The sequence below is a fragment of the Eublepharis macularius genome, chromosome 4 (genome assembly GCF_028583425.1).
Source record: "Eublepharis macularius isolate TG4126 chromosome 4, MPM_Emac_v1.0, whole genome shotgun sequence".
NCBI lineage: Eukaryota > Metazoa > Chordata > Lepidosauria > Squamata > Eublepharidae > Eublepharis > Eublepharis macularius.
This window is the reverse complement of record NC_072793.1, coordinates 174,777,467-174,848,668: the sequence shown is the minus strand read 5'-3', so window position 1 is coordinate 174,848,668 and position 71,202 is coordinate 174,777,467. Positions and strand designations below refer to the sequence as shown.

Here is a 71,202-nt window from a genome sequence, read left to right as displayed (position 1 = left end):
TTCCCTAAGAGCAGAGGAGGGAACGGTGTGGTGTCTAGCAGGGTCAGGGACTCAGCGCCCAGGAAAGGATTTGGTGAGGGTTGGAGTTAACCTGGCTAGAAGGGGAGGGGGATGGATTGATAACGAATATGGAACCTTCTCCCATAAAGAATGACTGGCAGGAGGAGAGATATTGGGGCTTTAGGGGGATTCATTTGCAGATTTGTTGCTTTAAGGAGATGCTATAATGTACTCTGTTCCTTTAAGAAAGATCCTGTTGGGTAGTTCTGGGTTGTTAATATGTCAGTCCTAGATGGTTTATGCACTAATTAAGCATTTCTTCTACTCTGTATTGGATTTTTGATGATGTTATATCTGCAAATTTGCATTTGTATACGCTGTTGTAATTATTATAATTATTATTTATTCGACTTTTAGTCTACCCACTCCACAAATGGGTTTGGAGCAGATTACAACAATATAAAATTTAAAACATGGTAGCATAACAGTAAAATCACAGTAGATATCATTCACACAGCAGCACTTATCCCTCCAACATTTGACGGATGTCCTTGGCACTGACTGTAGTAATCCCAGACGGTTTAATCCACCATGAGAAAAGCGGGCTATAAATAACATAAATAAATAAAAACAAAATAAAAGACTCTGGAGTCTTCTTTGATCAAACCCAGGACCTTGAATTGTGCCCTGAGGCCAATCCAGAGAGAGCTTCACTCTAAGGACTCGCATAGAAATTCGTGTGCAGAAAAAAGTGTTTCCCTCCATCTTTCTTTCTCTCCCTCCCAGGCAGCAATGGAAAGACACCCTGGATAGTTTCTCTGCAGTCTCCTTTGTGTGGTGAAGGGAAAGACCTGCTATGCAGCCAGCTCAGGTAAGGGAGGGGTTCACTGGGGAGATACACACAAAAGGGAGGAAAACTTCCTCCTCTCTTGCAAGGGTCAGAGCATCCACTCCTTCTCCGTGGTTCTAGCAAAGCAAGATGTTGCAGCTGCCTGCTTGGAAGCTGACAAGGGGTCACATCCTGTGTAGATTTCATGGTCATACAAGAAAACAAGACTGTGCCACAGATTTCCCCTGGAAAGGGATTTGCTCCTCTGCGTGGATATCTCTGGGCTCTTTCCCACCAGGCTGCTGGCCCCTGTGAATGAAGAGAGCCCCTGTGGCCCTCCGATGTCCCCCAGGAAGATCGGGGAGGGGGAGAGAAATGTTCCCATGGGGCTCTTCTCCCCTCCTCTTTATTGCAGCTGTTCCGCTTTGGTTTTACCATCCCTGGTTTTTCGCATTATTTATTTCCTATTTTAAACATTACATCCTGCTTTTTTCGCTGAATGGGGACCCAAAGCTGCTTTTCACACCATTCTTCTCCACTTAACCCTCCCAACAACAGTCTAATAAGGTAGGTTAGGGTGGGAGAGTGTTACAGACCCAACATCCCCAGGAAAGTTTCCATGACAGAGAAGGGATTCGAACTCAGTTGTCCCAGATCCTAGTCCTTCACAGCAACCTTTTGGATTTTCTCATGGACTGCCTTTCCAGTGATGTAAAGAAACTCTCTTCTTGTTCTTCTTCCAGGGTCCGGTGTCCTTTGAAGAGGTGGCTGTGTATTTCTCCCAGAGGGAGTGGACGCTGCTGAGCCCCTCCCAGAGAGCTCTCTACAAGGAGGTCATGCTGGAGAATTTTGGGAACATGGCCTCTCTGGGTGAGGATCCTTTTCTCCTTCGCTGTCTCCTTCTGGTTGTGAGGAGTGAATGTAAGGCGGGAGGACATGGTCAGGTTTTCTGCCCTGGGCCCAGTGGCTGATCTCTGCCCCTGTCCATGACCCTTCCTCTGATGTGGGAGGGGTTGTGGGTCTTTCTTTTGGAGAAAGAGCCTTTCTGACATTTCTGTCTCTGGACCAGAAGGGAGGGCATCAGAAGGGGTGCCATTAATTTTGATCTGGAGAAGATGGGAGGACTAACCGGGGGGGGGGTGTCCCTCCAGTCTGGTTCATGTCTTACCTCGAGATGTGGCTACGGATGGAACTCGGCTGGCTTTTCTTAATTCTGACTTAGTTCTCAGCTAGCCTTTCCATCTCAGCTTGGGAGGGAGGAGGCACAGAACTACCTCTGCCAAACAGGGCAACATAACTCCACACCCGTATTACTTGTCTGTTGTGTATTCCTGGAGAACAGTAATCCTGGCTTAGAATTGCTCAATTTATGTGCACACAGAAGCGTTATGTTTTTGTTGGTTTTTTTTCTCCTGATAAAAAGGACCTGGGATTGCCAAACCTGACCTCATATCCTTTCTGGAAGAAGAGGAAGAACAGTTTCTTCTGATCTCTGATGATGAGGAGGGATTGGCAGGTATCCATCTTAATCTGTTGTGGGACTTTGTGTTGCTCGTACTTCCTTCCAAGGGCTGGTGGATTTGTATGGCCTTGTTTCTCTTTGGCGTTTGACCTTCTTCTTCAAAGAGCTTGGTTGGCTTGTGAATTCATATTGCGTATTTATAGTCCGCCTTTCTCATCAAGATCCAAGGCGGATTACATACTGCAAGTGAACACAATGTAATCAGTAGCAAGGACATTCACAGAGCAAAAATACAATCAGATCAACACGTTGGACATTCAGTGAAAAACAGAATACGGTACAGTAGCTGTGAATTTGAAAAATAACATAAAGCCAAACACATAGATGAAACCTTTCTGAATTAAGATTTAATTAATTAACATGACATCTTTAGTGACACCAAATTACCCGGTAGGAATGTACATACATCAGCAGATAGTACCCAATAGCCTAGTCTACAGCCCCTGTCCCTTTCCAAGGTATCTCTTTGGCTACTTCTTATGACAATGCCCTGTAAACTGAGTAGAAATCCCTCCTGAATTATTTGATCTTGCATGATTTGTGAAAGCCAAGAGGTAGGGAGCTTTCCTGATGTCCTCCGGCAGGCCGTTCCATAAGGAGGAGGCTGCCCCAGAGAAAGGACAAGTGTGGGCAGCTGTTGATTTTACCCTTCTTCAGGGTGCTATCTGCAGAAGGCCCTGTTCAGATGAGCAAAGCTGAAAGGCTGCTTGTAGATCGTGGCTATATGGAAACAGGCAACTTCCTCCTCCCAGGTCAGATCACTTCTGCCAAGTGCTGTCCACTCAGAGAGGCTGTGGCTCTCTGGCCATCCCTTTAACTGGAGGAAATAGGCCTTGATCCTGGGATGCTGGGCCTGCAAAGCAACGCGTGGGCTTTTCCTCAGAGGCCTGACCCAAAGCAACTCTAGACAGATGGATTTGATTTAAATCAAACTGATTTAAATCACGATTTAAATCACTAGTCATTAAGGCTTGATTTAAATCATAGTTTTCTACATAAAGACTAATTCTTGCTGGTATAACTTTAATATGTAAGTAGATGCCTGCCTTACCGATAGGTAAATGAACTTCATTAAAGTATTCCCAAACTGGGTCTCTTTTACGGCCTGCTGCCATTATAGGTTTTTTCCTCCAAGGAAAGAATGTGATAAACCTCAGGTCATACACACAAAAGATCCAAAGACTTGTGCAGTATTGTGCTCAAAAAGTTTCACTTTCATTTTGTACTGCTTGCCCCTCCCTCCTCACACTTAGTTTCTTCTTGTGCAGATCTATTCCACTCCAAACAATCAGAAAAATACTGTTTCTATTCACTGAACTTCTTGAAACTTAGCACTGGGGGGGGTTGATTCTGTCTTCATAGGTTTGTAGAACAATAGGATTAAGGTCTTTTTCTCAACTCTGTTCATGTTATAACATTTTTGCTGTGAAGAAGAGGCATGTGATCTCTGCTGAGCTGACACAAATTCAGTGTTGAGAACTGCAAAACCAAGCATCTGTGATAATATCTTGTAGGCAGAGAAACTGCCCAATAATCTTACAAAAACCTCTGGAAGAGCATGACATTGTGAATGGATTAATGGAATTTATTTATCAAAAAAATTAAACATATACAGCCTTATTCTACATAATTAAAAACTAATCTTTATTTCATGATGGAATAACCTTTGGATGGTAATATATTTTCCTCAAAAAGCATTTTATTTAAAAAAATCCAATTTAAATCAAAAAAATCCGATTTAAATAAAATCCGATTTTTTTGATTTTTTTAAAAAAAATCATTGATTTTTATCCACCCGGCACATGAATGCACCCTACCTCCTCCTCCAAGCACAGAGCCCAGAGAGACGAGCCAGCAGGATGGCACAGCAGTGCAACATTCAGCACCTTGCAGCGGAAATCCTGGCTTTCCCAGCCAGTTTAAACCCTACTAAGGAGTAATCTCTTCCCATTACAGACAATGGCCTGTTGGTCTACAGCAACCCCTCAGGAGGCTGATTTAGTTCCCCATGCAATCTGCCAAAATGGTTTTAACACGGGAAGGGCTGCCCCACAGAGACTGTGGCAGAGAGAAAGGGGCTGGGACAGAGCAGTGGCTGATTACTATGGAAGGGCAGCCATGCTGGTCCAGAGCTGACTCGGGGGTAGCACAGTCTCTGAGTGAACGGGGCTCTTGTGGGAGGCAGGTGTGCTGCTCCTTTTAGAGGTGATGCAAGAGTGACAGCTGCCACTCTTCCTCTTGCTGGGGGCCCTTGAGGTGAATGGTGAAAATGAAGTGTCTGGCTTCTCTTTTGGAATATAAACTGGACTCTTTAATTTTTCTCTCCATTCCTGCTTTCTTCCAGTGTCAAATTGAGGCTTCTAGTGGGTACAAAAAAAAACCCCATGAGAGTAAGGCTTATAATGATAGGACGTTTTGGAGATGGTTGTTGTGGGTTTTCCGGGCTGTATTGCCGTGGTCTTGGCACTGTAGTTCCTGACGTTTCGCCAGCAGCTGTGGCTGGCATCTTCAGAGGTGTAGCACCAAAAGACAGAGATCTCTCAGTGTCACAGTGTGGAAAAGATGTTGGCAGGTCATTTGTATCTACTCAGGAGGGGTGGGGTTGAGCTGAGTCATCCTGTGAGAGTTTCCCAGGGTGTGGAATGCTAATGGCGGGAGGCTTCACTGTATCCTGAGGAGGTTCTTTTGCATATGGATTGGGGCTTGACGTGCCAATCTTCTCTGCAGGGCTATTGGCGAGTATAGAGTGTTTTGTTAGCCTGGTGTTTGTCAGGACTGGAAACCATGCTCTGTTCATTCTTAAGGTTCCTTCTTTCCTGTTGAAGTTTTGCTTATGCTTGTGAATTTCAATGGCTTCCCTGTGCAGTCTGACAAAGTAGTTGAAGTGTTGTCCAGTATTTTAGTGTCCTGGATTAAGATACTGTGCCCTGTTTGAGTTAGGCTATGTTCAGCCACTGCTGATTTTTCAGGTTGTCCAAGTCTGCAGTGTCTTTCATGTTCTTTTACTCTTGTCTGGATGCTACGCTTTGTGGTCCTGATGTAAACTTGTCCACAGCTGCAGGGTATACGGTATACTCCTGCAGAGGTGAGGGGTCTCTACTGTCTTTTGCTGATCGTAGCATCTGTTGTATTTTTCGGGTGGGTCTGAATACTGCTTGAAGGTTATGCTTGAAGGACTGGAATGGCAGGTTGCAGGTTGGGGTGATGGTTCCTAGCAATAAAATCTGTGCTCTGGGGCTGGAAAGACAGCCCCCTGAGTGGAATGAGATGCTCTAGGAACAGACTCTGGCTCCTGTCATTCCAGTCTCAGAATTGTCCATCTGCAGTCCGTATTTCCAGTGGGAACTCCGGTCATTCCTTTCAGAGCATCCCAGTCCCAGAGTGACAGCTCCACAGAGGTGGGCGAGGGGCGGACTCTGAACCTATTTACGGGAATGCGTATTGGAAACCACGGGATGGGCTGGAAGGGCCATTGGACGGGATGAGGGCACTGAATGCTCATTAACCAGCGGCGGCACCTTTGAAATATATTGCTGCATCAAACAGCTGTTGGCAAGGGGGAGGAGAATGCGTGGTGGACCTCAGCCCCAGAGCTGGGATAACAGCACCTAGAGCGGCATGACGGCCTGCGGGACCAGAGAAACTGCTCCGGGGGCCGTTGTCCACACACACACACACACACACACACACCAGATTCCCCAAGCCCATCCCTGCCTCCACAAACAGTGAAAAGGAGGGTGGTCCATTCTCCCAGAGAAGGATCCCCAGGGATCCCAAGATGTCACTCCCCATCCCCCACTTCCCAGCAGCAATCCCCCCTTCCTCCTCATGCAGTGCTCATCTGCCTGGCTTATCAGGCGGCAGCTGCTCTGTCTGTCAGAGAATGTGAGTCCTCTGTAGTGCCTCCCCCCCCTCCAGACATACACAGGCCACTCTGTAATTCCCACCCCAATGCCTGAAGTTACATGGGGGGGGAAGGGGCAGGGAAGCTAGACGGGGCCCCAAAGCACCACGGGACACCTGCCCCTTCTGGCCGCAGTGGTCACCCCATCCATCCCAGCCCTGTGCCAGGACTCAATCGCCAGGATGTGTGAAAAGACATCCCTATGGGGAGTTGGTGGGGGGAGGCTACTGTCATCTACAGGAAAGCAAACAGACAGGAAGTTTGTTGTTTTTCAACACATATTAAACTGGAAAAGGTGAAGAGGTTGTCCGGACCTGTGTCTTGCCAATGTCCCCTGACTGGAAAGGGAGCACAGGCAGTTTGCGCAGCAGTCAGAGCCGCAAAATCCATTCCTCGTCCTGCCCTCACAGGGACGAGGTTGAGATGTGGGCTGCCTTGGGGAACTGCTCCCTGGGCTGGACCTGAATGGCACTCAGGGAGGATCGCCAGTGGCTGGAACAGCCATGCTGCTTGGTCTCCTGGATGAGTTGCAACCTGCCTGCAAGGGAAACAGACACGTGTGAAGCAAGGGACCCAGCCAAGGCCGATCTGCAATGCGCTGGGAAGGTGTCCGTGGGTAGGAGTGGTGGCGGTGGGGGCAGCTCCAGTGTCACAGGTGCAGCCTGCAACCAGGTGATACATGACCCTCTGGTGAGAAAGTGCTCTGCATCTGGATGGTCTTATGCTACGAGGGAGTCAGTCGAGGGTCTGAGCACCTCTCATCAACAGGGAGTTACGAACTCCCAGTCAGCCTGACCTGTGGCCACACTTCCTCCTCTGCCGGGAGGGGCCCTGCCTGAGGGAGTCTGAATAGCCCCCAAATAGGTAGCTGGTATCCCCCCACGGCAGTGTCAAAAGTAGTTTTCTGGGCAACTGCCTCCATGGCAGGCAGGCAGGCACCGCCACCGCGCCCCCACCGGCAAACCTCACCTTCAGAGGCTAGAGTTCAGGAGGGTTCAGGTGAGAGGGGCACCTGGCACAAACCAGCGTGCCAGAGTTGCCACCGCCCCAGCTCCATCTTAACCTGTTAGTGCTCTCTCACCCCTTCCCAAGCTGGGACTCCGGAGTCAGATAACCTGCGAGGGGACTTGGTGGCGGTTGTTAGTCAGACATTCTGGACTTTGCTCTTCTTCCCTTGAGCAAGTGCAAAGTACACCCTATTTTCCACTAAGTCCCCCCAGTGCATGGCCTGCTTCCATAAGCAGCCATTCTCCCACCTTGTGCTTTGCATTAGAAAGCAAAGTAGAAACTAATAACAATATGTGGTAAAAGTGTCCTATGATCTCACCGGGTTTCTCTTTCTTTCAGCTGGTGGCATGTGGGAGTCAGCAAATGGAACATCTGACCTGAAAAAAGGGGGAAGATATTCAGATGGGAAAGAGAAGGCTGAATACTGTGATTCAATGAGAAAGATGGAGCAAAAATGCTTATCTAAAGGGAGGAATAATTCTCGTCTTTCACAGGGTGATGACGCTCATGAAATTCCACTATTGCAAAAATTGTACAAAAGAAATAATAGAAATAATTGCCCAGCAAATGGGGGAAATTCTAAAAAAAACAGACATTAAAATGCATTTGAAAGTCTGTGATAGAAAATATATACATGTCTGAAGTGCAAAAAAAGCTTCACTTGTAGGGGAAGCTTTACTTCCCATCAAAGAATCCATACAGGGGAAACGCCACATAAATGCTTGGAGTGTGGAAAAAGTTTCTGTCAGAGTGGACACCTTACTTCCCACCAAAGAATTCACACAGGGGAGAAGCCTTATAAATGCCTGGAGTGTAGGAAAAGCTTCAGGAGGAGTGGAGTTCTTAATTCCAATCGAATAATTCACACAGGGGAGAAGCCATATAAATGCCTGGACTGTAGAAAAAGCTTTTGTCAGAGTGGACAACTTAATTCCCATAGAAGAATTCACACGGGAGAAACTATAAATGCCTGGAGTGTGGGAAAAGCTTCAGTCACAGTGGAAGCCTTAATTCCCATAGAAAAATTCATACAGGAGAGAAACCATATAAATTCCTTGAGTGTGGAAAAAGTTTCAGAAATTTTGCAATCCTTTCTCCCCACCAAACAGTTCACACAGGTAAGAAGCCTTATAAATGCCTGCAGTGTGGAAAAAGCTTCAGTCGGAGTGGAGTTCTTAATTCCCATCGAATAATTCACACGGGGGAGAAACCATATAAATGCTTGCAGTGTGGAAAAAGTTTCAGACATATTTCATCCCTTTCTTTCCACCAAACAATTCACACAGGTAAGAAACCTTTTAAATGCCTGGAGTGCAGAAAAAGTTTCAGTCACAGTTCAGCCCTTTCACCAAAGAATTCATACAGGTAAGAAGCCTTATAAATGTCTGGAGTGTAGAAAAAGCTTCAATAAGAGTGGAAACCTTACTTGCCATCAAAGCATTCACACAGGGGAAAAGCCATATAAATGTCTGGAGTGTAGAAAAAGTTTCAGTCACAGTACAGCCCTTACCTCCTACCAAAGAATTCATACAGGTAAGAAGCCTTATAAATGTCTGGAGTGTGGAAAAAGCTTTAGTCAAAGTGGAAACCTCAATTCCCATCGAAGAATTCACACAGGAGAAAAGCCATATAAATGTCTGGAGTGTGGAAAAAGCTTCAGTGGAAGTGGACCGCTTTCTTCCCACCAAAGAATCCACACAGGTGAGACACCTTATAAATGCCTAGAGTGTGGAAAAAGCTTCAGTCAGAGTGGAAACCTTAATTCCCATCAAAGAGGTCACACACAGCAGAAGCTGTATACCTGCCTGGACTGCGGAAAAAGCTTCAGTCAGAGTGGAACCCTTAATTCCCATAGACGAATTCATACGGGAGAAACCGTATACATGCCTAGAGTGTGGGAAAAGCTTCAGTAACTATGGAAGCTTTATTCACCATCAAAGAAGTCATACAGAGGAGAAGCCATATAAATGCCTAGAGTGTGGGAAAAGTTTCAGTGAAAGTGGAAGCCTTACTTGCCATCAAAGAATTCACACGGGAGAAACCATATAAATGCCTGGAGTGTGGAAAAAGCTTCAGAGTAAAACCCTTAATTCCCTTCAAAGAATTCACATTGGGGAGGAACCATAGAAATATTTTGAGTGCGGAAGAGCATTGCATAAAATAATGTTAAACCATTCCTTCTTACTCATTCCTCACCCCTCCCTCATGACTGATTGAGAGAGGCTAATTGTGCCGTTACCCTGACCTAGATAACCCAGGCAAGCCTATTCTGGTCAGATCTCGGAAGCTAAGGAGGGTTCTCCTTGGTTAGTCATTGGATGGGAGACTTCCAAGGAAGCCCACGGTCGCTGTGCAGAGGCAGGCAATGGCAAACTACCTCTGTTAGTCTCTTTCCTTTAAAGCCCCACTAGGGGCCGCCATAAGTTAGCCATGACTTGACAGCACTTTCCACCACCACTCCGTTTATGATATGCCTCCATAAACCATTCTGTTTTACACGTTCTGTGGGATGATACAATTGTGTTATCCTTCCTGAGCACATCGGGCAGGCAGGTCTCCCAAGCAGGAGCCATAACAGAGACTGCTTCTATATAGGCAGCTGTACACATCGCCCCTTGGCTTTAGTCAGATGAGCAAAGCCATTGTAGCAGAGCATATCGAGAGAGCTGATCCTATAGAGAGATGTGGATTATGGACCCTGAAATGCTTTGTAGATTAGAACCTGAAAACAAGTAAATAGACTATGGAACAATTGCAGAATGTGTTAATGAGTATTCTGGACCTGAAGCCTAATAGTAGTTCTGGACCTGAAGCCTAATAGTAGTTGACTTGTGGCATTCTGTAACTGCTGGATTTTCTGACTTCAGTGGCAGATCCATGTGGACTGTATTAATGTAGTCAAGCCGCATGGCTATTCTGGCATAGTTCTCTGTTTTATCCTCACAACAACCCTGTGAGGTAGGTTAGGCTGAGAATGTGCCTGGCCCAAGATCACCCAGTGTGCTTCCATGGCAGAGTTGGGATTTAAACCTGTTTTTCCCAGATTCTAGTCTGACAGCCTAACTGCTACATCCCATTGGCTCTTAATCAAAGTGTTAATGTTCATCTCAAGTTGTATGTTTTTTTCTTTAAAAAAACCTTTGTTCTTGTTCATTTTTTAAAATAAACCCTCTTGTGTCTGTCCGTTTTATCCCTGTGATTGTTGCAGGCTTGGGGGAGTTTATACTCAGGCCCACATCCTTCAAACCCACTTTATATGCAGCTCTTCTGTTGCCGGAAGATGGTCTGAATTGTGGGGAGAAAGACATTCCTCTGTTTCTACGATTTTGGCCCTGATTGGTTGAATTATCCAATTGCACTGAAGCTCTGCTTGCCATGTGGCTGGTCTCAGGTTCCAGCCCCGGCGTCTCCAGTGAAGAGGGTCAGGCAGGTGGAGGTGATGGGAAAGACCTTTGCCTGAGACTTGGGAGAGCAGCTGCCAGTCAGAGGACATACTGAGCCTGGTACACCAAGGGCCTGACTCTGCACAAGGCAGCTTCATATACCTGTGAGGATTGCATGCAAACTCGACCGTCTCTTCAGGGAGATTCTTTCCCATGAGGGTTGCTAACTCTCATGTAGGCCTTGAAGTTCTCTAGGAATCCTAGCTGATCTCCAGACTATGACATCAGTTCCCCTGGAGGAAATGGCAGCTTTGGTGTGCAGACAGCATCTCCTTTCCCACTGAGCTCCATCCTTTCCCTGATTCCGCCTTCCACAGGCACCACGTCTCCAGGAATTTCTCATGCCAGCGTTCCTCTCTAGTTTCCACAGCTAGCACAGTGACCCTGAGGGCTTCCCCCCTTTTCCTTCTTGAGTCTTCTCTCTCCTGCATTATTCAGCTGTGGCTCTGATTAAGCAGCATCAGTGTAATATATTTCCTCCCCTCATAAGGCTGATACAAGAGAGCCACTGCTGGAATTAAGGGTGCCATCTCCAGAATAGGAAATTCCTGGAGATTTGGGGGGGCAGAGTCTGGGAAGGGTGGAGTTTGGGGAGGGGATGGAGCTCAGCCTCTTCTGCTCTTTATCGGGTGGCTTTATCAGATGAGGGAGTCATATAAGAGATGAGTTGCACATGGGAATTCTCTGGTAGCAGAGACGTAAAGGGAGGAGAGTTTGATTCAGGGATTGTTCTGTAGAGAACAGGAGGCTGAGAGGGGAAAAAACCCTCTGTCCAGATTGTTAGGACCCTCTGGAGTAAAACTCTAGAATCAGAGTGAGGACACTCAATACCCTTGCCTGCTCCAGGTCTGATGAGGGCAGGGGGAAAGGAGGGTGTGTTTGGAGAAAGAGAGATCCTTGACTACCGGAAATGGCGCGGCACGGTTGGGTCTGCTGATTGGCTCGGCACCATTCCATCACACAGTGTCTGGATTTTTTGAAAAAATATTTTATTTCGAGGGGCGTGGCTCTGCTTCGGATGAAGACAGATGCAGAAACCTGAGCTCTGCTCCCCCCTTGTGCCAATTAGTATAAGAAAGCAACTCATTTAAGCAAGAACGCTCAAATAATGGGCAAGAACAAGGCAAAAAAGAAAAATGCAAATGGCAAGTCAGCTAAAAAGCTCCAGGATTACTTTCCTGTGCCATTGCAACCTGAAACTCAAAACAACGCTGGAGAAAAAGCACTCAAAATGGCGCCTGAGACAAATGCAACAGGTAAAATTTAGTCTGAAACTAATCTGCCCTTGTTGCTGCAAAAAATGGAGCAAAGAATCTTGTATAAAATTACAAATTTAACTGACCAGATCTCAGATATAAAATTGGACATTACTAGAACCATTCATAAGGCCGATTGTGCAATGGATCTGAGTACTTCATTGCAAAACGAAATCCAAGCCTTGCAAAAGGACAATGACTTAATGAAAAGCAAAATTCAATCCCTAGAACTTTCAAATCCCAAGCTTCATCTTAAATTTAGAGGGATTGAAGAAAATGAAGCAATAAATGAAGATCCTGCAGCTTTCTTGAACAAATGGCTAACAAAAATTCTAAACCTCAGAGATCATACTGCCCCTCTAATTACCACAGCCCATCGTCTTGGTTTGCCGAATAATCCACGAAGGAAAAGCCCCAGAGACATTTTAGCAACTTTTTCAGACGGGAGTTCAAGAAGAAAGAAATGGCCAGACAACAGAACTAACTAACTTATAATGGGTCTTATATTGCTGTTGATCTACCAAAAGAAATCCTCAACAAAAGAAGAGAACTTAAATTGATCACAGGAACTCTTAAGCAGGAATTGAATACAGATGGTCAAGCTTTACAAAGCTCCGAGTCACACACAGAGGGAACACTTACCTGGCAGTAGACCAAGAATCAGTTTTGACCCTGCTGAAGAATATGGATCTGGAGATACCCATAGACCCAGAGACTATATCTCTTAAAAGGAAAAGATAGCCTCTTACCCCCCAAAAGGGTAGTAAAATTCCAATTAGACATACTTAATAGTCATTTTCCTCACTGTAGCCTGCTTATAATTCTAACTTTTCTGCATAGAAGCAGCTGTATATATTCTAACAAATACAATGTTCTAGTTTACTAATTAAGGTTCGGGGTGGGAAAAGTTAAAACATTATATTATTTCAGGTTCAGCTCCAGGAAGTATTACGGCTCTTCTACCTTGGTAAGTGATACCAAGTATCTAAGTGGGGTATATACCCACAAAGTATAGTGAGCTGTTTAAATCACATGATCAAGTGATTTCAGTTTAACTGTAATTCCTTTTTTGTTTAGTGCATAACACTTGATTAGTGAATCTAGCAAATTGTATCTATCTTTGTAGGGGTAGGGGGAGGTTAGGGAGGGAAGGTTTGTTAAGGATGGAGGGGGAGGGGGGCAATTTCAGCAGGAAGGAGGGTAGACAACTGTTTACGTAAACGTTAAGGCATGTTGGTAAAATTTTCCAAATTATTATTTTTCATAGCTCTAACTATAATCACTTTTAGATGTAGAATCCTTGTGGTAATGTAACACTAAAAATCTTTGTACAATATCTTATTTTGCTATTGGGTATCTTCCCTTTTGTTGTTATTGAAAAAGTTAAAAATAAAATTTGAAATTAAAAAATCAAAAAAAATATTTTATTGCTATTAGTTGATGTGTTCCATTTTCATCAATTCGCTGGTCTGTAGGATTGTTTTGTGCTCTAAAGCTCAGCAATAGAAAGACAGGAAATATTTTCCTCTTCCAATGACCACCAATGTCCTTAATTACAAAGCCATTCAGTCCTGCCAAGCCAACAATGTGTTCTGTGTGTAAACTATGATAGTCTCTTGGCAGGCAAGCTGAAGTGGATGGATCCAGCCAGCACTGGAAACTTTTCCCTGTAGGAAACTATTATCTTACTATATAATTGAGTAAGCATATTCAAAACAAACCACTTCCTTCCCTGGTGCACCACCAGAGGGCACTGCCATGGAGGGAAGCCCAGACAAGGCACCATCTCCCTCCAGAAAACGTGCCATGGCAGGAAGCCCAGGATGGGAGCAGGAGGCAATGCCTGCCACCCGCCCCCACCTTCACCCAGCTGGTATTAGGAGCAGAGCAGGGGAGAATGCCCTCCCCTCCTTCAGCCAGCTGGGGTCAGGAGCGGAGCAGATGGCAATACCACCCCCTGCTTTAACCCAGCTGGTAGGATGGAGCAGGTGGCAATGCCCACCCACCCCCCACGTTAACCCAGCTTTTATTAGGAGTGGAACAGCTGGCAATTCCTGCCCTCCCTTCAGCCAGCTGGGATCAGGAGCTTCTAATACCAGCTGGCTTAAGGCGGGCGTGGGCATTGCCGCCTGCTCCGCTCCTAATACCAGCTGGGTTAAGGCGGAAGTGGGCATTGCCGCCTGCTCTGCTCCTAATACCAGCTGGGGTTAAGGCATCGGTTGGGGGGGGCATAGCCATCTGCTCCCATCCTACAGCCCCTTCCCTAAAAACTAGACATTATCCTGTTTTTACTTGGCCCTGCGCAGGGAGTCCCTGTTTTGACAGAACTGCCCCCCACCATCTCAAGCTCCATCCCACCCAAATTCAGAGCAAGGGCTCCTGAGTTCTGCCTGGAAGGGGGAAAGTCCTGATCCGGGGGTGGGAAAAAGAACTACAGGGAGACGAGCTGCATCTATTTGAGGGATGGGTGGGGAAGAACGGGATATTTTCGTTTCCTGCCCCTTCCAAACTCAACCTCTGCCTGCCCACTTTTTGCCTCCATACAGACTTTAAAGGAAGAGGTGTATTCTGGAAGGACCAGGAGGTGGAGGCCCTCCTGGAAATTCTTCTGCTGACGGGGAAGGCAAGTACACTGATGGCCAGCACCCACCTCCCTACGAGAGCCATATTTGCTGTCTGTGCCAGGAGACTTGCAGAAAGAGGCTACCACAGGACCGCGGACCAGTGCCGGTCAAAATTCAAGAGGGTCAAGGCCTCCTTCTTCAATGCCCTGGAGTCGTGGCAGGGAATCCCCCCGCAGAGGGGCAGGCCTCCCTTCTTCTCAGCGATGATGCGCCACTGGGAGCAGGCGGGGAGGCCCAGCTGGCAAGATCGCAGACACGCCTGTAAGTACTTGCGAAGGATATCCCAAACCACCTGTCCCCGACTGTCGATACTGTTTGGAAAGATGCCCGTTACTTGGGCTTTTTCCATCTCTTACTTTGATGCAGAAATCATAAGCTTTGATAAACAGTAAAGAGTCCAGTAGCACCTTTAAGACTAACCAACTCGACTGTGGCACAAGCTTTCTGTAACCACAGCTCTCTTCCTCTGATGCATCTGAGGAAGAGTGCTGTGGTTACCGAGCTGTGGTTTTTCGAAAAGGTTCTGCAACAGTGCAGTTGGTTAGTCTTAAAGGTGCTACTGGACACCTAACTATCAGAGCTTAAAATTTCTGGGTAACATCTTTAATGTGATGGAAATTTTTTAAAAAAGAAAGCGGAGGTCACTTATAATTCGCGGTTCTATAAAAGAATATGTGGTGGGGGTGTTCCCTAGCAAAAGAAAAAGGGTTCTTTAGTCCCGGAGTGACCCCCTGAGTGTCAGGCTAAACAGCCTTATAAATAATAATACCCAGGTTGGGAGGGAGCAAATATATTTGTTGCAATCATTGATGCTCCCACTGTACCTTGGCTAAAGATGACCGTGCCCTGTTGAAGGTTTGCTGATGGAACCACGGAAATTGATGCACGTGGAGCGGGTGTGAATGAAATTGTGAAAAACGGCTTGCAGCCGTCCCTGTCCCTATAGGCTGTGCCCTGTGTCCATGTGCAAGAGTGATTTCCCACTTTCAGTGAGGAAAAAACAACCTTCCCACCCCACATCGACTCCAGTCAAACCTGTCAGTGCACGACTCCTTAGCCAAGGGGAAACTGTCTCATTTGAGGCTGCCCATCATCACCTGAATGCTGTGTTAGTGGTACAACGGAGGCGTGTTCAAGCCAATACATTGACTCAGCACTGACCTCGCTTTTTGCAGCTGTGCTGAGGGGGAGAGAGAGGGGAACCCCAGAGAGCGCTGCTCCCGGTGATGCCCCACCTGTGGCTGAGGAGGGACAAGCGGAGGATGCCCCGGCCATCAAGGAGTCTTCTGCTGGTCCCCAGGGTAAGACACATGCTACACACGGTGCACACGGTGCAGTGTCTGGTGAGATTCCCTGTTAAGAGGGTGGAATGCTGGCAAGCAGAGTGAAATGGAAACCTTTGCTCCCGTCTGCTAAGCATTCAATGACCCCGTTTAATCCTGCCTGTGCCATGCCTTGTTCGAAGCAAGGAAAACGCTTGGTTGCAATAAAATGACAATCAAATCCTTTATTAAATCAAACAGAGCTCAGGAACTCCAAAATTTCCATTATACAACCATAACCATAATGACCCAAACTTCCCACCAACTTCATCCCCAACCATGAAAAATTAAGAGTTTTCAACCACGTATCAAATACTGTGCTTGTTCAGAAAGCAGCATTTCTATTCAGCTCACAATGTGGGTGAGTTGTTGTGTGAGAAAACATTAGTGGTGGCTGTGGCTGCCCCCACTCGAGAGAGCAATCTCTGTCAGAACTCCAAACTCAACCCCACTTCTCCCCACAGATGCGGGTGACGAGGCAGCCTTGAGCGCCTCAGAGACAGAACCCACCGCATCCACCAGTGGCCTCTCAAGCCGCCCGCCCTCTGATACGTCCCGTAACTTTGATTCCCTTCTGGCAGCTTTCCAGGGAACGGAGGGACGGATTATGGCAACCGGTAAGTGTGTCTTGACATTGTTGTCTGTGTGTGAGAAAGCCATGTGAACCCTCTCATATACTGTTTTTTAACTCAACAGTGAACTCCTTCCAGAGTAGACTGACAACTCTGGAAGGAAAGGTTACAAGGCACGAAAGACGCCTGGTGTCCCTGGAAAGAAGAGTGTGCCGAGCAGAGCAACAGAGCGCGGCTGTGGAATCTCGTGGGCAGGACCCATAATACAAAATGTACGTTGCTGTAAATAGTTTGGAGTTGTTTATCAAACGGTTAAATTATTTTTGTGTGTTCTTTATTCATTAATAAAGGTTTTGTTGTTAAATTTTGTAATAAACCATATTCTTGTTCATTCAGTGATCTGGTTTTTTAAAATGGTTTTATCAATTACTGTCAAACCTTGCATGATTCTCAGAACTTCAGCGATGCCACCTAATTAAGTATGTGGGGGTGTTCTACAACGTAAAGCGCTCCCTTGCCGTCCCCACACACGAGCGTTTAACTCATCCCTGCACTGTTTAAACATAGCAACAGATTTGACAAATTGGTTCTGGGTTTCTTGTTCAGATTAAAATCACTCGAGTTCTCTTCTTCATCTGGTGGGCATCTCTCATCGGGTCACGTGCCGGTGTGTCTCTGTTCTCTTGGATGGTTGCTTCTCACTGTCTTCTCAAAGCGTGTGTACCCCCCGGGAATTCCAAAATGTACTTCTGGAAATTGGATTCCCCACCCCCACCCCACAACATGTGAAGAAGAAATCGTTCTGGGAAACTCCATGGGGAGATGACAGAAGGGGAGAAGATTTGGGTCAGAGAATGGTGTGGCATGAGAGGAACGGGGTGGGAAGCAAGCCTCATCCACTCCACACCAAGCAGACAGGGACGCAACTGGATCGTTCCAGACTTTACTGAGCAGCAGGAAGGCAACAGTAACACGGTCTGAGGGGTGGAGTTGCCAAATCCCTCTTCCCAGCACAGCCCCTCTGCTATCCTGAGCTGCTCTGTGAAGCCTAGAGTGGTTGGGCGAGCTGTTCCTGTTGCAGCGTGTCAGTGAGTGGGGCGTTCATGCTGGAAGGAACCGGGCAGGAGCTGGGGAGATGGGGGCCCCAGCGCAGAGAGGCAGGATGCAGACTGGCCACAGCAGCCAGCCCCTACTCTGGCAGGACTGTTGTCCTCGTTGAGTCACCACCTGCATGGAGGCCAGTGACTAAGGCAGCGATGCCAACCAGAGACTGCTGCAGCCAGGGTAGTGGGGCTACGGCAGTGCCCGTGGTTTTCCCTACCACCACTGAGGGAGGCTCCATTTGCCAGGCTGTCCCTCTTGAAGACCATGCCTTACCCATTCTAATGACCCTTTTGCGTCCCTTTAGTGGAGTTGCACTTTGACTGGGCCTGCTCCGTCTTCCAGTGCTGCTACATAGCGACCCAATTCTGCAAGGCAAGGTTGCCGCGGTTGTTTGGCCAGTAGATCCACAGGGCACAGTATGGCCCAGTCTAGATTAGAAGAGCAGCCTGACTCATATCAATAGATCATAAAGGATGTCTTTGACCCACATTTCTAAGCCGGAATATTAGGGTCACTGCTTATCTCTGGGATCTGCCGGCAGCCACACATCCGAGCTACTGAGCTCTGCAGACAAAATCCCAGGAGCCGCCTGCGTAGCTGGCATAATGCTTCTCTGACTCCCAGCAGGAATAAACTTGGTCTCATGGCTAGAAAGAGAGTTCAGAGGCCCAAAACAGAATGATGCTGGAGCAGGCAGGGAACAAAGTAGTAACACAGTGGCATGGCCTTGTGTGGCTTAGAAGAGCTGTCTGACCCCTATCAGTAGATACTTTTCGTTGGCACAGAGGTGTGTCTGAGAATGGCAGCCATGTCTGCAGAAGATAGATCTGGGGATTTATTAGGCTTTCATTAATACATCAAGCAGACGTGGGACCGAGGCGGTCAGAAAAGGCCAGGTAAGTCTGTGGGGATAATTTACAAATATTAATAAACATCTTTCTGGCTGTGCTAGGCCTTTAAGAATTAAGTTTCCTCTCCTCTTCCTTAATAGGAAACTAAAAATTAGAGCCACATTACTTTTCTGAACAAAGACAGCCAATAAAAGTGACAGTTTTTCAAAGAAAAATCAAAACACAATTGCTTACAGTTTATTTGGACTTCAATTCCAAAACATAAGTTGGACGCTGATTTAAAAACCATTGGCTGATTAGGCCCATGAACTGGTGAAAGAGGTAACTACAAAGATTGTTTATAATTCCATTTCAGCATCCTAATAGATCATAAAGAAGCAATTTTAAACTCCTCTAGGAATATTGCCAGCATTCAGACATTATTTGCTTTTTTCCCCTCCTGTATTTTGACTATCTGCTTTAAATTGCTTTGTTATCTGCTTTGACTTGCCGTTTTTGGATTACAAAACGTATTATTACATCCTCTTTTTTTTACTGTTTGCCCTATAATATATCAAGATTACACATTTGTTGGATTGTCCCTATTTAGGCTAGAAAGGTTACACTAGAAACCTGGTTTTGTTTGCCTTCCGCAGCCAGGCGATGTTTTGATTGCGGTGCAGTGACCCCCCAACAACTGAAGCGCCCCCCCCCCGGAGGGCGCGCAGCAGCCCCCTGTTCCCCGCCTCCGAGGAGCGCACAGCCGGGCAATGCGGCGGGGGGCGGGGGGGGTGAGAGGCAACCACAAGGTTAAAGTGAGAGAGTCGCAACTCCTAGACGTGCGGCGAGGGGCGGGACTGGTGATGAGGTCACTTCCTGCCGTGCCCCTCGCTCGTGGGAATGTGCCATTCGTCTTTCCCACGGTAGCGTCTGCTCCAGCCGCTGCGCATTTGGTGAGTTACACTCGTGTTGGCGGGGGAGGAGAAGCGGGGGGGGGGGGAGTCAGGCCGGACAGCAGATCCTTAAGGGATCCTTGAAGATGGATTCTGCCTCCTTGTCTGCAGTCGAAGCGCAAGATCCGGGTCGAGAATCCCCTTGGAGGCACCTCCTTTCTGCAAAGCTGGGAGAATGCCGGTGGGGCAGGGGCAGAGGCCAATGGCTTATGAAAGACCTGCCCCCCCCCCCAGCTCCTTTGCAGACCTGGAGTTCTGGGCAGAAACTTTTTCCTGAAGGGCTAGTTTTCTCTGTGTGGGGAGATTTCAGTGATGCATCTCCACTCCGCTTTGCATCAGGCCGTCCATCCCATCCCCTCAGGGCACCTCATTCCCAGCCCCTCCTCCTAGTTGTGTGGGGCAGGCCGGAGGGTCTTGTCTTCCCTCAGAAGGGAGGAGGGAGCGGTGTGGCATCCAGCAGGTTCAGGGATTTGACCAGGAAGGGATTTGGTGAGGAGGAATCGTGCCCAGGAGAGGGGGACAGGTTGATAAGGAAGGTGGGACATTCCCCCATAAAGAATGGCTGGGTGTACTGTCTGTTCCTTTATGTAACTCTAGGTTGTTAATATTGCAGTCTTGGATTGCTTATGCTCTATTTCAGCAGTTTTTCTACTCTGTATTGAATTTTTGCTGATTTTATGTCAGCAAATTTTCATTTGTAAATCCTATTGTATTTTTTGCTGAAATGACCATGATATTGACAGTACTGATACCACATTATATAATCTGCCTTGAGTCTCAATGAGAAAGGGGAAGAATAAATGACATAAATAAAATAAATAACAATAAAATAATAGACTCTGGAGCCTTCCTTGTTCAAATCCAAGATAGTGGATTGTGCCCCAAAGAAAATCCAGAGAGTGCCTTGCTGAAGGGACTGGCATAGAAATTTGTGTGCAGAAAAAAGCGTTTCCCTCCATCTTTCTTTCTCACTCTCCCAGGCGGCAGCGGAAAGGCACCCTGGATAGTTTCTCCGCTTTCTCCTCCGTGGGGTGAAGGGAAAAGTCCAGCCATGCAGCCGGCTCAGGTAAGGGAGGGGTTCCCTGGGGAGACGTGCAGGGTAGGGAGGGATGCTTCCTCCTCTCTGGCAAGGCTCATGTCAAGGCTGCCTGCTTGGAAGGTGGGAACGTGGTCACATCCTGTGTAGGTTTCCATGTTCGGACAAAAAAACAAGACTGTGCCACAGATTTCCCATGGAAAGGGGTTTGCTCCTCTGCGTGGATATCTCTGGCATCTTCCCCACCAGGCTGATGGTTCCTGTGAATGAAGACAGCCCCTGTGGGCCTCAGATGTCCCCAAGGAAGACCTGGAGTGGGGAGGCAAAGGTCCCCATGAGGGTCTTCTCCCCTCTTCTTTGTTGCTGCTGTTCTGTGTGGTTTTACCATCCCTGGTTTTCCTTATTAATTATTTACTAGCAACAAAGCCCGTGGCAGCAAAAAATACAACGGGCTGTAGAAAGGGCAAGAGGGCCAGGCCGGCCATTGCCCCCTGCCCAGCGCCCCATCTGGATTGGGGGGAGGTCGGCAAGGCAGCAGGGCTAGGCATTGCCCCCTGCCCAGTGCCCTGATCTGGGGCAGGGGGAGGAGGGCAGGATGGCAGGGTTGGTTGGACAGTGCACCCTTCCCAACACCCCAGTATGAGGCAGGGAGGGCAGGGAGCATGCCTGTTTCCATGCCCCCATTGCAGCTTGGGGGGGCAATGAGTGAGGCTTGCCCACCACTGCACCCTCCCTTTGCTCCCGTGCGCCTCCCCCCGCCCCCCCCCCCGGTAGCTGCCTCAAGCCTTCGCCGGTAGGGTTGGGACATTCCTGGAGATCTGGGGAGTGGAGTTTGAAGAGTGGAGGGACCTCAGGTGGGGATAATGCTATTGAGCCTACCATTCAAGGCAGCCATTTTATCCAGGAGAACACCTCTGTCACCTGGAGAAGAGTTGTAATTCCAGGAGATCTCCAGCCACTACTTGAAAACTGGCAACTCTAGGCTTTGGGCAGGCAAGGCAGGCAAGCAAGGATTGCCCACCCACCCCAATCGTGGCTTTGGAGGGAAGGGCAGGTGAGTGAGGCTTGCCCGCTGCCTCTAGGGTTCCCAGCCTCCAAGTGGCGGCTGGTGATCTCCTGGAATGAGAACGGATCTCCAGATGACAGAGATCAGTTCCCCAGGAGAGAATGGCTCTTTCAAAGGGCGCACTCTGTGGAATCACACCCTACTGAGTTTCCTCCTCTCCCAAACCCTGCCCTCCCCAGTGTCAGTTCTCAAAATCTCCAGGAATCTCACAACCTGCGGCTGGCAGCCGCACACAGGGAGTAGTGGTTAGGCTGTTGAAAGGCTCTGCAGCCCTCCACCACCAGACTCCAGCCACCCGCGGGATATCCCAACCTCTGGCACCTGATGGATGGTTCTCTGGAGCTCCTGGATTTTCCCCTGCCCCCTGCTCCTCCCTGGCATTTTAAGGTAATTCTGCAGAGTGTGGCTGGCCTGGTCCCACCCCCTGCCTGGCAAGGCCAGGGCGCCAGTGCTACTCTGGCAGCTCTGTCCCCACAGACCCTGCCGCGTCTCTTGGCCTCCGTACAACAGGTGGGCCAGCGACAGGCCTTGGCGGTGCAGTAGGGGCTGGGGAGGGAAGCCCACATGACCTAGGCATTCCCAGCCCGGCTGCAGCTGGATTGGGGCAGGGAAGGGAGGCGCAGGCAGCCCGTTGTGCCCCCTCCCACATGGGAGCTGGGGACAGATTACAGGCAGGTGCCCTTAAAAATCCCGGCAGCGAATAGCAGGGAAGTGCGGCCACCCTTCCTGCAGCCCAGCGGGGGCTTGACGGGCAGGAGGGTGCATCGCCGCTGCCGATCTCAGTGGCGAATGTCCGGGAAGCTGCCCACCCTTAGAGGATTCCTATTTTATAAATTACCTCCTGCTTTTTTTGTTGATTGGGGACCCAAAGCTGCTTTTCACACCATTCTCCTCGCCTCCACTTAACCTTCCCAACAACAGCCTTGTGAGGTAGGTGAGGCTGAGAGGCTGTGAAGGGACCAATGTCCCCAGAGAAGCATTCATGACAGAGACAGGATTCGAACTCAGTCCTCCCAGGGCCTAGTACTTCACTCTAACCATTATGGCACACCGGCCTTTTGGATTTTCTTTCTCATGGACCATCTTTCCAGCAATATAAAGAAACTCTCTTCTTTGTCGTCTTCATCCTCTTTGTCTTCTTCCAGGGTCCGGTGTCCTTTGAAGAAGTGGCTGTGCATTTCTCCCAGGGGGAGTGGACCCTGCTGAGCCCAGCCCAGAGAGCTCTCTACAAGGAAGTCATGCTGGAGAATTTTGGGAATGTGGCCTCTCTGGGTGAGGACCCTTTTCTCCTGGGATGTCTCCTTCTGGCTGTGAGGAGTGACTGTAAGGAACTCCTTCATGAGGGAGGAGGTGGCCAGGCTGTCTGCCCCGGGCCCAATGGCTGCCACCCAGTATGAGCCTTTCTCTGGGGTGGGAGGGGCCGTGGGCTTTCCTTGTGCAGAATGAGCCCCTTCCCTGCAGTCCTGTGTCAGGACCACAAGAGAGGGCATCGGAAGAGGTGCCAAGTGAGCCTTGATGTGCAGCCAGCTGGGTGACCTTGTATCCGTCACAGCTCTCTTAGAGCTCTCTCCACCACACCCACCTCACTGGGGATAAAAATGACATACTTTGTACACCGCTCTGAGCGGGCGTTAAGTGGGCCTGAAGGGCAGTAGATATATCAAATGCTATTGTTTTTATAAATTGGGAGGGTCTACAGAAGGACTTCCCTCCAATCTGGGTCTTACTTGGGCTGAGATTCTGCTGTGGATTAAAACTTTCTGGCTTCTCTGCCACTGATTTAGTTCTCAGCTGGCATTTTCATCTCACCTTGGCAGGGAGGAGCCAAGAGCCGCCAGTGCCAGATACGGCCCCATGCCGCCCTGCCCCTATTAATTCTGGAGGAGCAGGCATCCTGGCTTACAATTGCTCGATTTATGAGCGCACAGAAAAGTCACGATTTTGTGTTTCTTTATTTTTTAATGATAAAAGGACCTCAGATTGCCAAACCTGACCTCATTTCCAGGCTCGAAGAAGAAGAGGAGCTCTTTCTCCTGATCTCTGACGAAGAAGGAGGATTGGCAGGTAGCTGTTTCGATCTGTTGTGGGACTGTGTGTTGCCAGCGCTTCCTTCCTGGAGCTGGTGGATTTCTGGAGCTTTGTTTCTTCTCACGGTCTGAGCCTCTTGGTTGGGTTGTGAATGCCGAAATGGCGCTTGTAGGTCTCGAACATATGAAAACAGGCAACTGCCCTCAGCAATCCCTTTCACTGGAGGGGGCAGGCCTTGATCCGGGGACGTTGGGCCTGCAGGGCAAAGCATCTTCTTTTCCTCAGAGACAGGACTGAAAGCAACCCCAGACAGGTCTCCTAGGAAGGCATTCTGGCTCCTCTCCCAAGTGCAGGGGGTAGGAAGAAAGGCCATTTGCCTTCTGGCAGAGGGGAGCTGGGGGGATAGGATCCTGCAGGGCCTTGTTTTGCTCTGGGAATGAGCACTTGTACTGCAGGAAGTGGTCTCAAGTTGCTAGACCTCAGGGAGGAGCTTTTCCCCAAGTCAATTCCCCTTTTTCTTTCTTAGATCTTCCTCCATAGACCTCTGTGAGGTTTACAGTTGGGTTTTGTGAAACAGACCCTCTTTTATAGCACAAGCATTCCCCGTTCACATCAGCTAACATGGAGGTAGGAGGGAATTCTTAAAACTGCCATTGTTAGAGAGATTGTTAGAGACCCTTTTCATGTATCAATAGATGGATTAAAACCTATTATTATAGGAGCGGAGCAGGTGGCAATACCCACCCCCCTTCAGCCATCTGGGATGAGGAGTGGAGCAGGTGATAATGCCCTCTCTCTGGCTTAATCTAGCTGTTATTAAGAGCGTAATAGGTGGTAATGCCCACCCCCGCCTTAACCCAGCTGGTATTAGGAGCAGAGCAGGTGGCAATGCCCACCCCCTCCTTCAGCCAGCTGGCATTAGGAGTGGAGCAAGTGGCAATGCCCCCCCACTTTAACCCAGCTGGTATTAGGAGCAGAGCAGGTGCCAATGCCCACCCCCCTTCACCCAGCTGGGATCAGGCTTGGAGGAGGCAGCAATGCCTGCCCCCCTTCACCCAGCCGTAATCAGGCACAGAGCAGATGGCAATGCCCTCCCCCTTCACCCAGCTGGGATCAGGAGTGGAGCAGGTGCCATTGCCCACCCAGCACCTTCACCTGGGTGGGATCAGGCACAGAGCAGGAGGCAATTCCCATCTTCCCTTCACCCAGCCGGGATATGAAGTGGAGCAGGTGGCAATGCCTGCCCCCTTCAGCCTACTGGAATAAGGCACTGAGCAGGCAGCAATGCCCACCCCACCTTCACCCTGTTGGAATCAGGCGCCAAGGAGGCAGCAATCTCTGCCCCCATTCAACCTGCCAGAATCAGGAGCAGAGAAGATGGCAATGCCCACTCCCCTTCACCCAGTTAGGATCAAGCTTGGAGCAGGCAGCAATGCCTGCCCCCCTTCACCCAGCCATAGTCAGGCACAGAGCAGAAGGCAATGCCCATTTTCCCTTCACCTGGCTGGGATCAGGAGCGGAGCAGGTGGCAAAGCCTGCCCCCCTTTACCTGACCTGTATCAGGCGTGCAGCAGGTAGCAAAGCCCACCACCCCTTCACATTGCTGAGATCAAGTGTGGAGCAGGTGGCAATGTCCACCCCCTTCCTTCACTGGCCGGGATCTGTGAAGGAGCAGGAGGGAATGCCTGCCTGCCCACTCCCCCTTTCTAGAGCCCGTTGTATTCCCCCCCCCCCCCAAATCGGGCTTTGTTTCTAGTTTTATATAAAAGCTCACCTTGCTGATTCGGATCTGCAAAGGAGACAACACCCATCTGACAGTATGCAAGATTAAGTGCTAACAGCTGCTTGCCTCAGAACCCTTTAAGCTCCCCCACCCACCCAATTTTCCAGCCATAAGGAGCAAAGGGGCTTTGGGGGGGGAGCCCTCTAGCAGCAGACCATTTTTTTGCTTGTGTGAGAAGATGCTACATGTTTTCAGGGCATCCCTAGTTGGATTTGTTTTTTTCAAATCACCTTGTTTTCAGCAGGAAAAGAGAGGATAGACAGCATTGGCATTCACAGTTTGCCAATTGTTTGGGAGTCTGTGTTCATCAGTTTTCATCATTACACTTTTTATTCCTGCATTGCTGAAGAAAGTTGTTCTTGAGGCTTTATTTTTTTTTAGTAGCTGATTGAAAGAGCTACCTGGTTTTCGGATATAACCCTGTCAGAACCAGAGATCCTCTGCTCCCGTTCCTAAGATGCTGACCACAGCCAATTAGGGCCCCTCGAAGCCTTCTGTCTGTTTATCTGAGTTTGTTCAGCCCCTGGGTTCGCCCTGGGTGAATGTGTGTGCAGACAGCAAGCACTCTTTACACAGGCCGGTAAACGTATAGTAAATCTGACTTACAGCTTCCGGGTTTGTTCTTCAGATTACAATCAGTCCAGTTACCTTCTTCATCTGGCTGGCATTTTTCTTCTGGTCATGTGCCCATGTATCTCTGTTCTTTTTGATGGTTGCTTGTTATTGCCAGTGTCTACCCCTGGAAGAGCCCTCTAAAGAATCGCTGCCAATAGGCCTTGGTTGAGGAAGTCCCTTTGTGAGAATAAGCTGGGGCAGAAACACCACTGGTTTCTCCGTTGCTTGTATGACTACGTCAGAGTTCGCTCTCTCTCCCTTGTCTTTGACACTCTCCCAGTGAAATGCTTGTCTTCCTACAGATTGGAGAGCAGGTTCTAGATCAAATCAATCGGGAATTCTCCCTAGAGGCTAAAATGGCTGCGCTGAGGCTGTTTTTTGGTCAAACATGAGAAGACAAGAGTTGCTGGAAAACACAATAATGGTAGGGAAAGTGGAAGGCAGTAGGAAAAGAGATGGATTAATGCAGTAAGAAAGCCACGGGCTTCAGTGTGCAAGACCTGATGAAGGCTGATAATCATAGGAGGTTTTGGAAGACTTAACACATGTGGTCTCCTTAAGATAGGAACAATGTGATGACACATTAAACTCACAGAAATTGGTCAATACCATCTCATCTATCACAGGACCGGACTCCCAAACAAGATTTTGGAAAGTGTGTCCAGACATGAAACCTTGATATTGCTGGCTTCCATACAGGGATGGGATTTTGTGGTTTCCCCATTGCTGATGTGGAACAATGACAATGGGGCTTCCACACGTGGCCATCTTTCTCCCCTCGGCCACCAGAGCTTTTTCAGTATAGGAAAATCGGCATGAGAATATTGTTAAATCAATGCACGGTTATAATGGTATATGTAGCATGTTTTCTGAATTCCCAGCTTTCATTTTTTTTAAAAAGTAAGTCTCAGGTCACAGCCCTTGTGAAGATACACTTTTTCTTTTATACCTCGGCAAGGAAAAGAGCTAGAGACATGCTTATTAAAAAATGAAAGCTGCGAATTCAGAGAACATGCTATACCTGTAGTTAACTGTAGTTATGCTATACCTGTAGTTGCAATGGTAGGTACATATCACGATATTCTAGTAATATTTTTTTAAAAGTCCCCCCTCTGACGGGGTGGGGAGGAAATGGTTGTGGTACAGTCAGGGAAAACAGCTGCTATGTGGACAGGGAAACAAATTTTTTCCACAAACAGTGCAACCAATGAGGTTTTACTACCATCATTCCCAAACATTTGGAGCACAGCAGATTTGAGAAAGAGTGGAGAATAGCAAGGGAAGCTCTGGGAGGTGCAATACTGTGGGGAAGAAGGAATAAAACCCAGTTCCCAAAAGTATTGGCAGAGAACCGTGATAGAAATGCCCATTTTTGCCTTCTCAACAGCACATCATTTGGTTCATCCCCAAGTTTCATGCTCCATTTTTTTCTGTGCTAGTGCCAAGTATGATAAAACTGACCCCACAGGTCTTTGCTGGGGTTTGTGCTCTGCTGCCACCTTCTTGCTAGACTTAGAACTGCAGACAGTCAATGGACAGCCAAACTCTCAGTAGAAGAATCAGCCAACGCAGGGGAGGTCTGGCCCTCAGCCACAAGGCCACCCCAATCAGCCACTATGTGGACATAGGTGCCAGTGGAAGGACACCAGTCAGCTCTGTATCCCCAACAGCCCAACCACTACCACTACTATCCTCTGTGACCGTCCACCTAGGGCAGCAAGGACACTCTAGAGAGCTGTGAGGGATTGTACTCTCTAACTCCCCCCCCCATTATTGTGAGGCAGAAGCAGGGGACAGACCCTCTTTGCCTTCCCTCATTTCTTGCCTCCCCACAACCCAGGTGGGGTCCCAGAGGACAGGAGTAGCCAAAACTGCTTAAACCAGCCTGAGTCCACGAAGAGGCATTTTCAGCAAAGCAGCTTGTCGATTGCGAGGACAAAGCAGGAGGCCCTTCTGTGGTGGCAGGAAGCAGAGGAATCCGACTTCGGGAACATCATTTTTTCTCTTAAACAATATGCTGTGCAATTGCTTCACAAAAAAGAACATAGAGTTGAACAACACAACATGACCACATCTGAGCACACAGAAAATGAAAACATTAAGAATGCATCCATTTCTTCCTATATGGAAAACTTAATCTGTGTCCTGTTATCGAGAGAGACAGAAAGACCTGAACAGTGTTTATTTTTTTCATGTCAGATTGCCTTCTGCATCTGGCTGGCCACCTCTCTTCAGACCCTCTATTGTGTGTGTTAAACTGTAACTTACTGGATGTCTCTTGAAGGGTGGCTTGTTCTCCCCAAAAACAAGGGTGGGGGAAGGGCAGTCTCTATTTTATATTCCCTGTTTTTTGTCCTCTTGGGCTACAGTCATTTTCCATAGAAATGGCTTCTCTGCCAGCTTAGTCAGCTTGGAATTTAAAAGGAATGGAGAAAGCAGGGGGAGGGGGGTACTGAGCACAGATGAAGTGACTTTAACCCCTGAACATCCCGGGTGCAAAGACAGCCATCCCAAAGCAAAGGAGAAAACTCTGACACTATTAGGTTGTAGAAGTGTCCAATCATCACACCAGCTTTCTTTTTATTTCTGCAGGAGGCATGTGGTTGTCAGTGAACGAAACATCTGCGCATCCAGTGATGAATAAAGGGGATACATATTCAGATGTGAAAGGGAAGGTTGAATATTGTGATAAGCTGAGGACAGAGGAGAAAAGACATCCCTCTAAAGGAAGGAGTAATTCTGGTCTTTTAGAAAGTGAAAACACTCATGAAATTCCACTCCTTAAAGAAAAGCACATAGTATGCAATAGAAAGAAGGGCACAGCAAGTGGGGAAATTATTTCTGAAAATACAGGTGTTAATATAGATTTGAAAACCCAGAACAGAAAGAAAAAATTTAAATGCCTGGAATGTGGGAAAAGCTTCATGAATACTGGAAACCTTAATTCCCATCAAAGAATTCACACAGGCGAGAAACCTTATAAATGCCTAAAGTGTGGGGATAGCTTTGCTCAGAGAGGAAACCTTATTTCCCACCAAAGAATTCACACAGGTGAGAAGCCATATAAATGTTTGGAGTGTGGGAAAAGCTTCAAGACTAGTGGAAACCTTAGTCAACATCAAAGAATTCACACAGGTGAGAAATATAAATGTCTAGAATGTGGGAAACTTTTTAGTCAGAGAGTAAAACTTACTTCCCACCAAAGAATTCACACAGGGGAGAACCCCTATAAATGCCTGGAGTGTGGAAAAGCCTTTCGTGATAGTGGAAAGCTTAATCAGCATCAAAGAATTCACACAGGAGAGAAACCATATAAATGCCTGGAATGTGGAAAACGCTTCATTGATAGAAAAAGCCTTAATCTCCATCGAAGAATTCACACAGGTGAGAAACCATATAAATGCCTGGACTGCGGAAGAAATTATAGATGTAGTGGAGAACTTAATTCCCATCGAAGAATTCACACAGGTGAGAAACCATATGAATGTCTGGAGTGTGGGAAACGCTTCACAACCAGTAGAAACCTTACTTCCCACCTAAGAATTCACACAGGTGAGAAACCATATGAATGTTTGGAGTGTGGAAAAAGCTTCACAACCAATGGAAACCTTAATTCCCATCGAAGAATTCACACAGAGGAGAAATCTCATAAATGTTTACAGTGTGGGAAAAGCTTCATTGACAGAGGAAGCCTTACTTCTCACCAAAGAATTCACACAGGTGAGAAACCATATGAATGTCTGCAGTGTGGGAAAAGCTTCACAACGATTGGAAACCTTACTTCTCATCAAAGAATTCACACAGGGGAGAAACCTTATAAATGTCTAGAGTGTGGGGAAAGCTTCAGTCACAGAGGAAGCCTTACTTACCATCAAAAAATTCATGCAGGCGAGAATCCATATGAATGTCTGGAGTGTGGGAAATGCTTCACAGCCAATGGAGACCTTAATTCCCATCGAAGAATTCACACAGGGGAGAAACCTTATAAATGTCTAGAGTGTGGGGAAAGCTTCAGTCACAGAGGAAGCCTTACTTACCACCAAAGAATTCACACAGGTGAGAAGCCATACAAATGTCTGGAGTGTGGGAAAAGCTTTAGGATTAGTGGACACCTTGTGTGCCATCAAAGAATTCACACAGGGGAGAAACCTTATAAATGCCAAGAATGTGGGAAAAGCTTCAGTCAGATAGGAAGCCTTACTTCCCACCAAAGAATTCATACAGGTGAGAAACCATATAAATGTCTGTAGTGTGGGAAAACTTCAGGGTCATTGGGCTCCTTAACTGCCATCAAAGAATTCACACGGGGAGAGACCTTATAAATGCCTAGCGTGTGGGAAAAGTTTCAATCAGAGGGGAAACCTTAATCACCATCCAAGAATTTGTTACCCCAATGGGTCTCTTTGCATTCCCCCAGTGGGGGGATTAGCAGCAAGTGGAGATAGATGGTGGGAGGGAACAGGCCCGATCTCCATCTTTATCTACCAGGTCCAACCCTCAGAAGAAATAACTAGAACGGTGGTTTTTCAAAACAGTAATGAACTTTATTGATAGAGAAATAAAGCATACAAGAAAGCACAAAAGCATCCCTCTATCTACACACACTCACACAGATGTCTAGGAAGGCAGTGGGATAATTGGAGAGAGGAGGGATAGGGGAATAGTTGCCATATAGACGAATGGTGTTGTCTGGTGCGGAAAGCAGCTTTGAACAGCCAGCGTTCTTGTAGAGATGCTCAGATTTGCTCTGAAGGTGACAGCCTTGTGTGTCCCAGAAAGCTGCACACGTTGACTGCGATCAGGTTGGTCCATTGATACTGTAAAATGGACCATAAGGCAGGAAGGCACAACTTGCCCCCAATAACAAAAGTTTTAAAGTTGGCTCTGGGAGAAAACAAAGCAAGGGATGTTTCTCTCCAGGAGGTGATAAAGAAACGGCATTTGTCTCTTAGAGGTGGCAGAGGAATAGCGACATAGCATTACGTCTCTGATGTGGATCAAGGGAACGGATGAATGTTGATTCCTATTGTAAAAATAAACAAATTGGGTCTGATTGATGACCCAGGAAAATTGGATAGGAAGGGTGATTTAACCTTTGATTAGAGAAGAGATGAAGTTGGATGAGAAAGGTGTTATCCGGGAAGTTGTAAAGCACCTTTATTGTCAGGATTCCTGCTTATGTCCGGAGCATGTGGGGGCTGAAGTTGGCCAGCTAAGAGCCTTATATTCCATTAACCCTTTAGTAGCATGCCATCTCTTGCCTGGGAGGATGCAACAGTTTTCTTTCTCCTCTGAGCATCTTCATTGGTGGTTGCAGCAGATGAGGGTAAGGGGGGGGTCTTATGCGTGCATCCCTCATATCAAGGTATATGCGGACCACTTACATATTCACACAGGCAAGAAACCATATAAATATCTAGAGTGTGGCAAAAGGTTCAGTCAGAGCGGACAATTTAATTTCCACCGAAGAATTCACACGGGCTAAACATAAATGCCTGGAGTGTGGAAAAGCCTTCAGTGAGAGTGAAAGTCTTACTAAGCATCAAAAGATTCACACAGTGGATGGGGGGCTGGGTCTTGTGATCATGGCAGATGCCTCAGTTCTTCACTCTGAGCCCCGTTTTCTACCTACAACCTAATTAAAGCATTTTAAAGGGGAGCGCCTCGGGGGGAAAAAAGATGAGCAACATCAGGGGAGGCAAGGGGAAGTCCTCCTAACCCCACTGTGAAAGCATTCCTGGTGTCTACAGAAACAAATAGAAACTCAGCAAGAAAAAAGATGCCACAAAAAATGGCCCCCGCTAAAAGCTCTGAGGAACTGGAACTAACGCAAGCCTTAGAAAGTGAGGAGGTATGTGAAATAAATAAAGAAGCACGGGTTGAAAATAAACTAATTGACTTTGATAATAAACTATGTTTTAATAACATCAAGCTAAGAGGCTTTGACGAAAACGATGAAGGCACCACAGAACTTATTGCAGGCTGACTACCCCAAGAAACAAAAGTGTAAGAGGGAATTGCCCCATCATAACAAATGCATATAAATTGGGCTAGGCGAGGCATTCGAAAATAAAAAAGCAAAGAGATACAGTTGTGAAACTCATGGATAGCAGAATTAAAGGGAAAATTATGAAAGTAGCAAGAGCCACAGCTTTCTTTTCAAAATAAAAACATCTACGTTTATCAGGACTTATCCCCCGAGACCCTCACCAAGAGAAAAGAACTAAAAGCAATAGCAACCAAATTGTTGGAAGCCAACATCAGATACCACTGGGTAGCTTCTACAAGACTTGTCATGTTTCACCAGGACAAGACCTTTCAGTAGCAACTTGGCCTGAACAGGACTTTGAGATCCCTGACTTGTTGGCAGATAGTCAGAGGCCTGATGGCATTGCTCAATTGCCAATTGGAGAAAATTTGTCTGTTCAGCAACGTGACCAGCTTCTTATGTTGCTAAAGAACTATAGCCAAATAAGCTATAGTTTAAAAATAAGCCTGGCAGAACCCATTTGACTGAGCATGATTTGGACACTGGAAATGTAGAGCTTGTGAGAAGTCCTACTTATCCTATTTGTGGACCCTTAAGGCAAGTTGTCCAAAATGGAATTTAGCAAATGCTTGAAATGGGAATCGTTGAGTCCTGTTCATCTCAATGGTCCTCTAACCTTATGATTGTACCAAAGAAAAGGCTGAATGAAACCGATCCCTTGCAGTATCATTTGTGTGTGGATTACAGGAAGTTGAATAAATTGCACAGGGTGGATCAGTATCCATCTCCTAACATTGAAGAGACTTTGGAAAGACTGGCTCATGCAAAGTACATTTCTACTCTGGATCTTACAAGTGGCTACTGGCAAATGCCTGGACAGAAAGTACTTTATATATATAAAGTTTTTTTTTAAAATAGAGAATAAGGAATAAAAAGTAAAAGAGGGGGGATAGAAAGAGAAGAAAAAAAAAGAAATTGCATATCTATTACATCGCACCATTCACTCTAATACATGTCTTAATATTCTGCTAATCAGCTCTCTATTTGCAATTTTTTCCATTTATCTTCTATAATGTCCATAAAGGACCACATCTTAGTTGAAAATTAAATTTCTCCAAACTTATCTTGTATCCATTTGTAAAAAGGCTCCCAAATGTCATTATAGGTTGTAATGTCCAATTCTTTCAATAAACTCGACAATTTGTCCATTTCAGCCGTCTCAAGTATTTTTTTGACCAGGTTTTCTTGTGTTGGGATAGTTGTCATTTTCCATAGTCTCGCATATGCAATCCTAGCTGTTGTAATTATATTCAACATCAGATGCTTTTGCTCTTTATTGACCGGGACCGATATGTGGTTTAATAAAAAAAAGTTCTGGTTTCAAACGTAGTGGAGTCATAAGTATCTGTTGTAGCATTGTATGTACCATCTTCCAGAACTCCACTGCTTTTTTGCATGTCCACCACATATGATAATAAGATCTCGGTATCTTCTCACACTTCCAGCAATTATTTGACATATTTACGCGGGATTTAGTTAACCTAATTGGGGTTAGGTGCCACCTATAAAACATTTTATAAACATTTTCCTTCAATGAGGCCGATTTTGTCATCTTTAAATTACTTTTCCATATTTGTGACCATTGCTCTAAGTCTATTGTATGTCCCACATTCTCGGCCCATTTTATCATAGTACCTTTGACGTCCTCCCCTTGTAATTTTGCCTCTATAAGTATAGCATATATTTTCTTTATCATTTTAACATTGGTACCACATAGTATCACATCAATATTTTCATCCTTTTTGTAAAAACCCACTGTTTTGTCTTTTTTATATCTAGATTCCAGTTGTGCCTGGCCCCACCATCCCAACTCAATGTCTAGCTCTGCCATTTCTTTTGGATTTTTTAATAGCCTAGCTGGTTTCAGTAAGGTCTTACAGATAGGAGTTTATTCCTCTTTTTCAACGGGCAGTGCAATCCTAAGGAGGGCGGGGAAAGTGAATGGGAACCAAACTAAGCCTTGCGATAGTGGATCTGGCCTCTACGTCGGCGTAAATGGTCTTCCGTCAGCGGTGCTACGAGGCGCCCAGCCGCCACCGGGCCTCCGCCGGCGCAAGGAAGAGGCGGCCGGGCGCAGGCAGAGAAGCAGCGTAGAGCCCCGCGTTGGTGCAGGAGTGGGCGGGGAGGAGGGCGGGGCCGGAGTTAGTTCGCTCCCTAAGCCCCTCCAGAAGCGGGAACGCCCACAGCGGCACAAAATAGCTGTGCCACAGAAGAAGGCATAGCCCATAGGCACCCATGGAACGGTGAAAACTCGGACCCCTCTCCAAGCGCCCAGCCCCGCTCCCGTGGTCCAAAGGAGCATAGGATGAGAACTATCCCGGGGGCCAATCAGCGTGTGCGCCCGGCATGGACGAGCCCTCCTCCCCGCACCCAATCACCCATGAAGGCGCCCTATAAAACATCCGGCCAGCGCCGCCCACACCCCTCAGGTAAGTGAGCACATAGCAGGAATCTCTGCCCATTTGCTGTGTGCTGTGGCCACTTTGAGGCGGGGGAGAGGGTCGCACAGTGGCAGGCAGTGGGCACACTTTGGGGACTTTGCAAGAAAAGAGGGAGAACTGCACTCACTGAAGGGAAGAAGGGCAAAGTCTGGAATATCTGGCTAACTAACAGCAGCCACTCCTGTTTCCTTGCAGGTGTCCTGACTCCGAAGTTCCAGTTCGTTAAGCAACAAGGGAATGCTGAAGGTATGGAGGAGATGGGGTGACGGTGGACCTGTCCCGCTGATTAGTGCTAACTGCCCCTTCACCTGAACCCACCTGACCACTAGCCTCTTCAGATGCGGCCCAGCAGGGGAGGGGGCGATGGTGCCTGTCCCTGCCCGCCCCAGAGGCAGTTGCCCAGAAAGCTACTCTCGACCAGGTGTTTGTAACTACCAGCTTGTTTCCTCCCTTAAAGGTAAAAGCACCTCAAGGCAGAGTGCATCCTCACCAGACGGTCTGGCATCAGCTGGTCACTGCCGCTGCCGCTCTCTACTATGTGCATCTTCTCAGATTTTGGAGTGTGGGGTTTGCTTCGGCCGTGGACCGAGGCAAAGCCCACATGTGTGTCTTTCTCTTGCAGGCACGTCCCGAGCCTGTCTGCTCCTCCCCGCCCCCCCAATCCTCTGCGAGTGACATTCGGATCCAGCCCAGGAAGCAATATCTCACCGCAGCCCGCATCTCAACCTCGCCCCTGGGAGCAAGACGGAGGGCTGTGTGAAATGCCTTGGCTCCCTTTCCAGCCTAGAAACAAGGGCGCTTTTTCCAGTTTACTAAAAACGAGACGAAAAACAACTAACTTCTGTGTTTGCGTGTCTGACTTTGTCCTTAGCCCCTCCCCCAACACCTCCGTCACATATTTCCACTCGCACATCCCTACAAATGTATCAAGCAGAGACCGTTCAGCCTCCCCACCCCCCTCCGCCCCCCAATGTAACGTCAGGCAGAGGGGTGGTACTTGAACTGTGGCCCAGGACTGTCTGCGAGGAGGGGGGAGGCACCGAGGACTTTCATTCTCTGGTAGGCTGAGCGGCTGGCATCTGATAAGCCAGGAAGACGGGGTGCAGGTGGAAAGCTGCTGCCAGGGGGTGGGGGTTGTGTTTGCGGAGGCAGGGATGGGCTTGGCATGGGGAGGGTCTCTCAGAGCAGAACCACAAGTGACAAAAGGCACAGATTGGACACTTGTCAGCTTCCCTCAAGTTTTGATGGGAAATGTAGGCATCCTAGCCTTGCAGCTTGGCTCTCTGACTGCTGTCCAATGGACTTTTCAACTGTCACTTGTCCAACATTCCGCCTTGCTGCCTACATTTCCCATCAAAACTTGAGGGAAGCTGACAAGTGTCCAATCTGTGCCTTTTGTCACTTGTGGTTCTGCTCTATGTTCACTCGGGGGGGGGGAATCTCCCCGGTACTGGGACATGGCTGTCAAGGCCCAGCCCCCACTCTCGCTTTGTAGAGATGCAGTAATGTGTTCCCATTGCGTGGCAGCAAGTCTGAGCGTGATTTTCCTTCCCCTCGTTTCCAAACAGCCTCTCACGTGGTTCCCAATGGGTGTTCCTGTCACTCATTGGCGGCCCCGCCTCCCCCTCACCTGCTTCTCCGGAACCTGGGGACTGATTAGGGTTGCCAGCTTCCAGGTGGTAGCTGGAGATCTCCCGGAAGTACAACTGCTCTCCAGGCAACAGAGATCAGCTCCCTACTGTCTGGCCCTACTTTTCAGCGGGGAGGAAACCTTTTTCTTTTGGTGGTGGCAGTGGAAGTGGGCATGTGCAGGCGCTCTGAGCTGCGGCTACTGGCCCGGCCCTCATCAGAAATGGGGGCTGGACGTTCGGGGGGTGGTGTTCGATCTGGACGCTCACTGTCACCCCTGCCCCCTCCCTGGCAGGGATGCCTGCCCCCTAATGGGGGCCTATTGGCGGCAGCGACGGCAATCACAGCCTTCCCATTGGCTGCGCCACTGCTGTTCTCTCACTGGGATGTGAGGGGAGGGGTGTGGCCATTGGCTGGTGTGAGTGGGGTTGTCAGGGGAACAGTGGGCGGGACCTCCCAGGGGCCGCTGCATTTTGCCTCGCCATGCTCGGGCGCTGGCGGGACTATCCTGCGAAAGTCATTAGGGTGCCGTCCAGCGCCGCCCCATTTACACAGGCGCACGAGCGACGGTGCAGCCTGGGGGGTTAGGATTGCACTGTTAGGATGTGTAAAAGCTTCAATTGAGGAAACCCACAAAGGGATTTTCTCATAAAAAGTAGATCTTTTTCTTTCCCAGACCAGTACTAGTGCTTGAGAGAACAGCATTCTCTTGCTTTAAGTTTTGCCCTTTGGCATTTGTTCAGCCAGCAAGGTGTTCCAAAGGTTAATGGACAAAATTTTGCAAGGCTTTTACCGTCATTTCATTCCAAATTACAGTGAGCTGGTAGCCCCTTTAACTCATCTGTGCAGGAAGAACGCCCCAGTTAGAGTGCAGTGGACACCTGCTTGCCAACAAGCTTTTGAAGACATCAGACAACCCTTAGCACATGCTTCAGTGTTAAGACCCCCTGATTACACTAAACCTTTCATTGTAAGAACAGAAGCTTTCAAGAATGGGTTGGGGGTGGTCCTTTTGCAAAGGGGTACAGATGACTGCCTCCATCCCATCGTGCACCTCAGCCATAAGCTGTTGCCAAGGGAGAAGAAGTACAACGTGGGGGAAATTGAGGGCTTGGCCCTAGTTTGGGGGCTCAACAAACTTAGAACGTACCTGAGTGGGACACATTTCCACCTTGGAAACAGGTCACAATCCCCTCACATTCATTCACGGGATGAAGGAGACAAACTCATTCTGAGATGGGCCTTAAGCCTGCAGGACTTCTCCTTTGACATCACACACATGAGGGGGAAGGAGAATGTCCTAGCTGATGCCCTGTCCAGATGTCCTGATGATACTGAGTGAAGCTATAATGGGATTATGTGTATTCATCCTTAACAATCCAGTTACCTGTATTCTGTAATTGTTGTATTCCTACTACATTTTAACTGTGTATTTTAGTTTTCTGCTAACACTGCTACCTCTGTATTGATACTTCATGCTGTCAGTTATGTAGAAGTTATTTATCTGCGTGCTAGCTGCCATATGCTCAGATGCTATTTTGCCCTACTTTGACTTCTCCACCATGATTTATCAATCCTGTTGGAGAATTGGGGGGGGGGATGTCTAGCGGAGCCACAGTGAGCCCAATTGCCTACATGGGTTCAGGCTTCCAAGTGGCCCAGATTTGGCCTGACACGCTGGGAGTGGAATGTGCTGCTCGGTTAATTAATTGCACCTATGAGCTGTTGCCTAGAGAAGGTGTCCTTGAGACACAAGGGGGTCTTGGCTCCGCACGTACTCCTCCTCAGTCCTCAGGCTAGCAACGCTGATTGCAAGTGTGCCCTGATTGGCTGACAATCATAGAAAAGATGGCCCCTCTCTGTTCTGACCACCACGCTTCACGCTCTCCCTGAGACTTCGTTGGCTCATTCTATGCTACCTTATTCCATCAGCATGTGAGAGACTTTGCTCCGTGCCAGGCCTGAGATGGCCAGACCTGCCTGGCATGGTTTATGGACTTTGTTTGTGAGTATGAGCCTCAAGTCTCTTCAGAGAAATGCAAGTTAGCAGGCTTATGTGTTAGTCAGTTAGCTTTAGTAAAGAGTAGACAAGCTGTTTGTTATTTTGATGCCTTTTGCTGGTACCTTAATAGAGTGGTTCCTGCACCCTGCATACACTCGTCTAAGTTAATAAAACATCTGTTATATAGACGTCTTGTATCTTGAGTGTCTGACCAACTGTGTGCAAGATCCCCCAGAGTAAAGAACCCGGAGACTGGTGAGTCTCAAGCAAGAAGGGTGGTTCGCCTTCCCAGGAGGCCTGCTAGGAGTCTGAGCGGCTGTAATCAGCGCTTGGAACGGTGGGCAGGAGGGTGGCAGACACACACACCAGACAGCCCTCCTTTTCTGTGCTGCTTTTTCCCCAATGTGGACTCACAGTGGTTCACTGAATTCCCCTGCTCTCCGTTGTATCCTAACAATAGCCCTGTGATGAGGTACGTATGTAAGGGTGAATCTGTGTGACCAGCTCAAGGTCACTGAGCAAGCTTCCGTGGCAGAGGTAAGATTTAAACCTAGGTCTCATTGATCTCTGTCAGACACTCTAAATGCTAGACCACACTGCCTCTGGTAGCTCAGGTATGTGCTCAACCCCCTTTGCTTTGTCGTGGAGGGGATATTTTCCACCTTTCTTGAAAGTAAACCTCTGCTTCTGTTGCAAACATCAGAGGGATGTATGGTCCAGAGCTAATCTGGGCTAGGATGTTTCAATTCCCTTCATTTTTAACTGCAAATCTCACCATCCTTTTGCGACTGAAGGACAATTTTGAGACTCCTCGCTTGATTTTTTGATGAGTTATGCCTGCAGCCAGAGAACCTTAGCTTGGAAATAGCATGAGGGTGGGAAGTCCTAGGGAAAATCTGTAAGTGATGCCAGTCTATTCTAGGAATTGCTGGAAACTTCATGGTTTTACTTTAGAGATTCTGGTGATGCCTAGAAAAATGTGAAATCACATTTCCCAGAAGTCTTTGAATTCAGTTCAATCCCCCTGGTCCCACCCCCCAGGATTATGCACTCCACCTCTTTCATGACTTTTGCAACTGATTTGCATCTACTCCCCCCTCCCCTCACCACCTATATATCTCTGGCCAGTTTCTTCATACCCTCCATGCATTTGACGAAGAGGACTGTGGTTTTCAAAAGCTTATGCTTCAAAAAAGTTGGTTAGTCTTAAAGGTGCAACTGGGCTCTTTATTGTTTTGCGACTACAGACGAACATGGCTAACCCCTCTGGATCTATGATCAGGGATATCCAGGCTCCAACTGAAGGCTGGCAACTCTAGTTTGGCTCCCTCATAATGGAGCTTCTGGGCCATTTGCTGATTACATTTGGATCAATAAGACTTGCATGTACTTGCTCAGATTGTGCTCCTTACAGGCAGGGTTCCCAGGTACCCTGTTACAGCAATTCATATCCTATCTGGGTGACTGGTCTCAGAAAGTTGCATTGGGGACTCCTGCTGAGCCCCATAGCCAATGACCTATGGAGTCCTGCAGGGCTTGATTTTATTTGCCACACAATTTGATATTTACATGAAGCTGCCGGGAAAGGTCATCAGGAGGTCTGGCTGCAGCGTCACCATTAAGCAGATGATAGCTGGCTCTACCTTCCTTTTCCATCTAAATCTGAGGATGCTGTTGGTGTTCTAAACTAATACTTAGAGTCAGTAACGGGCTGGAAGTGGGTCAACAAGCTGAAGCTTAATCCTGACAAGACAGGTTTTCTGGGTTAATAGAAGGGCAGAGAAAGGAAAACCAGGCAGCTGTGGTGGCTCAGAGTGCATTTACCCACTTTTGATCTGGTGGGTTATATCCACAGTGATCCATGCCTTAGTTCATCTAGGCTGGACTACTGCAGTGCACTCTACTTGGGGCAACCCTTGAAGAGTGTTCAGAAGCTGCAGGTAATGTAGCTAAACTGCTGGTCAGGGCCAACTATTGGGAACGTGTCCCTGATATTGCAGCAATTACTTTGGCTACTGATCTTATGCTGAGGTTTTGCTGGTGTGCCAGCTTTGCCCATTCCTGGTTCTCTGAGATCTAGCCACAGTGATCCATGCCTTAGTTACATCTAGAGTCCAGACTGTTGCAATACGCTCTACTGTACTCTTGAAGAGTGCTCAGAAACTGCAGTGAGGGCAGAATGCTGGGGCTCTGTGGCCCTATGCATAATTTTACAGACTTCTATCACATCTCCCCCTGAAGTTATTTTTTCTCCCAACAGAAAAGCCACCAAAAAGCCTTTCCTTCTCAGGAATTTGTCTCATGCCTTGATGAGTTCCATCACCCTCTCCTGTACTTTCCCCATCTCGATGTTATTCTTCCTGGGAGAAGGCAACCAGAACTGTTCAAAGTATTCCAAATGCAGCCACATCCTAGATTTCTATGTGAGCATTTCCATACTGGCTTTTTTATTTTTGGTCCCTTTCCTAAAAACTAACATAAGCCTTGTTAAAATATTTCTTACTGAAAAAGAGAAAAGTCCTGCCCTCTTGGGGTGGGGGTTACAAAGAGGCTGAGGAGTGGCTGCGAAGGACCTTTTCCTACAAGCCTCAGTGCGGAGCAGGTGAGTGGGAGCTCAAAGACTGTGGAGTTGGGAAATCTTAACTTACCTTATTGACAACAGTGCTTGTTTGAAAGTCCAAGTGTATTCACCTGGTCTCCCCGCTCCCCCTTAAAATAACATTTTTTTATTTGTGCAAACGGCAGTTGAGGGTTGAATGGTGGAACCACGCTCCTGTGACCAGTAACCTGTCCCTGTTTGGGCTATAGATCCAGAGGAGTTAGCCGTGTTAGTCTGTAGTAGCAAAATCAAAAATTGTCCAGTAGCACCTTTAAGACTAACCAATTTTATTGTAGCATAAGCTTTCGAGAATCACAGTTCTCTTCGTCAGATGCATGTTAGTCTTAAAGGTGCTACTGGACTCTTTTTGATTCTGTTTGGGCTAGAAAGGGTTACACTGGAAACCTGGTTTTGTTTGCCTTCCAGGGCCAGGCGATGTTTTGATTGCGGTGCAGTGACCCCCAACGACTGAAGCGCCCCCCCCCCCCAATTCAAAGCAAACGGTTTGAGTTCTGTCCCCTTTGCAGGGAAGAGGGGGAAAAGTCCTGAGTTGGGGGTGGGAAAATGGGGAGGGGGCTGAGCAGCATCCAGTGGAGGGGGGGGGTCGGATACCTCCCTTCCTCCCCCCTTCCAAGCTCAGCCTGCCTGCTTTTCCCCAAACCCTCAGACCGAATCCCTCCAAGGCCAGAGGGGAGCCCCCCTTCCCCCGCTTTGCCGAAGGAGAAAGTCCAGGAGCGCGCGCAGCAGCCCCCTTGCAGCCCCCGTTCCCCGTTTCCGAGGAGCGCAAAGCCGGGTAATGCTGGGGGGTGGGGGTTGACAAGTCAACCACTGGGTTAAAGTGAGAGAGTCGCAACTCCTAGACGTGCGGCGAGGGGGTTGGTGGTGAAGAGGTCATTTCCTGCCGTGCCCCCTCCCTGCGTGGGAGTGTGGCTTTTGTCTTTCCCACGGTAGCATCTGCTCCAGCCCAGGCGCGTTTGGTGAGTTAAACTCGTGTTTGCGGGGGAGAGAGAAGGCAGAGGCTGGCGGGGGCAGGGGAGGGGGGTAGGCCGGACAGTGGATCTTTAGGGGTCCTTGAAGACGGATTCTGCCTCCTTATCTGCAGTCGAAGCGCAAGATCCGGATCCCCTTAGAGGCCCCTTCTTTCTGCAAAGCCGGGAGAATGCCGGTGGGGCGGAGGCAGAGGCCAATGGCTTATGAAAGACCTGCCCCCCCCGCCCCCGCCAGCTCTTTGGCAGACCTGGACTTCTGGGCAGAAACTTTTTCCCTGAAGGGCTAGTTTTCTCTGTGTGGGGAGATTTCAGTTCCTAGCGGGCATCTCCACTCCGCCTTGCATCAGGCCGTCCATCCCATCACCTCAGGGCACCTCATTCCCAGCCCCTCCTCCTAGTTGTGTGGGGCAGGGCGGAGGGTCTTGTCCTCCCTCAGAGGGGAGGAGGGCGCAGTGTGGCGTCCAGCAGGGTCAGGGATTTGACGAGGGAGGGATTTGGTGAGGTTTGGAGAAATCATGCCCAGAAGGGGAGGGGGACAGACTGATAAGGAAGGTGGGACATTCCCCCATAAAGAATGGCTGGGTGGGGGGAGATATCTGGCCTTTAGGAGAACTCATTTGCAGATTTGTTGCTTTAAGTATATGCTATAATCTGTTTGTTTAAGAAAGATCCTACTGGGTAGTTCTAGGTTGTTAATATGGCAGATTGCTTATGCTCTGTTTCAGCAGTTCTTCTACTCTGTGTTGGATTTTTGCTGATTTTATGTCAGCAAATTTGCATTTGTAAACCCTATTGTATTTTTTGCTGAAATGTCCTTGATATTGACTGTACTAGTACCACACTGTGTAATCCACCTTGAGTCTCAATGACACGGGGGGAAATAAATGACATAAATAAAATAAATAAAAATAGCCTTCCTTGATCAAATCCAAGAACTTGAATTGTTCCCCAAAGCAAATCCAGAGACAGATTCGCTGAAGGGACTGGCATAGAAATTTCTGTGCAGCAAAAAGCTTCTCTTTCTTTCTCTCCCTCCCAGGCAGCAGCGGAAAGACACCCTGGATAGTTTCTCTGCTTTCTCCTCCGTGGGGTGAAGGGAAAAGTCCAGCCATGCAGCCGGCTCAGGTAAGGGAGGGGTTAACTGGGGAGACGCGCAGGGAAGGGAGGGATGCTTCCTTCTCTCTTGCAAGGCTCATATCGAGGCTGCCTGCTTGGAAGGTGGGAACGTGGTCACATCCTGTGTAGGTTTTCATGTTCAGACAAGAAAACAAGACTGTGCCACAAATTTCCCATGGAAAGGGATTTGCTCTTCTGCGTGGATATCTCCAGCCTCTTCCCCACCAGGCTGCTGGCCCCTGTGAATGAAGACAGCCCCAGTGGGCCTCAGATGTCCCCAAGGAATACAGAGAGGGGGAGGGAATGGTCCCCAGGGGGCTCTTCTCCTCTCCTCTCCATTGTTGCTTTTCACACCATTCTCCTCCACTTAACTCTCCCAACAACAGTCTTGTGAGGTAGGTGAGGCTGAGAGGCTATGAAGTGATCAATGTCCCTGGAGAAGCACTCATGACAGAGAGGGGATTCGAACTCAGTCCTCCCAGGTCCTAGTACTTCACTCTAACCACTATGGCACACCGGCCTTTTGGGTTTTCTTTCTCATGGACCTCCTTTCCAGTGATATAAAGATACTTTTTCTTCTCCTTCCAGGGTCCGGTGTCCTTTGAAGAGGTGGCTGTGCATTTCTCCCAGGGGGAGTGGACCCTGCTGAGCCCCTCCCAGAGAGCTCTGTACAAGGAAGTCATGCTGGAGAATTTTGGGAACGTGGCCGCTCTGGGTGAGGACCCTTTTCTCCTGGGCTGTCTCCTTCTGGCTGTGAGGAGTGACTGTAAGGAACTCCTTCATGAGAGAGGAGGTGGTCAGGCTGTCTGCCCTGGGCCCAATGGGTGCCACCCAGTATGAGCCTTTCTCTGGGGTGGGAGGGGCCATGGGCTTTCCTTGTGCAGAATGAGCCCCTTCCCTGCAGTCCTGTGTCAGGACCACTAGAGAGGGCATCGGAAGAGGTGCCAAGTGAGCCTTGATGTGCAGCCAGCTGTGTGACCTTGGACCTGTCACAGCTCTCTTAGAGCTCTGTCCGCCACATACCCACCTCACTGGGGAGAATAATGACATACTTTGTACACCACTCTGAGCGGGCGTTAAGTGGGCCTGAAGGGCAGTAGATATGTCAAATGCTATTGTTATTAATAAAATGGGTCTACAGGACTTCCCTCCAATCTGGGTCTTACTTGGGCTGAGATACGGCTGTGGATGAATCCTTGCTGACTTTTGTGTTTCTTTTTTTCTGATAAAAGGACCTCAGATTGCCAAACCTGACCTCATTTCCAGGCTGGAAGAAGAAGAGGAGCTCTTTCTCCTGATCTCTGACGAAGAAGAAGGATTGGCAGGTAGCTGCTTCAGTCTGTTGTGGGACTGTGTGTTGCCTGCATTTCCTTTCTGGGGCTGGTGGATTTCTGTAGCTTTGTTTCTCCTCACAGTCTGAGCCTCTTGGTTGGGTTGTGAATGCCGAAATGGCGCTTGTAGGTCTCGAACATAAGAAAACAGGCAACTCCCCTCATCAATCCCTTTCACTGGAGGGAGCAGGCCTTGATCCTGGGACGTTGGGCCTGCAAAGCAAAGCATCTGCCCTTCCTCAAAGACAGGACCAAAAACAACCCCAGACAGGTCTCCTAGGAACACATTCTGGCTCCTCTTTCCATTACAGAGGGTAGCAAGAAAGGTCATTTCATCTCTGGTGAGGGGGACTGAGGGGGAAGGACACTGCAGGCCGTTGTTTTGCCCTGGGAATGAGCACTTGTACTGCAGGCATTGGTCTCAAGTTGCTAGACCTCAACGAGGAGCTTTCCCCCAGGTCAATTCTCTTTCTTCTTTCTCTGAGCTGCCTCCATAGGCCTCTGAGATGTTTACAGTCGGATTTCCTGAATAAGACCCTCTTACATAGCTTAAGAGTTCCCCCCTTTACATCAGTGAACATGGAGGTAGAAGGGAATTCTTAAAACCGCCCTTGTTAGAGAGATTCTCGTCAGAGCAGGGTCTCTTGTAGTTTGTTGTGCATGATGCTAAGAAGGAGGCTTTTGGTGGGTGCAGAGACCACATGGGAAATCTTTATCTTAAAGAGCATGGCATAGGATGGATACACAAGGAACAAACACTTGAACACCATAGAGGACAACTTCTGTGCTCAGATAATCCAGTATGGAAAAATGCAACTTCACTTACCATGTCTGCAGCCAGGTGAAAGCACTCCATTCCCACATACACAGTGGATCCAGCAAAGTTACGTAGTTCAGATAGTTGTCAAGGAGATCCACACCTTCAGAAAATCTTCAGAGGACAATGCTGTAACCAATTGTCCTCCAGCAGATCTTCAAGGCTGTGACACAACAGACGGCAAGGACATTTGTGGGTTGGGGGTGGAGATTAAATATTAACAGGTGAAACCCCCTGAGTAACTTTTCTGACTCTACCTGTTTGGGGAGGTGTGGTTTTCATTGCTGGCATTTATATCCTGGCTCACCGAAACCGTCTTTCCCCTAGGCTTGCCTAGGCTATCCATTCAAAACTCTTTTGAGGAGCAGACAACAGACGAATGGGCAGGAGAGGGTGCTTCTCGGGAATACCGAGTGTGGTCATTTGAAGCAGAGCCCGGAAGAGCTTTGGATCATATTCCAAGAAGAGGAAGATCTGAGGAAGATTTCTCAGGTTTCCCAACTGACAGCACTGGGGGTGAAGCCACCGGTGAAGGATGCCTGTACCAGCCGGAAGACACCTCATCACAGGAACTATCCAAAGAAGAGAGCAGCAGCAGCCTCAGAGAAGTAGATCCTGAAGGTATGTTAGAAAAAAAGTTCCAGGCCGACTCCTTTTCATAGAATCCCAGAGTTGGAAGGGACCCCCCCCCCAGGCCATTGAGTCCAACTTCTTGTAGCATGTAGGAATCCAGCATCCCACCCCCTCCCCACCAGGACAAAACATTTTTTCTATTTCTAGTATTTCTATATTTTTAATATTTTATATAAAAAAGTTCACCTTGCTTTGCCGACTGGAATCTCTGACGAGACTTCTCGTGCCTCCTCTCGAAGGAAACAATGCCCGGCTGAGAGTATGCAAGGTCAAGTGCTAACAGCTGCTCGCCTGAAAAGGGGTGTTTGGAGGCGGGGAGGTCTCCAGCTCCAGGCTGGTTTCTTCTCTTGTGTGAGGAGATGCTACATGGTTTCAGGGCACCCCTACTTGGATTCGCTGTTGTCAAATTACCTTGTTTTCAGCAGGAAAAGACAGGATAAACAGCATCGGTATTCATAGTTTGCATCTAGTTTGGGAGTCTTTGTTCATCAGTTTTCATCATTACTCTTTTTATTCTTGTGTTGCTGAAGAAAGTTCTTGTTGAGGCTTTAGCTGATTGAAAGAACTACCTGTTTTTTTGATGTAACCCTGTCAGAACCAGAGATCCCCTGCTCCTGTTCCTAAGATGCTGACCACAGCCAATTAGGGCCCCTCGAAGCCTTCTGTCTGTTTATCTGAGTTTGTTCAGCCCCTGGGTTCGCCCTGGGTGAATGTGTGTGCAGACAGCAAGCACTCTTGACACAGGCCAGTAAACGTATATTAAATCTGATTTACAGATTCCAGGTTTGTTCTTCAGATTAAAATCAGTCCAGTTACCTTCTTCATCTGGTGGGCAGCTCTCATCTGGTCATGTGCCCGCGAATCTCTGTTCTCTTTGATGATTGCTTCTGATTCCCTTCTCAAAGATTGTCTACCCTGGAAGACCCCTCTAAAGAATCGCTGCCAGTGGGCCTTGGTCAAGGATGTCACCTTGTGAGAATAAACCGGGGCAGAAACGCCACTGGTTTCTCCATTGCTTGAATGACTAGGCCGGAGTTCTTTTTTTTTAAATGTCAGATATGCCACCTGTCTTCAGACCCTCTATTGTGTGTGTTAATCCGTAATTTATGGGATGTATCTCAAAGACTGGCTTTGTTCTCCCCAGAAACAAAGGTGAGGGAAGGACAGTCTTCATTTTATATTCTCTGTTTGTTGTCCCCTTGGGATACAGTCATTACCATAGGAATGGATTCTCTGCCAGCTTAGTCATCTTGGAATTTAGAGTGAATGGAGAAAGCCGGGGGGGGGGGGGAGTGGAACAGGGACTGGGTACAGATTAAGTGAGTTTAACTTCTGAGCATCCCCAGAGTGCAAACACAGCCATCCCAAAGCAAAGGAGAAAACTCTGAAACTGATAGGTTGTAAAGCTATCCTATCACCACACCAGTTTTCTCTTTCTTTCTGCAGGAGGCATGTGGGCGTCAACAAATGAAACATCTGAGCATCCAGTGATGGCTAAAGTGGATACATATTCAGTTGCGAAATGGAAGGTTAAATATTGTGATACACTGAGGAAAGAGGAAAGAAAACCTTCGTCTAAAGGAAGAAGTAATTTCGGTCATTTACAAGGAGAAAACATTCAAGAAATTCCACTATTTGAAAAAAAAAATTCTGAAGAAACAGACGTTAGTATAGATTGCAAATCCCATAACAGAAAGAAAAAATATGAATGCCTGGAATGTGGAAAAAGCTTCACGAAAAGTGGAAACCTTATTTCCCATCAAAGAATTCACACAGGCGAGAAACCATATACTTGTCTGGAGTGTGGGAAAAGCTTCACAACCAGCGGAAACCTTAATTGCCATCAAAGAACTCACTTAGATGAAAAACCATATACATGTCTGGAGTGTGGGAAAAGCTTCACAACCAGTAGAAATCTTATTTTCCACCAAAGAATTCACACAGGTGAGAAACCTTATAAATGCAAAGAATGTGGGAAAAGCTTCAATCAGAGTGGAAACCTTAGTCAGCATCAAAGAATTCACACAGGTGAGACATATAAATGTCTAGAGTGTGGGAAAACGTACAGTCGGAGAGGAAAACTTAATTCCCACCAAAGAATTCACACAGGGGAGAAACTGTATAAATGCCTCATGTGTGGGAAAGCCTTCAGTGATATTGGAAAGCTTAATCACCATCAAAGAAGTCATGCAGGCGAGAAACTATACAATTGCCCAGAATGTGGAAAAGGCTTCACTAATAGAATAAGCCTTAATCACCATCGAAGAATTCACACAGGTGAAAAACCATATAAATGCCTGGAATGTGGAACAAATTTCAGTTCAAGTGAAGAACTTAATTCCCATCGAAGAATTCACACAGGTGAAAAACCATATAAATGTCTGGAGTGTGGGAAAAGCTTTAGGATTAGTGGACACAATTGCCATCGAAGAATTTTCACAGGGGAGAAACGCTATAAATACCTAAAATGTGGGGAAAGCTTCAGTCATATTGGAAGCCTTACTTCCCATCAAAGAATTCACACAGGCAAGAAGCCATAGAAATGTCTAGAGTGTGGGAAAAGCTTCAATCAGAGGGGAAACCTTAATCACCAACCAAGAATTTCTTACCCCAATGGGTCTCCTTGCAAGTTTTGTGAGGGAATTAGCAGCAAGTAGAGGCTAGGTGGGGGGAGGGAACAGGCAGGATCTCCACCTTTGTCTACCAGGTCCCAACCCTTAGATCAAATAACTAGACAGGTGTTTTTCCAAACCAGTAATTAACTTTATTGGTAGAGAAATAAAGCATACAAGAAAGCACAAAAGTATACTTCTACCTACATACCCACAGATTTCTAGGAAGGCAGTGGGATAATTGGAGAAAGAAGGGATTGAGGAGTAGTTGCCATATAGACGAATAGTGTTGTCTGCTGAGGAAAGCAGCTTTGAACAGCCAGCGTTCTTGCACAGATGCTCTGATTGGCCCTGAAGATGACAGCCTTGTGTGTCCCAGAAAGCTGCACACATTGCGATCAGGTTGGTCCATTTATACTGTAAAATGGACCATAAGGCAGGAAGGCACTGCTTGCCTCCAATAACAACCATTCCAAAGTTGCCTCTGGGAGAAAACAAGGCAAGAGATGTTTCCCTCCAGGAGGTGATAAAGAAACGGGGCATTTGTCTCTTGGAAGTGACAGAGGAATAACAACATAGCTTTTAAGTCTGTGATGTGAATCAAGGGAACAGATGAATGTTGATTCCTATTGTAAAATAAACCAGTTAGGGATGATGGATGACCCAGGAAGATTGGATAAGAAGGGTAATTTAAACTTTGATTAGAGAAGAGATGAAGTGAGATGAGGTGTTATCCGGGAAGTTGTAAAGCACCTTTATTGTCAGGATTCCTGCGTATCCCCAGGGCATGCGGGGGGGGGGGGCTGAAGGTAGCGTCCCAAGAGCCTTGTATTCCATTCTGTGGGGTTTTGCCGTTCTTAGTTTGGGGATGGATGGCCTGGGGATATAGGGAACTAGTGGGTCTCAGTCCAACTCTGAAAACCAAAGTTCAGCCTTCTCATTGTGGAAGTATCTGCAGCCAGGTCAAAGCGCTCCGTTCCCACGTGCATAGCCGATCCAGCAAAGCTAGATAGTTCAGACAGCCCTTCCCTGTCGTTGTCAAACAGATCCACACCTTCAGGAAACACGGACAGATGCTAGAACCCGTTATCCTCCACTAGTCTTTAAAGGGTGGGGCACAAGAGATAGCAAAGATATTTGTGGGTTCGGGGGGGGAGTTCATTATTAATAATAATAATAATAATAACATTCGATTTATATACCGCCCTTCAGGATGACTTAACACCCACTCAGAGCGATTTACAAAGTATGTCATTATTATCCCCACAACAAAACACCCTGTGAGGTGAGTGGGGCTGAGAGAGCTCCAAAAGAGCTGTGACTGACCCAAGGTCACCCAGCTGGCTTCAAGTGGAGGAGTGAGGAATCAAACCCGGTTCTCCAGATTAGAGTCCTGCACTCTTAACCACTACACCAAACTATTAGCAGGTGAAACCCCTGAGTGACCTTTCCGACTCTACCTGTTTGGGGAGGTGTGGTTTCCATTGACCATCTCAGGGAGTGGGAGAGCCTTGCGGGCATTTTTATCCTGGCTCACCTGTACTGTCCTTCCCCTAGGCTCACCTGCGCTCTCTACACTAAATGCCTTTGAGCAGACGATAAAGGAAGAACAGGCAGGAGAGAGTGTTTCTCGGGAATGCCCAGTGCGTTCATGTGAACCAGAGCCTGGAAAAGCTTCAGAACATATTTCAGGAAGAGGAAGATCTGAGGAGGATCTCGTAAGTTACCCAGCTGACAGCAGAGGGAATGAAGCCACCAATGCAGAAGGCGCAGTGCCTTCACAGGAACCATCTAAAGAAGAAAGCAGCCGCCTCAGAGAGAGAGATCCTGAAGGTATGTTAGAAAGCTCCAGGCCAGCTCCTTTTCATAGAATCCCAGACCTGGAAGGGACCCCCCCCCGCCCCCCCCCAGGCCATCGATTCCAACCTTGCAGCCCCATCACTCCCCACACACTCAGAGGACCATTGGCAGCCATTGAGGGGTCTTCGCTTGGCATCTCACAGGCGCGGCCCCCTTTCTCTCCTCAGAACGTTCAACCACCTCGCGCTGGTCCTTCAACCCTACTTTTTTATTCCATATTTAATTGATTGGGCTGTATGTAAAGAAACGTTTTCTTTTGTTCTCAATCCATGAATATGCTCTGAGTTTAGAATTCGGTCACAGTTTTGGAATTTGAATAAATGTTCAGGGTTTCTGAATGATAGTTTTCAGCTATTAGTGAACTTTCTTCCATTTCAAGCACACAAAGGAAAAAGAGCAGGAGAGAAGAATTAACAATTAGTCAGCCTACATGCTCAGTTTTTTCCCCATTGCTTTTGTCTTGCATTACGTTCCTCTGTTTCCATCAAACTTTTTGAAACTCAGTTAAACTTGAGAGGCGGGGGGGGAGGACTTGATGAATGGGTGGGAATTCAAACCTGTGTCTCAGCATAAAGATCTAATCTCTAAACCTCTCTGTTATATATCTCTTAGCACAGTTATTACATCAACCTTGGCCCCTCCCAAAAAAGTTTAGGGTAGTGATCCCTTTTTATCATCACAACCGTCCTATGAAGTAGCAGATTAAGAGAGTGTAGTTAACCAGGGTTATCTAGAGAGTTTTAGAACACAACAGAGATCACAGCCTCGACTAGAGCCAAAAATAGCATGACAACACTACCTTTTTATTGCACGTTTTCTCCCTTCTTTTACCCAGCCATGGTATCCAAGTAAGCAGGGAGGAAGTCGTATCGCATCATTGCTAATAAGCCACTTAAAAATAGCCTGCATGGAGTTCTTTGTTTGCAAAATGTATTCAGTTGTGTGTCAAGCTTCTTGTCCCCTAGTTTCACTTTGTAAAGTGACTGCGCTCTGGCTCTGAACTAGAACAGCAGGATTTGAGTCCGATGAGTCTTAGAGAACAACAAGATTTTCAGAATATAAGTTTTAGAGAGTCCGAGCGCCCTTATTTTTCTTATCTGTCCCTAACTCTCAAAAGCTTACACATTAAAAATCTTGTTGGTCTCTAAGGTCCCTCTGGACTCAAATCTTGCTGTGTATAAGGATGTCTGTGCATTTACAGACATCCCGATACACATGTGGAGTACAGCAGATTTGAGAAACACTGGAGAATAGCAAGGGATGCTCTGGGAGGTGCACAAACATACTGCAGTGCTGTGGGGAAGCAGGAATAAAAACCAGTTCCCCAAAGTCTTGGCAGAGAACCGTGATGGAAATGCCCATTTTTGCCTTCTCAACAGAACATCATTTGGTTCATCTCCCAATTTCATGCTCCATTTTTTTCTGTGCTAGTGCCAAATGTGATAAAACCAACCCCACAGATCTTTACTGGCTGCCACCTTCTTGCTAGACTTAGAATTGCAGACTGTGAATGGACAACCAAACTCTCAGTAGAAGAATCAGCCTATGCAGGGGAGGTCTGGACCTGAGCCATGAGGCTGCCCTAATCAGCCACTAGGCAGACATTGGTGCCTGTGGAAGGGCACCAGTCAGTTCTGTATCCTCAACAGCCCAATCACTACCGCTACTACCCTACCCCCACCCCCACCCCATGACCATCCACCTATGGCAGCAAGGACACTCCGGGGAGCTGTGGGGGATCGTACTCCCTAATTCCCTCACATTTTTGTGAGGCAGAAGCAGGGGACAGACCCTCATTTCTTGCCTCCCCACAACCCAGGTGGGGTCCCAGAGGACAGGAGTAGCCAAAACTGCTTAAACCAGCCTGAGTCCATGAAGAGGCATTTTCAGCAAAGCAGCTTGTCGATTGTGAGGACAAAGCAGGAGGCCCTTCTGTGGTGGCAGGAAGCAGAGGAATCCGACTTCGGGAACATCATTTTTTCTCTTAAACAATATGCTGTGCAATTGCTTCACAAAAAAGAGCATAGAGTTGAACAGCACAACATGACCACATCTGAGCACACAGAAAATGAAAACGTTAAGAATGCATCCATTTCTTCCTATATGGAAAACTTAATCTGTGTCCTGTTATCGAGAGAGACAGAAAGACCTGAACAGTGTTCATTTTTTTCATGTCGGATTGCCTTCTGCATCTGGCTGGCCACCTCTCTTCAGACCCTCTATTGTGTGTGTTAAACTGTAACTTACTGGATGTCTCTTGAAGGGTGGCTTGTTCTCCCCAAAAACAAGGGTGGGGGAAGGGCAGTCTCTATTTTATATTCCCTGTTTTTTGTCCTCTTGGGCTACGAAAGAAACCAAAGAATTGGTTTCTCTGCCAGCTTAGTCAGCTTGGAATTTAGAAGGAATGGAGAAAGCAGGGGGGAGGGGGAACTGAGTACAGACTGAGTGACTTCAACCCCTAAACATCCCCAGAGTGCAAACACAGCCATCCCAAAGCAAAGGAGAAAAGTCTGACACTAATCTGTTGTGGAAGTGTCCAATTATCACACCAGATTTTTCTTTCTTTCTGCAGGAGGCAAGTGGGCGTCAGCGAATGAAACATCTGAGCATCCAGTGATGAATAAAGGGGATATATACTCAGATGTGAAAGGGAATGTTGAATATTGTGATACCCTAAGGAAAGATGAAAGAAAACATCAGTCTAAAGGAAAAAATAATTTCGGTCTTTTACATGGTGAAAACACTCAGGAAATTCCACTACTTGGAAAAAAGCACATAGTAGGCAGTAGAAATAAAGGTGCAGCAAGTGGGGAAATTTTATCTAAAAAAACAGATAGTAGCATGCATTGGAAAACTCATAACAGAAAGAAAAAATATAAATGCCTGGAATGTGGGAAAAGCTTCATGAACAGTGGAACCCTTAATTCCCATCAAAGAATTCACACAGGGGAGAAACCATATACATGTCTGGAGTGTGGGAAAAGCTTCACAACCAGTGGAAGCCTTAGTTCCCACAAAAGAATTCACACAGGTGAGAAACCTTATAAATGCTTAAAGTGTGGGGATAGTTTTGCTCAGAGAGGAGGCCTTATTTCCCACCAAAGAATTCACACAAGTGAGAAGCCATATAAATGTTTGGAGTGTGGGAAAAGCTTCAAAAAGAGTGGAAACCTTAGTCAGCATCGACGAATTCACACAGGTGAGAAATATAAATGTCTAGAGTGTGGGAAAACATACAGTCAGAGAGTAAAACTTAATTCCCATCAAAGAATTCACACAGGGGAGAACCCCTATAAATGCCTAGAGTGTGGGAAAGCCTTTCGTGATAGTGGAAAACTTAACCACCATCAAAGAATTCACACAGGCGAGAAACCATATAAATGCCTGGAATGTGGGAAACGCTTCACTGATAGAAGAAGCATTAATCTCCATCAAAGAATTCACACAGGCGAGAAACCATATAAATGCCTGGACTGCGGAAGAAATTATAGATTTAGTGGAGAACTTAATTCACATCGAAGAATTCACACAGGTGCGAAACCATATGAATGCCTGGAGTGTGGGAAAAGTTTTACAACCAGTGGAAACCTTACTTCTCATCTAAGAATTCACACAGGTGAGAAACCATATGAATGTCTGGAGTGTGGTAAAAGGTTCACAACCAATGGAAACCTGAATTCTCATCGAAGAATTCACACAGGGGAGAAACCTTTTAAATGTCTAGAGTGTGGAAAAAGCTTCAGCCACAGAGGAAGCCTTACTTCCCACCAAAGAATTCACACAGGCGAGAATCCATACAAATGTCTGGAGTGTGGGAAAAGCTTCAGGATTAGTGGACACCTTGTGTGCCATCAAAGAACTCACACAGGGGAGAAACCTTATAAATGCCAAGAATGTGGGGAAAGCTTCAGTCAGATAGGAAGCCTTACTTCTCATCAAAGAATTCACACAGGCGAGAAGCCATATAAATGTCTGGAATGTGGGGAAAGCTTCAGGGTCAGTGGTCTCCTTAATTGCCATCAAAGAATTCACACAGAGAGAAACCTTATAAATGCCTAGCATGTGGGGAAAGCTTCAGTCAGATAGGAAGCCTTACTTCCCAGCAGAGAATTCACACAGGCAAGAAGCCATATAAATTTCTAGTGTTGGAAAAGTTTCAGTCAGAGAGGAAACCTTAATCACCATCCAAGAATTTGTTAACCCAGTGGGTCTCCTTACAAGTTTTGTGGGGGAATTAGCAGCAAGTAGAGGCTAGGTGGGGGAGGGAAAACAGAGTTGTACATACCTGTAACTATTGTTCATCGAGTTCTTCTGTGCACACACACTTTGGGACTGCACATGCACAGGCCTGCCAGTGGAGAAACTTATTAGCTCCTTTAGAGCCCCGATAGGTGTCGCTGCTCTCCAGTCATGTAGCCTGTCCACTTTTCCCGCCTAAAATGGGGCACATGACCTAGGAGGAGCAACTCCCTCTCCCTCAGTTCTCCGGAGCCACTGTGAACCCAAAACAGTTACCATTAGAGAGTTCACAGTGGGGCAAGAGGGAGAGATGTGTCTCTGCACAGAAGAACTCGATGAACAGTAGTTACAGGTATGTAAAGCCCTGTTTTCGTCATTGTTCTTCTGTGCCTCCCAACAGTGGGAAGATTACCAAGCTGCAGACAGTAAGGAGGCAGGGTGAATCTCTCCAACTCAATTTTATTGCATTACAGCATGAAGCATAACTGAATATCTTCAACATTCAAAAAACATGAATAAAGAATTCTTTTTTTGTCATCCCAATAACAACGACAGACATGGAAGGTTCAATATGTACAAGAACTATATACACATATATACGTAAATACCTGTCATGTCAATTGGAGCATAATAAACACTAGTGTCAACTGGAACATTCTTGTGTCTATTCAATAAACAACAATACATCAGATATATACAAGTACTGTCCTCCTTTGCATTACACAAATAGAGAATGCAACACAGCCCTTGCCACAGTGACATCACACATGACATCTCCATCCATTGCATAATGTTTAATGAAGGTCTCAGACGAGGACCAGGTTGCAGCCTTACCTATAGGAGCAACTGGTACCCCCCCCTTAGAAAGGCTGATGATGATGTTTGTGCCCTAGTCGAGTGGTCTCGGACCCGTAATGGGCATTTGACACCAGCTTCCTGGTATGCTCTATGGATTGCCGACACAATTCCCCTTGATAAAGTCTGGGCAGAAGCCCGCTTTCCTTTGTTGGGTCCCCCAAAACAGACAAAGAGCTGTGTGTCTGAATGAAAGTCCCTTGTCCTATCCATGTAAAAAGATAGTGCCCTCTTTAAATCTAACAAGTGCAAAGCGCTCCTGACTGGGGAGATGGGTAAAACACAGGTAGGACCACCTCCTGTGACACATGAAAGGGGGAAACCATCTTAGGCAGGAACTGCAGACCAGGTCTGAAAACCACCATATCAGAGTGGAATCTCAAGAATGGTGGATCAGACCTTAACGCAGCAAGTTCACTCACCCTCCTGATAGAAGTTACCGCCACCCAGAAACATACTTTCCAAGAGAGAAGCTCCAAAGAGCAGGTAGCCAGAGGCTCGAAGGGCTTCAACATAAAGCTGTGAGCGCACAAATGATAGTGTGACCATTGGGGAACGGGACACTACGGGCGGATGGAGGTTGAACATCCCCTTCAAGAATTTTTTAGAAGTTGGGTGAGAGAAAACAGTATGGCCCTCAACTGGTCCATGACTGGCAGAGATAGCTGCCAAGTGCACTTTTAAAGAAGTCATAGCTGGGCCAGCTGACTTCAAGGCACACAGATAGTTCAAGATACTATACAATGGATTCGGTTTCGTTTTCTCGGCCATGTCGGACGCTCCTCTCCGCAGGTCCGGGAGGAAGCGCCCGAGCAGCCTGACCGGGCGGCTGATCTGCGAAGGTTAGCCCCCAGGACTCCCAGTGAGGGAGGCAGGGTCCGGGACGCGGCGGGAAGAGCCCCCTGAAATTGATGCAGGGGGTAAATTGCCCGTTTGTCCCTATGGAGGCCGGCAGACGTGCGCGGCACCTCGAGTGCTGCCGGGCCATGGAAAACGGCAAAGAGCAGAACTAGGCGGAAGCCTGTAAGTAAGCGAATCCCTTCTGTTATTACAAGCGCACGCGAAGGAGTGGTAAGATCTGAAGCTAAGAAGGCTCGTTCTTCCCCCTCGCTGAGTTTCAGAATTTGGTCGGCGGTCCCCCCCCCCTAAAATGGCAGCGAAAAAGCAGAGTCCCGCTTTGGGCAAGTCAATCTCGGCAGCCCTGCAGGGTAAAGGAGAGTCGCTCGAGGACTTGGTGAAGAGGTCGGTTATCGAAGCCATAAAGCCCTTTGTTGACAAGCTGAATGAAACAGATCAAAGGGTGGGCTTAATTGAGAGCGAAGTGAAAACCATTAAGGAAGTAGCGGGGGGGGAGAGAAGTCTGCTCGGGAAAATGCGTCACTCGTGAAGGCAACAAATAAAGAGTTAAAGCTGGTGGAGAACCAGCTGATCGGGCTACAAGTGGAACGAACACAAACAATTTTGCGCCTCCAGAATGTGAAAGAGGAGGAAAATGAGGATTTAAGGGATCTGGCCTCGGAACTATTGGCGACACCTGCGAGGGCAACTAAAGAAGAGGTAAAAAGCGCCATTTTGGAAGTCCGTCGGGCTTCTTCAAAATATGCAACGAAGCGTCAGCTGCCTCGCAAGATCATCATCGATTTTTCATCTAAGAGGATCCGAGACACTATCCTATACAACTCATATAATGCGGATCTGGACTTTCTGGGTAATAAAGTTAAGATACTGAAGGACGTTCCATTTTTAGTTCGGAAAAGGAGATTTAAGTATAAAAGGTGTGCAGCTCTTTTGAGGGAACGTGGAATAAAGTATAAATGGCTATTTCCGGAAGGTATCTGGTTTAGTTACAAAGATCAAGCTTACAAGATAATATCAGAAGATCAACTAAGGGATTTTGAGGACAAAAACCAAGAATTTCAGCAAGACACCAAGCAAGAAGAAAAGGATTTGAAGTCTGAAGGGGGGGGAGGAGGGAACGAGCACTGCGGGTGCAGCTGCTCAGAGAGAACTGCGTCTGAGGCCCAGGGGGGGGGGGAGGAAGACTTAATTTGGATTGTAATCTGTATTTTGAAAGGTCAACCACTCCATCAATATCTTACAAAGTTTTAATTTCTTAATAATGGCAGTATGAAGGGAAAGCATTATTTGTAGTGTAGTGTTGTTATATGTTGCTGTTTTTTTCCCCTTCCCCTGCCCCCCTTCTTTCCCTCTGTATTGTTAGTTAATGTAGGTAATTAAAAAAAAAAGATACTATACAATGGACATTCAGAAGGGGAGATTCCCTTACTAATGGCCCAACGTACAAACCATGTCCATTTTGCCGAATAGGACCTTCTAGTGGAAGGTCTTGCATTCAAAATTACCCTCTGGACTTCCTGAGAACAGTCTAGGTGTTGCTTTAGACAATCAGCATTACTTATTTATTGAACTTCATTTATACCCTGCCTTTCTCCCCAAGGAGGACCCAAAGTCGCTTACTTCATTCTCCTCTTTTCTATTTGAGCCTCACAACAACCCTGTGAGGCAGGTCTGATGAGGGTGCATGAAGAACACTAAGCAAGTGTCCTGATGCAGAGACAGGATTCGAACCTGGATCTCCTTGATCCCAGTCAGACACTCTAGCCCCCTCTTACATATAGGCTCTAATTGCTCTTAATCCACTTTGTTTTATAAAGAAGGGAATTTTTGCCCTCCTTTTATGTGCTGCCTTTCCCCCCAATGTGGATTCAAAGTGTATCCTAACAACAGTCCTTTGAGGAGGTACATAAGAGTGAATGTGTGTGACCAGATCAAGGTCATCGAGCAAGTTTCCGTGGCAGAGGTAGGATTTAAACCTAGGTCTCATTGATCCTAGTCCAACACTCTTACCACATTGCCTCTGGTAGTTCAGGTATGCGCTTAACCTTCTTTGCTTTGTCGTGGAGGGAATGTCTTCCACCCTTCTTGAGAGGAAACCTTTGCTTCCCTTGCAAATATCAGAGATGTCCCAATTCCCTTCATTTTTGTCTCAGCAAATCCCAGCTTGTAAGAAACGTGCGTGTGTAGGGGGGGGGGGATCTGTGACATGAGAGGGTTAGGAGGCTGGTGGGCACTACTGGAAGAGGGGGTGGGGCAATTACCGAAAACTGCCATATGGAGGCTCAATTCCTGCTACTGGAAAAGGATTTAGAGAGGTTTGGGGGAAACATGGCCAGAAGGGGAGGGGGGCAGATTGATAAGGAAAGTGGGACCTTCCCTCATATAGAATGGCCGAGTAGGGGGAGAAATGTGGCCCTTTAGGAGAACTCATTTGTGGATTTGTTGCTTTATGTATGTGATGTAATGTATTATCTGTTCCTTTAAGTAAGATCCTACTGGGTAGTTCTGTGTTCTTATGCGGTCTTAGATTGCTTATGCTCAGTTTCAGCATTGGTTTCTTGGTGACTGTATTGTTTGCTGAAATGTTCTTCATTTTGACTGTAGGAATCCCACACAATGTAACCCGCCTTGAGTCTGAGGGAGAAAGGTGGACTATAAATGACATAAATAAAATAAATAAAAATAAAAGTATCTGGAGCCATCTTTGATCAAATCTGAGGTCTTGAATTGTGTCCTGAAGGAAATCCAGAGAGAGCTTCACTTGAAGGTCTGGCATAGAAATTTGTGTGTAACAAAAACTGTTTCCCTCCATTTTTCTTTCTCGCCCTCCCAGGCAGCAGCAGAAAGACACCCTTGGCTTTTTCCCCACAGTCTCTTCCGCGGGCTGAAGGGAAAAGTCCAGCCATGCAGCCAGCTCAGGTAAGGGAGGGGTTCCCTGGGGAGATGCGTAGGGAAGGGAGGAGTGCTTCCTCCTCTCTGGCAAGGCTCAGAGGATCCACTCCTTCCCCTTGGTTCTAGCGAAGGAGGATGTCGGTGCTGCCTAACTGGAAGGTGGGAAGGGGTCTCATCCTGTGTAGATTCCCCGCTCAGACAAGAAAACAAGACTGTGCCACAAATTTCCCATGGAAAGGAATTTGCTGTTCTGTGAATATCTCTGGCCCCTTCCCCACCAGGCTGCTGGCCCCATGAATGACAACAGCCCCTGTGGCCCTCCAATGCCCCAAGAAAGAGAGGGAGGGGAAAGGTCCCCAGGGGTCGCTTCTCCCCTTCTCTTCATTGCTGCTGTTCTACTTTCATTTTACCATCCTTGGTTTTGCTTATTATTTATTTCCTATTTTATAAATTACCTTTTGCTTTTTTTCGCTGATCAGGCACCAAGAGTAGCTTTTCACACCATTCTCCTCTCCTCCACTTAACCCTCCCCAGCAACAGCTTTGTGAGGTAGGTGGGGTTGAGAGAGTGTGATGGGTCCAACGTCCCCAGACAAGCCTCCGTGACAGAGAGGGGATTCAAACTCCATCCTCCCGGGTCCTAGTCCATTATTCTATTCAGTATGCAGCACCAGCTTTTTGGATTTTCTTTCTCATGGACCTCCCTTCCTCTTCTCCTTCCAGGGTCTGGTGTCCTTTGAAGAGGTGGCTGTGCATTTCACCCGGGGGGAATGGACCCTGCTGAGCCCGGCCCAGAGAGCTCTCTACAAGGAAGTCATGCTGGAGAATTTTGGGCACGTGGCCTCTCTGGGTGAGGATCCTCTTCTGCTGGGCTGTCTCCTTCATGACGTGTGGAGTGCCTTTAAGGAACTCTTTGTTGAGGAAGAACATGGTCAGGCAGTCTGCTCAGGGCTCACCGGCTGATCTCTGCCACCATCCATGACCATTCCTCTGATGTGGGAGGGGTTGTGGGTCCTTCTTGTGGAGAAGGAGCCCTTCTGGCATTGCTGTGTCTGGACCACAAGAGAGGGTATTGGAAGAAGTGCCATGAACCTTGATCTGGAGAAGGTGGGAGGAATATCTGCAGGGTCCCTCCAGTCTGGGTCTTGTCTTACCTTGAGATGTGGCTATGGCTGGAGCTCTGCTGGCTTTTCTTAGTTCTGACTTCGTTCTCAGCTGGCCTTTCCATCTCAGCTTGGGAGGGAGGAGGCACAGAACTGCCAGTCAGAAAACCAAAGGGGGGGGGGGGAACTTCCTAAGAAACCCAAAGGCAAAGGGAGCACACGGCTCACGGAAGTAGAACAGTAAGCACAATCAATACATATAATCTTAAATAGTCATGTAAGAAGGGAGTCAATGTCAAAGTCCCAGTAGTTGCAAAGGAAGGCAGGAATGCTCCGTGTCTGCTGGGTGTTGCCAATACGTGGGCATTCACTAGATGGTAATAACAGCAACGGCAAGCAGCAACAGTGAGATGAATTTAATAACGTGAAAGTAAACGGTCCTGGTAAACAGTCTGGCTATTGCAAAACATCACACTTTTCCAAAGAAAATCAAACAGTGAAGATTTTTGCTTGCTGGCGCTGTGGACGGCAGCAAAAAGAGGTAACAGCAACGGTAAATGGCAAATGGCAACGAGCTTTGCCGGCTTCTTAAATTTCACTCATTTCAGAGTATTTCCTTCATCAGGCCATTAAATCTATGAACAAAACTGCAACAGTTCAGCTACCTGGACTGATAAAATTATACACCATATCCAAATAAAAATTATCTACTTACAATCATAGCTACATCCAATAAAGACATCCTCCAGCTCCGTAAAATCACAGTGGTGTGATTAACTGACCTTTTCCCTTAATTATATAATGACTCACTCTGATCACTAAGGTACACTTAAAGGTCTCTTCTCATTATATAAACACATATCACCCCTCCCGTGGAACCGCACTAATGTTCATAAATTGCACATATCTGTGAAAATGCATCAATAAGTAAGTATATACATACATGTAAGTATATAGTTACATCAAAAAATGATTTTGACAGCTACATCCCTCGCAGGGGCGTTGTTAAATATTCAATTGAAAAATAGTTACGTACATTCTTCAATAAATATCAATAAATTACATACATTATTCAATAAATAGTCAAAAAGATTTTTTACAAAATAGGAAAACAATAAATAACACCAATAAATAACACCATGTTCATAAATATATCTTTTAATCATAAAAATGCTGAGTAATCTAATTCATTATTAAGTCCATGGGGGGTTAGTGTGTTGAGTTTAAATATCCACCATGCTTCCGCTTGTAGTAAAAATCTATTAGCATGACCCGAATGTTTTAAAACCTCCCTAGGCATGCTCCCTAGTTACCTCCATTTGGGGGGGGGGGAGGCCCTGTTTGCAATTCCTCGCCTCTTGCCTTCCCTCAAGCCAGCAGTGGACTCAGAGATCAGGGGCTTAGGTGCCATTACTGCATAAGTTGGCCCTGAAACAAGGTAAAGGCATTTTCAATGAAGGAGCTACTTCATTGTGGGTCCAAAGCAGGATGCTTTGTGTGGTTGCATTCCCCAGGTAGGAAAAGAGAAACTTAAATTGACTGGATCACTTTGAGAGGGTGGACGGTCTCACTTGTATATTCTGTCTCTTTTCTTCTCTTGGGCTGTATTCATTACAAATGGTTGCTCTGCCAGCTTAGTCATCTTGGAATTTAGATGGAACGGAGAAAGCGAGGGCAGAAAGTGGCTACAGATTATGTGATCTTAACCCCTGAGCATTCACTGAGGGCAAAGCAAAGTAGGCAACTGTGACACAGATAGGTTGTAAATGTGACCTATTATCCCACCAGCTTTCTCTTTCTTTCTGTAGGAGGCATGGGGGAGTCAGCAAATGAAAAATCTGATCATTTGGATTGTGGAGAAAGCTTCAATATTAAAGGGAACCTTTTTCACCATCAAAGAATTCATGCAGGAGAGAAACCATATAAATGCCTGGAGTGTGGGAAAGGCTTCAATAAAAGTGGAACCCTATTTTGCCATCAAAGAATTCACACAGGAGAGAAGCCATATAAATACTTTGAATGTGGAAAGAGCTGCTTTCAGATTGGCATTCTGAGTAGACATCAAAAGGTTCACAGAGTGGAGAAGCTATATAAGTGCTTTGAATGTGGAAAGAGCTTTTTTCATAAATACCACCTGACTAGGCATCAAAAGGTTCACTCAGGGGAGAAGCCTTATAAATGCATGGAGTGTGGAAAAAGCTTTAGTGTCAGTGGAACCCTATCTTGCCATCAAAGAATTCACACAGGAGAAAAACCATATGAATGCATGGAATGTGGAAAAAGCTTCAGTAAAAGAGGACACCTTACTTGCCATCAAAGAATTCACAGAGGGGAGAAGCCATATAAATGCCTGCAGTGTAGAAGAGGTTTCAGCGATAGAAGAAGACTTACCCACCATCAAAGAGTTCACACAGAGGAGAAACCTTATAAATGCCTGGAGTGTGGGAAAGACTTCAGTGATAGTCGAAATCTTATGTGCCATCAAAGAATTCACACAAGGGAGAAACCATATAAATGCTTGGAGTGTGGGGAAAACTTTAGTCACAGTGGAAGCCTATCTTGCCATCAAAGAATTCACAAAGGGGAGAAGCCATATGAATGCATGGAGTGTGGGAGAAGATTCAGGAAGAATGGAAACCTTACTTGCCATCAAAGAATTCACACAGGTGAGAAGCCATATAAATGCCTTGAGTGTGGGAAACTTTTCAACCATAGTGGACACCTTAATTCCCATCAAAGACTTCATACAGGGGAGAAGCCATATAAATGCTTGGAGTGTGGAAAGAGCTTCTCTCAGAATGGCTATCTAACTGCACATCGAAAGCTTAACTCAAGGGAAAAGCTGTATAAATGCCTGGAGTGTGCGAAGAGCTTCTTTCAGAAACAGTACCTAACTAGGCATCAAAAAGTTCACACAGGGGAGAAGCTTTATAAATGAATAGAGTGTGGAAAAAGCTTTAGTGATGGTAGAAACCTATCTTGCCATCAAAGAATTCACACAGGTGAGAAACAATATAAATGCCTTGAGTGTGGGAAAAGTTTCAACTACAGCAGACACCTTAATTCCCATCAAAGAATTCACAAAGGGGAGAAGCCTTATAAGTGCATGGAGTGTGGAAAAAACTTTAGTGACAGTAGAAACCTATCTTGCCATCAAAGAATTCACATGGGAAAAACCATATGAATGCATGGAATGTGGAAAAAGTTTCAGTGAAAGTGGAAACCTTCATTCTCATAAAAAAAAACTCACATAGGAGAAGCCATATAAATGCCTGGAATGTGGAAAAAGCTTTAGTCACAGAGGAAGCCTATCTTGCCACCAAAGAATACACACAGGGGAGAAGCCACATAAATGCCAGGTTTGTCAGAAAAGGTTCAGTAGGAGTGTACACCTTAATTCCCATCATAGAATTCACACAGGGGAGAAGCCATATAAATGCTTGGAGTGTGGAAAGAATTTCCCTCAGAAGAATGATGCAACTAAACATCAAAAGGTTCACACAGGAGAAGCCACGTAAATTCTTTGAATGTGGAAAGAGCTTCTCTGAGATTGGCGTTCTGAATAGACATCAAAAGATTCACAGAGGGGAGAAGCTATATAAGTGCTTTGAATGTGGAAAGAGCTTCTTTCGTAAACACCCCTGACTAGACATCAAAAGGTTCACACAGGGGAGAAGCCTTATAAATGCTTGGATGGTAGGAAGAGTTTCTTTCAGAATGTTCATCTAACTGCACATCAAAAGATTCACTTGGGGAGAAGCCAGATAATGCTTTGAATGTGGCAAGAGCTTCTCTTGAAATGACCATCTAACTGCACATCGAAAGGTTCACAGGGGAGAAGCCATATAAATGCTTTGAACGTGGAAAGAGCTTCTCTAGGAATGGCACCCTAATTAAGCATCGAATGGCTCATATGGGAGAAGCCATATAACTGCTTCACTCAGAACAAGTTTTATCTTTCACCCAAGAATGATATGGGGTAATAGCCATCCAATCACAGCACGTGAGAAACCATTTAATATGGTTAACCTTGCCTGTTTGTGACCGTGAAGTAGCCAGCGGCCCTTGATGAGGCCCATTTCTGTGCTCGTTTCTCTCTTTTTTCTCCATCTCCCCTCCCTCCTTTTCGTCATCATCAAAACTTATGTTTGTAGCAGCTATGGTGAGCAAGGTATAAAATACAACAGGCTGTAGAAATGAATGGGTGGTGGGGCCACCTCTTCTGCACCTGATCCCAGCTCGGTGAAGGCAGGGGGGCATTGCCACCTCCTCCCCACCCCGATCCCGGCTAGATGTATATGGGGTGGTGAGTGAGTGGTTTTTGCAGCCTCCCTGCACCTGATCCCAGGTGGGTGAAGGGGGGCGGGCATTGCTGCCTCCTCCACACCTGATCCCACCCAAGTGAAGCAGGGGGGGGATTCATTGCTGCCTGCTCCACACTCAAGTCCCTACTGGGTGAAAGAGAAGATGGCTGAGCTGGGCACTGCCGCCACGTTTGCCCCCTATCAGGCCGAGGGAGGGCAGCACAGACTCACCGGGTATTCCCACCACCTGCACCTATGCAAGAATAAAAGATGAGTCATTGGCAATATGGCTCACCTTTTTATGGTAAGCTTTCCGCCTTCAAATAGCAATAGCTAATATATTTTATGCTGCTCTGTATCTATTAGGGCTGCAATAACTGTTTTCTGGGGAAAATTTTGAGAGTGTTAAGGGATTTAAAGCCAAATTGAATGGATTTTAAAGTTTTTAACAGCTTCAAAGTATCTCTTACTATTTTTTTGGAATGCCAAGGCTATTGATTTTTCTGACATTAATAGCTTTTGCGGCATAGGAACTTTTTTCCCATTGGAACTTTCTTCTGATCAGTCTTGCACAATTCATGCAAATTCGATCAAAAGGAATGCTCAGTACCGCTTGTCATGGTGATGAAATAAAAGAAATGACTGATGGTAGAATTAAGCTGGAAGTTTATTGACTGTAGCTGCAGGGTCTCCATTCAGGGACCTTGGAGTGCCAGCTACCCAAAGAAGAAACTAAAGAGGGGAACCTTCTCTTTGAAGCAGAAGAAATTGCAACAGGAAAGAAGTTTGCCTGAGTGTGGGAAAGTTGTCTCCAGGCAGAAAATATGAAGAATTTTTTTTTTCTTAAACAAGCTGAAGCGAACCAGTTTAAATTAGTATTTTTTCCTAGCATCATTGACTTTTCCAGAAAATCTTGTCTTCTAATGATGTGACCAAAGTATGATAACCTCATTTTTATCATTTTAGCTTCTAGAGAGAATTCAGGCTTGATTTGATCTAGTACCGACTTATTTGTCTTTTTGCCCATCCAAAATATCCGCAAAACTCTCCTCCAGCACCACATTTCAAATGAATCAATTTTCTTCCTGTCAGCTTTCTTTCTTTATTGTCTACCTGTCAAATCTATACATAGTAATGGGTAGGGGTGTGCAATTCAGGTATATGATACCTGAAAAACCCCCGAAACAACCTGTTTCGGGTTGTTTCGGGTTTTCCTGAAACGTTTCAGAAAACCCGAAACATTTCGGGTAATCCGAAACAGCGATTTCCAAAATGTTTCGGTATTTCAGCTTGTTTTAGTAATGCATTTCAATGGGAAAATGCCTCCCCCAGGCTTCCGGCAAGCCTGGGGGAGACTTTTTCCCATTGAAATGCATTAAATACTGAAATGTTTCAGAAATCGCTGTTTCAGATTACCCGAAACATTTCGGGTTTTCTGAAACATTTCGGGAAAACCCGAAACAACCCAAAACAGGTTGTTTCGGGTTTTTTTCGGGTATCATATACCCGAATTGCACACCCCTAGCTGGGAACTGAATTGGTATAACTACAGAGTCATAACTTTATACTTGTATGTAAATCAAGTTCTTTGAATTCCTAGGTTTCGTTTTTTTCAGCAAGTAAATCTCCAGCTTTCTTTGCTGTTAAACAAATAGGAGAAAGGCATATTTCTACACTGAAAGGGGTTAGAGAGATGCTTTTTAAAGAAATGGAAATCTGATATAACAACAGTCAGTTGCCAATTAACCCCAACACCCACCCCACCTGCTGCTTTTGCAGGAGAGAAAACGGAGGCTGAGTGGGTAGAAATTGAAGTTTGCAAGGAAGGCGGAGGGAGCGGGTCTTCCATCAACCGCTGGCCTGTGCCCCCCACCCCATCCCGCCCGCATTCTGCTGCAGGGGCCACCCCGGATGGCAGAAAGGAGACACTCCCAAGACGGGGGTGTCAGGCTGTGCCTCTAAGGGGCTGCTGGGCCCGGATCTTGCTCTCCGACTGCAACCCAAGGCGGCCACCCACCAGACTCCATCTTCAAGGAACCTCCAAGGAGCCTCAGTCCTCCGCCTCCTTCGGGGGTGACATGGGGGGCATCTCCCATTCTCATCTCATCCCCCCCCCCATCAGCTTCTGCTTTTTCTCTCCCCGCAAACACAAGTTTAACTCACCAAACGAGGCTGGGATGCATCAGACGCTACCGCGGGAAAGACCAAGGCCTCATGGCTCATGAGGGAGGGGGCACGGCAGGAAGTGACCTCACCACAACCACCCCTCCCTGCACGTCTAGGGGTTGGGGCGCTCTCATTCTAATCCGGTGGTTGACTGGCCCTCCAAGCATTGCCCAGCTTTGCGCTCCTCGGAGACCACGAACAGGGTCTGCAAGGGGGCTGCTGGCTGCTGCGCGCTCCTCCGGCTTCTCCTTTGGCAAAGGTGGCGCGGGGCTTTGTTGCAAGGGGAGGGCAAAGCAGGGCTCCATTCTGAGAGTTAATGGGGGAGAATCTGGATTCCCGGGGAGGCAACGAGGAAGCAGAGTTAAGTGGCCTTCGATTGTCCCCGGCGTAGCTGAAGCATTGCTAAAGCTGCCCCCTCTCGCAGTATCTGGGGAGCTGGAATTGCATTTGGACCCCGGGACGGGTTGAAGGCTGCTCTCACACGGGGGTGGAAGGGAGGAGGGCAGGAAGCGACTCTTCTTACTCATTGCCTCTCCAGATTCTCTCGAGTTAACATTCAGATTTCACATAGTGGGTGAAACAAATGCATGCTCATATTGTAACAAGAGGTTTTTTAAATAAAATAAGCCTTATTAAACATAGCAGGATTCTGACATGGGAGAAGTCATATAAATGATGGGAGTGTGGGAAGACCTTCACAGCAAAGCATTCACACAGGATAACCCATAAAAATGCTAGAATTGTAGTAAACGTTTTCTCACGAACGGAGCCTTTCCTGCGCCTCTGAGGATTCACCCAGAGAAACTGTCTCTGTGCCTCGAATGTGGAAAGCAGCAACAAAACACAATTTCCCGTGCAATAACAATGTATCCCTATTTTATTTACAGTAGTTGCATAATTTAACAGAAAACTATACCACATGTAACCAGTCCTAGGAAAAATTATTTTGCAGGGGTCATATATGCTCCAAAGTCAATACATAAAGTGTCCAGTGCTTCAAGTGCTCTATTAATATTGCAACAGGTATTAAAGTGCAAATGCTTCCTAGCACCATGTACACACTAATTCTTTCATTCAAGCTCGCCTTATGTTCCAACTGGAATTGGGTATAGTCCAAGATTTAGTTAAACTGTGTAGTTCACAGATTACAAGTAGACCTTTGCGTGTATTCTTTAGGTGTACATTGATAATTCTGTGACATCAGTATTCTAACGGAAGGTCCAGATCACCATTGTATCCGTTTCCAAGCTCTTTCTCAAAGAACACAGTTGTCAAAGGTTCATGCAGCTACCACTCCATATTAGTCATCAATTTTCCAATTTTCACCATTTCACCAACTAAATCTTGGACTATACCCAATTCCAGTTGGAACATAAGGCGAGCTTGAATGAAAGAATTAGTGTGTACATGGTGCTAGGAAGCATTTGCGCTTTAATACCTGTTGCAATATTAATAGAGCACTTGAAGCACTGGACACTTTATGTATTGACTTTGGAGCATATATGACGCCTGCAAAATAATTTTTCCTAGGACTGGTTACATGTGGTATAGTTTTCTGTTAAATTATGCAACTACTGTAAATAAAATAGGGAGACATTGTTATTGCACGGGAAATTGTGTTTTGTTGCTGCTCGAATGTGGAAAGGGCTTCTCTTGGAACGCAAGCCTTGGCCAACATGAAGAAATGTACACATCCAAAGGGGTCAACACTTGTTATACAGAAAGGACATCCATTGTAACATCCTGTCTTTATATCAAGGAATAGGGCCTGAGAGAAACGATGGAATTTTTAAAAAAATTCCTGAGAGTGATGGCAACTGCCCTCTTGTCGTATCTTCTCAACTCACACCCCGACCAACCTGCACTCAGGGGTAGCTGCACTTTGCAAGTCATGTCTCTCTGTGTGTGTGTGTCACATTCCTTGGTAGCCCTCTTTCTGTGGGCTTCTCTGCTTCCCCCCGCACACTGGACTCTGAAACCCTTGATGGTGGGTTGACTCACGTGGCACAACAAACCTAATATCCTTTCTCAGCCCAAACGAAGACAAGACGTCACCACCATGGCACCAAATCTTCCCCCATTCATCACCTCTCTTTCCTCTCTATGATCTCACCCCAGCTCAGGGTTTTTTTTATATAGCACTTTCTCACTTTGCATGCTGAAATAATGCTAGTATCAGAAACCCTTTGCACTTACAGAATTGCAAATTGGAGAGGGCCTTTTTTCCCCTCCTCCAGTGATTTGCAGTTTGAAATTGGGGATAATTTCTTACTGTTTTTCATGCATAGAAAGGGAGTTAACATTCAGATTTCACATAGTGGGCGAAACAAATGCATGCTCGTATTGTAACAAGAGGTTTTTTTAAATAAAATAAGCCTTATTAAACATAGCAGGATTCTGACATGGGAGAAGTCATATAAATGATGGGAGTGTGGGAAGACCTTCACAGCAAAGCATTCACACAGGATAACCCATAAAAATGCTAGAATTGTAGTAAACGTTTTCTCACGAACGGAGCCTTTCCTGCGCCTCAGAGGATTCACCCAGAGAAACTGTCTCTGTGCCTCGAATGTGGAAAGGGCTTCTCTTGGAAAGGGAGAGGCAAGAAGACCCCATCTGTTAAAACAGCCTCTGGGTCCAGGTGAAAGGGTTCTTGGAAAGCATATCTTATTTAGAGGCAGAGTGTCCTGTAAGAAGACAAACTCTTTTCGAGATTCAAACTGGAAATGCATTTTACCACTTGAGCTCTATAAGTTTTTAATTTTATAGTAGAAAGCGAATGAATAGTCCTCCAGTATGTGATCCCCACCCAATGCCTCCTGTTTGCACATGAGCCAGTCTTCTGAGCATAGCTATTGACTGGAAGAGGCTGATCCAAGCAGGGCACATCCAGGGATTCAACAGTCAGCCTCCTATTACATAGGGACGTTTTTCTGGATCAAGGATACTTCAATTCCCCCTGATCTAAAGAGGCAGCAGAATGACCTGAAGCCAGCAGGAGCTGACTGGGAGGAGGCAAGGCCAATGCAGTAAGTCATGCAGAGGCCCAACAGGCAACCTCTTGTGTTCAGATGGGTAATTTCAGCTCACCATTTCTATACTTCTTGTGGCACAATTGAAATGATTTTGGAGCTCATATATTGAGGATGACTAAATAAGGAAATGGGGGCTTGAGCTGCAGTCTCAACTCTTTCTTTAGACCACATCACTGGGGCCTACTTCAGAGTAAACACGTTTAGGACGATGCTGCAGATCTTAGAATCTCTCCTCCTGACTAGGTGAGCTGTCAGCAAGTGGTTAACCCATGTTTTTAATCAACCTAATGGATAATAAAGCACAATATCTAGATGGTATATATAGTGCCCTCAGGAGAGAAATGCCTCAGCTTCTTCCATTTCTTTTTTGGGGTCCACATCTTGTTGCCATTCCATCTCTCAGCCTCGAGAGGGCAGCATTTCCAAGCCAGGGCCTGGGGGAGGTGAAAACATTTTCACAAGTCTTATATTAATTACCTAGCTATTCTCAGAGAAGCTCTTCCCACACTCCAGGCATTTATATGGCTTCTCTCCTGTGCAAATCTTTTGATGTGATGTTAGGTGACAGGCTTTCCACAATCCAATCTTTTTCTGGCCATGTTGAAACTTTTTGGTATTTTTTCTACCTGCCATATTTCTGTTTTATTTCTGCCTTCGTCTTTCCACAATCACATTTCATACTTCCTTTTCCCTCGCTATTGGCCTCACATCTTCAGCTAGAAAAAAGAGACTGAAATCTATTAAGAATGAAAGGGAGCAAAGACCAATTAGCAGGTACAGGGAGTTTCCCCATTTTCACGCAGTTTTATTCCATTCATGCCCCAACTCTGTGGGGACCGTGGCTTCAAACAGTATTTACATCTGCTTATGAACCATATGTGAAGCGCTGATTTTCTTTCAAGTCACACCGCTATTTCTGGCAATATAGGATTTTTTTTAATGGTTCCAGTTCATACATTATAGCGATACACCGATAATGGTGTTTGGATGGTTGCAGTATGAGGTTTCCATATAGAAACAAGGACTAACACCAAGAAGTCAATTGGGTTGTGGTCACACATTGCAACCACTGATTGTTACCCTGATTTACTATGTTTCGCCCCCTCAAATCAGATAAAGATGTTAGAGGTCTATAGCAATTACTAATTCAACATTTCTGTCATAGCACTTGACTTGGCATGTACCTGGTAACTCAAATCGGCCCATTGAAGCAGTGCCTCTTTTCAATTCAGGGGAGCTCTCTCCACAGAGGGAACAAGTCCTCTGTGGGCACAGCTGATAGGACCACCTGAGCAGAGGGAGACCAGCTCTAAGAAATGTTTCTTCAGACAGATCTTGACGATGGTTCAACTGCCAACTTTTCCAGAGCACCAACTAAAATCAATACAGAAATGGAACCCAGATATCCAGAAGTTCCCTAGCTCCATCCACAGGCCAGCGGTGCTTAGGTCATGTTTATAGCTTTCTCCCCCTCAAATAAACTATCTTCTATGTCCCTCTATCTGTCTGCAGCTGGCAGAATTCATCAGAAATTAGATTTGGGTCTCAGAATTGGCTAACAGGTTCAGAGTGATTGTGGGCCAAGGTACAAGTCTTCCCACTGCTGTGCAAACTGGCTGGGTGACTTTGGGCCACTCACACACACTCCGTCTAAGCCTACTTCGCAGGGTTGTTGTGAAAATAAAATGGAGGATTGTCAGATACTTTGGGTCCGCATCAATAAAATACTTTGTCCATCTGTGGTAGGCATAATTCCTCCAACACTAAAGCTAAGAGCC

At 46.8% G+C, this 71,202-nt stretch overlaps 2 protein-coding genes and 1 pseudogene across 2 annotated transcripts; all 3 read left to right on the top strand.

Moving 5' to 3' along the window:
* The first annotated feature begins 19,306 nt into the window (after positions 1-19,306).
* On the top strand, positions 19,307-33,097 carry LOC129327198 (zinc finger protein 470-like). Its single transcript, XM_054975683.1, has 5 exons — positions 19,307-19,367; positions 20,348-20,433; positions 22,615-22,741; positions 23,441-23,533; positions 28,488-33,097. Exons 2-5 carry the CDS (start codon positions 20,419-20,421, stop codon positions 30,143-30,145), a joined length of 1,893 nt encoding a protein of 630 aa, XP_054831658.1. The 5' UTR covers positions 19,307-19,367; positions 20,348-20,418; the 3' UTR covers positions 30,146-33,097.
* A 10,236-nt stretch (positions 33,098-43,333) lies between these two features.
* On the top strand, positions 43,334-54,867 carry LOC129327191 (zinc finger protein 23-like). The gene is given in 7 exon segments (XM_054975675.1): positions 43,334-43,435; positions 43,953-44,045; positions 45,196-45,489; positions 46,948-47,529; positions 49,671-49,946; positions 52,546-54,006; positions 54,009-54,867. Coding segments are annotated over 7 exon segments (2,883 nt in total). The 5' UTR covers positions 43,334-43,401; the 3' UTR covers positions 54,152-54,867.
* Positions 54,868-58,829: 3,962 nt separating this feature from the next.
* On the top strand, positions 58,830-63,437 carry LOC129327885 (zinc finger protein 420-like; annotated as a pseudogene).
* Positions 63,438-71,202: the final 7,765 nt, after the last annotated feature.

Coding starts and splice junctions, on each gene's coding strand:
- LOC129327198 (XM_054975683.1), top strand. Junction 22,742..23,440: donor TGGGAATGTGGCCTCTCTGG/GTGAGGACCCTT, acceptor TAATGATAAAAG/GACCTCAGATTGCCAAACCT. Junction 23,534..28,487: donor CGAAGAAGGAGGATTGGCAG/GTAGCTGTTTCG, acceptor TTATTTCTGCAG/GAGGCATGTGGTTGTCAGTG.